The sequence below is a fragment of the Monodon monoceros genome, unplaced genomic scaffold, assembly GCF_005190385.1.
Source record: "Monodon monoceros isolate NGI ecotype Baffin Bay Population unplaced genomic scaffold, NGI_Narwhal_1 Super_Scaffold_18, whole genome shotgun sequence".
Lineage (NCBI taxonomy): Eukaryota > Metazoa > Chordata > Mammalia > Artiodactyla > Monodontidae > Monodon > Monodon monoceros.
The window spans coordinates 164,076,556-164,148,644 of NW_021703774.1; the positions used below are offsets into that span (position 1 = coordinate 164,076,556).

Consider the following 72,089-nt stretch of genomic DNA (forward strand, 5'->3'; position numbering starts at 1 on the left):
ACAGCCAGACATTCCTAGGACCTGGAATCGCGCCGAGGCCACGGAGCTAGCCTTCCCGACCATATATCTCCAGGCGGGGGACAGGCCTGAGACATCTGAGATAATAAAGACATGATTGTCTCAGCCCTGGGGTTTGTCTCCCCTTTGTCCCAGGGCCCAGCAGCCAGCAAGAAGTTTAAAGACATCCACCCCCTTCTCCTGGGAAAGTACAAATGCATCAGATTCTATAGCCCCTGGGGTGAGCTTCCCAAAAACCAGGCCTGGGATTCCTGCTCTCAGCTCACCAGAGCAGAAGACAATTCAGGGTCCATCCCGTGGCAGCACACAACTAAGTGGAACGTAGAGCACTCATTTGGGGAATAGGCCATTCTCTGTGCATACATCTCAATCTTCACCAGCCCTACAATAGAGGAACTCTTCAATTTTAGGGATGAAGAAACTGAAGCTGAGAGGGGTTAATGCACTTGTCCAAAGTCACAGGTATTCAAAAGCAGATGGTTTCAAACCTAGATCTGTTTTACTCCAAAGCCTGCAACCTCCGTGTTAACTCTAAAACTCCTCCACAACCCCAGACTTCTTTTTAATGCTCCTTCTTCCCTAATGTCCAACTGCTCAATTCCAAAGCAAGAAGGTTTACCCTTTAACATCTGAAGGGAAAAATTCATGAAGGAAGCAAAACCCAGACTCCGAATCTAGAAGCCAAAACAGCAGTTGCCAGCATGGTTTCCCCGAGTCATTTCTACCTCAATCTGACCAAGTGACAACCACCTCCTATCCCAAGGGAGGGTGGCTTCACAAGGGAAAATAGACGTGAGAGGTGCCGAGGATGAGCCCCAGCCGTTTTGTGAATCAGTGGAATGCCAGTCCTAGCTTTCCTAACCACAGGACCCACTGAGTGGAAAGGGGGCATCATCCACACGGAACGGTGGGCTCACGGAGAGGGAGCACTGGACGCAGAACCAAAAGACTCTGATTCAATCTGTGAATCTTACAGACGCTCAACTCTAAGCCAGTTTTCCCATTTGTAAAATAAACACCTGTTCTACTTGCCTCACAGGCTTTTCTGAAGATGAACACAAAAGCATTTTATCAACAGCTTTACAAATAGATGGTATTATGACCCATGCGTGCTTTCTTCCCCTGTTGGTTTCTTTTGCATTCCTGGCTCCCCACTCTTCTTGCTGCCTTTCTTCCGATCAAACATCTGAACTGACTATGTGCTTAACACCATGCTGGATCCAAGGGTACGAGGAGAGGCTCACACACAGGGTAAGAGAAGATGACAGAGACATAAGACCAGACAGTGTGAGGCCACAGCCAACTGGCTCCCAACAAACTGAAGAGCCAGGCCCGCTGAGGAATGGCCAGGGTCTTGTTAAGCCTCAGGCCTGCCCAAGGTCCTCTCAGCCTGGCTGTGGGGCCCTAGGACTAAAAGTTTAGCTTTCCCCTAATTCAGACATTCATCTGCCCATAGGCAAGGATACAGACATGATCTTTCAAGGATACTTCCAGCCCCAGGGTCCCACCAATCTGCCACTAAGTCCTTGATTTTTCCATCCTCTATTCGTGGGCCTTACCAAATTAAAGAGCCTCAACTCTATTAGATATAAACTTCCCTCCTTGGGAGCAAAAGGGCACTAGGCAAAACCAAGCAGTAGGAAATCTTTCAGAATGCCCCCAGGGAAAAGCTGAAAATCCCCCTTACCCACCTATTTTGGCCATCTAGGCTCAGAACTCTTAAGACGACATGGAGGTCATCTCATCTGATGGTCCCAGTGTACACCCTTCAGGAGTTCTCTGCTTACACACATTCCAACCAAGCCCAACAGCCCTGAAATAAACCAATTCCCTCCAACTCCCATGCCACACACAGATGTTTCACTCTCCTCTGGCAGCCCAAATTCGATGCTGCTGCTTGTAGGGACAGAACATATCTGTCTATACAGAACATGTCTGTCTACACATGTCTGCAAGGTCCCCAAAGACAGCCTGCACAAAGGCTTGGTTCATGATCCAATTTAAAGAAAAAAACTTAGGGAGAATGAAGACTGATGCTTGGCTGAAGGTTAACTGAAGGATATTCAGTTATTTGAGAAATGAGAAGCAAGATCATTGGCTCTGGAGGGTAGTAATGGGTCTCAGAATTGAAGTACAGGCTGCAGGTATGGATGACAAGACACTGTGGGCAGTGGGCTCTTTTCCCAGCAGTTTGAGAATTTGTACTCTCTTCCCAGGGGCAATGAGAAAGGCAGAAACTCAAGAAACCTTGCTAAGTCTCAGGTGCACAACCAGCCAGACTCTTCTTGCTGTTTCTCTGCCATCTAGTGGCTCCTCTGGAGCACTACAGGTCCACCTTGTGGCCATTTTCCTCAGCCCCTCCAATATCTTCCTAAATAATGGTACCACTTAGACAGCCAGGCATTATGCTGATGCTGTATCTACATCACTCCTGGTCTTCATAACACTGCAAGGTGGGTATTGATTCCACTTTTCAAACAGGAAAACCCAGGCTTACCGAAGTCAAGTCACTTGTCCAGGGTTACACTGAGAGTCAGTGGAAAATATGATGGCCGTCCTCATGCCTCCAACCCACCTGGAGGAACAGAAGGCCCCAGAACTAAAAATAATCTCAGTTCTTCCATAAATCCCTACATGCTCCAAGTTCCTCAGAGTTAGTTACCATCCTGGTCAAGTAGATGGTACCACAGCCTCCTCCAGCCCCAGGATACACGGGGCACAGCACTGGGAATTGAGCAAATCACCCCACTTAATCTCTCTGTCTGCAAACTGAGAGGCCACACAAAAACATCTACACAAATGCTCACAGGATCGTGACACATAATAGCCAAAAGGCAGAAACAACTCAGGAGTCCATCAAGTGATGGATGAATTAATTAGACAAAATGTTATCCATACAATGGAATATTAGCCACAAAAGGGAATGAATTTCTGATACATGCTAAAATATGGATGAACCTTGAAAACATTATGTTAAGTGAAAGAAACCAATCATAAAAGACCACAACATCGTATGATTCCATTTATATGAAATGCCCAGAATAGGCAAATCTATAGGAACAGAAAGTAGTATCAGTGGTTGCTTAGGGATGGAGGAACTGGGGGTGGGGGGAGGAGGGTTTAGGAGGTGATAGCTAAGGGGTACGGGGTTTCTTTCTGAGGTAAAGAAAATGTTTTAGGGACTTCCCCAGCAGTCCAGTGGTTAAAACTCCATACTTCCACTGCAGGCTGCGTGGATTTGATCCCTGGTCAGGGAACTAAGATCCCACATGCCACGCAGCGCAGCCGAAAAGAAAAAAAGAAAATGTTCTAAAATGTATCATGGTCATAGTTGCACAACTGGGTGAATATATAAAAACCACTGAAACTTGCAGTTGTAAGATAAGTAAGTACTAGGGATGTAATGACAACATGGTAGATATAATTAACGCTGCCGCATGGCGTATACGAAAGTTGCCGAGAGTACATCACAAGGGAGACGTTTTTTCTATTTAATTTTATATCTACATGAGATGATGTTCACTAAACTTACTGTGACAATCATTTCATGTTGCATGTAAGTCACATCATTACACTGTACACCTTAAATTTATACAGTGCTGCATGTCAATCATATCTCAAAACTGGAAGAGGAAAAAAACCACTAAACTGTACCCCTTAAATAAGTAAATTGTACAGTATGTGAATTATATCTCAATTGTTGCACCGCCACCACCTCCCCAGAGTAAGAGGGCTGGTCTCAATAACCTCTAAAGGCCTTTCCGGTTGTCATTTAGGGGGCAGAATCATCTATCACTGTCAGTCCAGCACTGATTACTTGGCCTGAACAGATGTAACCTAGTATTACCACCAGTCCCATCAAAGGCCACCACAATAACTTTGCTTCATGCCCTCCTCCCAAGCCCTGAGCAGCCTCTGCCTCCAAAAGGTGGATGCCTTCTCTTCCTACCTTAAGGAACCCAAACCATAGACATCTACACACTCACTGACTCTAGGAAAGAAAAACAGGGCAGATGCGGCCCACCTCAAGCTCTGGTCCTTTCTCTTTTTACAGAGGTCCTCCAAAGGTGTGGCTCCATTTTGAGCTCAACCTTTCTGAGAATGTTCATTCACACTTGGAGGAGGCAAGCATGTTTTGTAGGAAACACACTGGCTTTGGATCAGACAGCTCTGAAGCTGAATCATGGTTTCACTATTTTGAAGCTTCATCTTGGGCAACTTACTTAGCTACTCTGAGCCTAAATTTTCTGTCAGATGGTTCTGAATATTAGCTCCCACTACTGTTATGGAAGAAGCATGTATATCACTTGAGGATATCATTCCATAAGCCATGTACACTGTACAAGACATCAGGAACACCCTCTCTTGTAAGCCTTGGCTCAAACACTCTACCCTCTGAGAATTCCTACATGACAGCCCCACCTCACTGATTATCCCCCTGGCTTTCAATGGTGCTATTCTAAAGGACCTTCTGTGAGTTGGTCAAGAGAAAAGAGGAAGGATACCAGGTTGCAGAATTGGCACTCCCATCATCCCCCCACTGGCCTTGGATACTCACTAAGGTCCAGCTTTCTCATCAACAAACCCTGCTGTGCCAACCCACAGGGATGCTATGATGAAAAAAAGTCTCTACAGTTGAGCAGAGACTACAGGCAGACTATCCAGATTCAAAGGCACCTCAAGATCCTCTAAATCTACGCAAAGGAAAAGGGTATCATTCTCTCATGCTACAACTGTTCCTAAGGTCACCTTCCCCAAAAAGGTCCTACCCAATTAAGCTGCCAGTGTAGAGGAAGGCTTTTATACAGCTATGCTTGCCCTCAGCATTATACCATGCTTAAACTATACTTTTCAGCTTTGTAATTCATCACATACATTTTATTTTCACAAGATACATATGGATAAGCACACAGGTTCCAGAATCAGACCTGAGTTCCAATTCTGGTTGGAGATATTAAGCAATCTTGAAGTCTCAGAGTCCTTATCTATAAAACAAAGTTACTTGTAGCATAAATCCCACAGGGCTGTTTTGAGTACTAAATGTGATAATACTGTGGGTTCAACACAGTGCAAAGCACACAGAAAGTACTCAATAAACATAGCCATTCTTTTACCAAAGAATATGCTCCTTTCTTCCATGAACCTCAATAATTAGAGCTGAGCCCTCCCTGAGTGTGGTTAACGTTCCCTCTTTAACTCACTCATTTGTTTATGGGGGTCCCTAAAAGCTATCTTTCTTCACACTACACCTATCCCTCAACAGGGCTCCTGACTACTCCCCGAACACACCAGGTATCTCTCATCTTTGTTCACTTTCCAGCCACCCAGAAATCCATACTCATCCACCTGACCCCACCTCCACCCCTATATATCTCTGCATGTCTAAATCAGACCCACCTTTCACCTTTTTCAAGAAGCCTTTCCTGATTTACTTTCACCACCCTCCCTTCCTCTCACCAACAACATACACACACAGCTAAATGTGACTTTTCTTCCTGGTATGTTCTGTTACCCTCCCTTACTTTCATTCTTATTAGAACCATTCTCATCCACCTTGCTATCTAACAGAGGGCCTCTTAGTACTAAATAAACATGTAAAATTGACATTGCACAAAACAAAAGCAGTGGAGAGATTTGTGGTTCTTAACATAATAACGTTTTCTGAACAGTTCTTATCCCTTGATGTTCACAAACTGGCTCGGACCAGCAAGATCCTCATGCTAGCTTCAGGGATTTGGCCAACCTGAGACAACAGTCCTGGTAATTCTGGGACACAGGGGAAACTGCACAGCTGACCTGATCTTCAGAGGGTTTTTTTGTTTCCCTGCCTCCCAGGGTTCTAGAAAGAAAGCAATTTCAGAGATGAAGCATCTAAAGCTCTTCGGATACAACGTACTATGCACATGAAGTACTTCTATGAAATTAAAAAGCTTGGGAGAAACCCCATCTCTGGGTCTTGGGTTCTTCTTAAAGAAAGCTCTGAACTACCTTGAGCTCTACCATCCTAGCTCTATAAATGGTGAATCTGTACTCCTATAATTACTAAAACACAAAATCTCCAAATACACCCAGTAGCATGTCACAATGATATTAGTAAGTACTTCCTCACACACACCTAAATTCTTCCCATTGCAAAGCAAATCTGGTAGCTGTTAATATTTGCATTGCAATTCTTTGTTTACAAAACATGTTCACATATATGATATCATTTAATCCTCACACTCACCCCCAAGACGTAGAAATTAGCATTATTCCTATTTACAGATGAAGCAAGTGTAGCTTAGGGACATTCACTGACTTATCCAAGATCACACAGCTAATAAGGCCAGAGTTATAACTTGGGGCAATTATTTCCCTACAGCACATTGGATTTTTATATTTTGACTGACTACAAATTCTCTGACTCTTAACCTCTCCTAGATAATTCAGAAATCCCCCTAGTCCACAAGTGAATTCGCTCAGCCAATATTCCTTTCTGCCTCACCACCTTCTCCCTACCCTCTGCCATCAAGACCCCACATAGGGAATCCCCTGGCAGTCCAGTGGTTAGGGCTCCATGCTTCCACTGCAGGGGGCACGGGTTTGATCCCCTGTCAGGGAAGTAAGATCCCCCATGCCGCACAGTGCGGCCAAAAAAAAAAGAAAAAAAAAAAAACCACAACAAATAAATAAATAAAACAAAAACATACAAACAAAACACCCACATAAAGAGTGGTGTTCAGATATTAGATAAAGAGCACCCCGGAGTCAATTGGCAGTTCTAACTTAGATTCACCACTAGGTGGAGGTAATCTCAACAGTCCAAGAAGTTCATGGGCTAGCTCATTGGGAAAGAGAGAACAGTGGGGCCGGATTTCAAACTAGCTCAATCCTGCGCTCTAGAGTCCACGACCACCACTGCTGAGCCCGCATGCCACAACTACTGAACCCTGCGCGCCTAGAGCCCGTGCTCTGCAACAAGAGAAGCCACTGCAATGAGAAGCCCGTGCACAGCAATGAATAGTAGCCCCTGCTCGCCACAACTTGAGAAAGCCCGTGCACAGCAACGAAGACCCAACGCAGCCAAAAATAAATTATAAAATATAGAAATTTATTTTTTAAAAAAAGTAGCTCAATAAATTGTTTAAAAGAAGAAAGAGATTGCTCGATACAGGCACAAGTTTCCCCACTTTTGTGAGGGTATGCCCCAATACCCAATAGCCCATTATCACGGAGTTAAGAATTTCCAGTTCAGAGCTTATGGCTCAAAAGCACTGAACATTTGCAAAACCACACAGGTCCTCTGCTCCAGTTCCTGCCTCTGAGAAGACTGGTCACATGACTGCATCAACTACAGCTAAACCACAAACCAAGACACAGAAACTAAGACCCTATCCAATCAAATATTAATGCATCAGTATGAGGCTAATACAACGAAGCAACTATCTGTTTAGTCAGACTTCAAAAAAAAAAAAATCAATCCACCTGGAACTATACTCACTGACGAGAAAAAGGAGGAAATAAAGCCACGTGACACTGGCTCACACCCTGCCCAAAGGTCTGAAAAATAACCAGGGTGTGTGTGGCGTTGGGGATCTGCAGCAGAGAAACAAAGTGACCTTGTTTTTAACTTAGCAAGAGATTTCATCTCCTAGAAGTCCAATTTAGTCTGTTGGAATAACTTCAATTTCATACCCATTTCTAGCACTAACTTACACTTTGGAATTTGGACCTGTGTACTCTCTGCAGATGAATTAGAATATTCCTGGGACGAGTGAAAAGGATATCCATCTCCAGTGAAATCTGTATAGTACACTTGTCTTGAAGTTATCAGGGAAATACAGCCTTCCTCTGCATTCTAGCTTTGACTTAGAAAACCTTAGCTGAACTCTACAACTCAAATACCTGCCCCCTTCTCAAATTGCTGCCTAAGTAATTTAATTACTTAGGTGACCGCCCAAACTATCTCAGTGCCAGTCCAATAAAACCATATGACTATGAATTTTGTAAACCCTCTTTCTGATTAAGGGTAAGAACTGAATGCTGGTTTGGAAAACCTCCTCCTCAAAGGAAAAATGCTGTAAAGATTTGTAGCCCAAAATTACTCTAAAATTCATGTCAGACATAAATGAAACCTTAAGAGATCATGTAGTGCCACAGTTTTCAAACCTGGGGGTATATTAAAATATCTGATGAGCTTTAAAGAAGTGATGCTCTGGGCTTTCCTGGTGGTGCCAGTGGTTGGGAGTCCGCCTGCCGATGCAGGAGATGCGGGTTCGTGCCCCGGTCCGGGAAGATCCCACATGCTGCGGAGCGGCTGGGCCCATAGGCCATGGCCGCTGAGCCTGTGCTCCGCAATGGGAGAGGCCACAACAGTGAGAGGCCCGGGTAACACATACACACACACACACACAAAAAAAAGAAGTGATGCTCCTACAAAAAATAATTTGAAAAAAATTGTGATGCCCAGACCCTATCTCCATTATTTTCCTTTTTTTTTTTTTTTTTTTTACGGTACGCTGGCCTCTCACTGTTGTGGCCTCTCCCGTTGCGGAGCACAGGCTCCGGACGCGCAGGCTCAGCGGCCACGGCTCACGGGCCCAGCCGCTCTGCGGCATGTGGGATCTTCCCGGACCGGGGCACAAACCCGCGTCCCCTGCATCGGCAGGCGGACTCTCAACCACTGCGCCACCAGGGAAGCCCTATTTTCCTTTTTTAAAATGAGCTCAAACCTATTTTTGAATTTACTAAATAGGAGGGAATGAATATATGAGTGGCAGACTTTGGGCTTGGCTATGTGTAATCCTCTGGGCAACGGAACGTGAGAAATTTCAAATGTGCTTGACCTTGTACCCCCTTTGGCTCACCACATGAAGTCCTCTCAGGAAGGCACTGCTCTCTGGAGCCAGGCTCCAGAATGAGAAACATGAAGCCAACCTGAGCCTAATCTGAAGCCTGGAGGCAAAGCCCAACTGACCCCTCAGCGAGAAAAATAAATGCTTGTTGGAATAAGCCGCTTGAGTGTTAGGGTGGTTTGTAATGCAACATTACTGTAGCAATAGCTAATAAAATGTTTTTAAAAAAGAGGAGGGGCCCTTCAGAAAAAACTCAAAGTAATACATAAAGTACTGTAACAGCCCTGGAAAGAAAATATTAAGATGAGGTCTTCTGTTGAGCTATGTAGTTAAATCACCATGCTCTGAAGTTCGGGGAACCTGGGTAAGTCTTACAGAAAACAATGAGAGCTAAATTAGGAATGTGATTTAAAGATACTCCCCTCACATATTATTCAGATACACTAACCATGAAGAGCTCAGCCCTTTCTGAAAGATAATGGAGTTGCTACTTCTTGGTGAAATACCGTCCCTTCCCCAGACTGTTATATACCAAATTTGTAGTGTATGTTAGCTGTACCCAGCGGAGGCTAAGTTCCAAACCTCAAGAAGCAGGGTCCTCGTATACCAGTTTCTTAGCACTCAGCACCCCAATAACCATTAACAACATCAAAATGGGAGAAGGAAAAAAAGAAAATAGTCTAAACCTAATAATGAAGAAAAAGTATTATTTTATCCATTCTATGAAGGTATCATGAAGATACCAATAAGACACCAATGATTTAACAACAGTTTTTCGGAACCAAAAAAAAAAAAAAGCACCACTACATTAAATGTATACACAAATTTTAAGAGGTATTCTGATCATACTATGAAAATGAGCCCCCCAAAAAAGGAAAAATACACCTCAGAATAAAGGAAATACTGCAATCACTTCTTAGATTCCACAATCAATCCTCTCTTCCCCTTAGAATATATTCCCTCTACTGGCATAAAATCCAACTGAAAGGGAATTCCCTGGCAGTCCAGTGGTTAGAACCCGGCTCTTTCACTGTTGGGGCCCTGGGTTTGATCCCTGGTCGGGGAACTAAGATGCCACAATCCACATGGCACAGCCAAAAAGAAAAAGAAAAAAAAAAAATCCAGCTCAAAGGATGCCTATTTCTAAGACCTTCAGTAAAACATCGGCATTTTAGAAAAACAGTGATGTACTGGTGTTGTATTAGCCTAGATACTGTAAATTTTGCCATAAGCTAAGTCTGCTAAGTAAGGCCTGTTTCAAAATAGCGCTTTTCCAATCCCTAGATCACACTCCCTGGGCAGTATCACTCACTAAGCCAAAGATAACAGACAAGTCTGTTAAGTCAAATAGAAAACAATATTTAAACAGAAAACAATGTTAGCTTCATCCATATGCCACCCATGTTCATCTGATATGTGTAAATCAAATTGAAAATATTTAATTAGAAAACAATGTTAGCTTCAATCAATCCTCTTGTCACCATTGCTCTTCTGACGTGTGGATAATTCATCAACACAACCATGTAACCTGCTTTATTTCATTTATTCATTCTTGAAAACATGTACCCATCCAATGACTATTTTTAGAGCCATTTCTTATGTGTCAAACACTGCTCTAGGCCAGGGCTACAGCAATAATCAGGATGGACCTATATGCCACTGTACTAAGAACTAGGGATACACATACACAGTTTCTGCTCCCCTCAGTCTCATAACATGATCCAGGTGTCTCCCCCTGGTATGGTCAACAAGGAATAAGATACATTCGTTAAAACAGCAAAGCTTAGATTTGCCTCTTCCTAACCCATTCCCAATCAGCCCAGCTTAGTTCTAGCACAGTATGGACTCAAGTCAAACATGACTCCATATAGAAAACTATCAAAATGAGGCTATACCTTGTATCAACCTTATTAACTGGATTAACAGTCCTTAGTTTCTAAGACTCTCATACAGATCAGTATAATGCCCTTAAGGGAAATGAATCATTCTTGTCACCTACAGAAAATGTGTCCCATATTCAGATTCAAAGCACAGAATCTGGAATCTTATAGAAGCAGTTTGAGGTTAACAACCTAGGAGCAGTCGTTCTCAAACTTGGCTGCATAATGTAAATACCTGGAAAGCTTTTAAATAACCCACTGCTCAAGCTCCACTCTACTAAAGCAGCAAAGTTTGAAAACCACTGATACAGAAAACTTGGAGAAAAATGGCTGCTTTCCAACTGATGGATGGATTTGGAAGTATGCTGCCATTTCCTTCCAAAAACATGAGCAGTGAGCTTCCAGAACATTTCTTCACTAAGAACTGTTATGAACCCACTTGGTATTAAAGAGGAGTCTGTAGGCTACCTGCCAAACTTAGGGGAGAAGGCACAAACCTGAATGTGAGGGGAAAAAGAATCTCAAACTGAATTCCACAAAACAAAGTACATTAAATCTTTGTGCTCTAAATCTTTATCTTGAAATCTGTTAGAAATTGATATCAATAAGGGTCAAGTTCCCATTCCTAAATATCTAAAAGTTAAGAGGCGGAGGGAAAATAACAACCCCCAAGCTGACTTGTAATGGGTTTTTTTGTTTGTTTGTTTAATACATCTGAAAAGAATGCATATACAAAGAATTCAGACATGAGAAAGCATTGTGAAGTTCAACACTAATGAAATCTACAAGAAGTAGGATTTGGGGAAGGTGGGGAAGATTACCTAACATTTTAAAGACTTGGAAACTGCAACCAAAATAAGCTGATAAAATCCCTATTAACACTTATGAAGAGTCTTCATAAGACTCTCCCCAGGATTTTTATTAAACTAGAGAGCCTCACCTGGCTGCTCTAGCGTTCCTCATATGCAAAACAGAAATAAGGGGATTTCCCTGACTGGTCCCCATGTTGTTAAATGTTCTCCCCACCCCCACCCTACCCCACCCCACCCCCAGCTTCTTAATGAAGCAGGTCTCCATCCTCATAACTTGAAAGAGGATGTGAATCATCCCATAAACATCTGTCTTCTAGCACCACCCCTCGGATTTCCTCTATACACCAGGTCTTCAGCTGTGTTCTAGGAACACTGTATCATACACTCTTAAGCTGCACGTCTATGCTAAGCATATTAAGACAATGACTGACAGGGGAAAAAAATGTTTTTTAATTACGTACTCAATCCATTTGGTGTATTTCAAAAGGTGCAATACTTTTCTTCATTTATCAGTGAAAGAAGTTAGAAATTAACTTCAAAAAAAAATCAGCAAATGGCAAACAAATTTCCTTGAGAGTCACAGTCACATATATAGTGCATCCTAGAAAAGAGGAGGGGCAAGACAGGTTCCACCCACTTTCACGAGTTTCATCAAATACTGGACCTACTCAAGGGTGGAGAGAAAAGGCAACTTTCAAAAAGGAGTATATTATTAAATGAGGCGTTTACTATACTCCTTCCTAAGAGCACCAGGTGGGGAACACGTTTTCTAAACTAGATCTAAGAAGTGGAATGTGGAATCAATCTATCCTCCTCCCCTTAAGGGCTGTCCAATGGTTAATGAATTAAAAAAACATGACTAAATAAAAACAAATCCCACACACACTCCCCCGCCCCCCAAAAAAAAGAAAAGAAAAAAGAAAACTAGATATCCCAGATTACTCGCCAGAGTGGAACCCGGAAACAGCTTCAACAACCAAATTAGTCTGTTACAGAGTCATCACAAGCATGCCTTGCTTTTAAACAAAAAAAAATAATAATAATTTTTTTGAAACAACAAAACAAAAACTAGTACTGATCACTTTTCTGACAATACACAATTACTCAAAATTAACTAGTACTGAGAGGGGGAAGGGGGCCATACCTATGGGCCTTGTCTCACACGAGTGCATGTGGGTAGGTGCAGGGCATTTGTCATTATTGCAAATACGAATTTTAATTTTTAATCTTTAGTTTGATTTAAACATTGCTTTTAGTATGATGCCGACACCAGCTGTGCAGAAAGGGCTCTGGAGAGACGTTCATAGCAGCACACACCTGCGGCTCTTCTTCGGTTCTGGAGGCTCCAGGGCAGCCAATATTGCTTCATCAAATACATTCTTTAGGCCTTTCTGAAAAGGGGTAGAAAGAAAAAAATGGGCAGTCTGATACTCAGTATAATACAGTTGAAGATCAAATTTAAAACATTCAAACCCCCAGGAGTTGGCAAATAACGAAACCTTAAAAACAACCCTGAATCTCAACACAATCATCTCACTTCACCAAGTTTTGTCCAGGCAGGGCACTGGAAGGATCCAGCAATTCAGGAGCAGAGGAGCAGATATTCATGAGTGAGACAGTGGTCCTTTGAGAAAGCTTTTTGCAGACCAATGTATGTCACAAGAAGCAAACAAGCACATGTCATTTGCTCATTCAATATGAGTTTTGTAATATGCTGCTGGAAGATTTTACATAAAAACAAGTAAGCAGCTCTGCATTCAAATGAAACAGCTAGATATGGAACAGGACTGAGAGGCTGGGCACCGGGCAGTGGCGTCCTTATCATACGGAAGGTGCAGGCAAAGATGGAGAGAGCGATTACAGCAGCTGCATCAAAAATAGTCACTCTAAACTCCCTTTATCCCACCTATTAGAGCCAAGGGGATTCAAGGAAGCAAAAATGTGGGTACCTGATACATATGTAAAACTAGAGCCAGTCAGTGCAACAGGAATAAAGTTTCATCAGGCGTTTATACAAACAATTGTATATTTTTAATTTCAAAATTTGAAGGTAACCATAATTGTATGTTTCCCTCACAACAGTAAAATCAGAAGCAGGAAAATATAAAGATGGCAGCTTTACATCTCAACATTAACAAACCTTAAGTCAACTGTTAAAATGGATGCTACTCTTAAAAGATAATGTAACAAATGATCTCATAAAGCAGTAGCAGGTACATCAATTATCTTTCCCACCCAGACTGACAAATACTCCACTACAGCACAGACAGCCAAAGCAATAGCAACACAAAGTTTCACTACACAAAGGAAAACCAGAAAAGAATCCTCCCTTCCCCATTACACTGTACTAGCAGGTCACCCTTTTTCCATAAATTTTGTCATGCAATTACAATTAACAATTGATTGTAAGAGTAAAATGATGTTTGTGTTATTTCCTCCATCTAGAACTAAGATCTAGAAGTGTTAAACTCTTCTTATTTTCCCCAAGAGGACATTCTTAATGCCAGACCAAGTTCCCTTTTGCAATAGTAATCCAAACCAAACAGCTCTGAGCATCAGGCAACTCAAGCAGCAGAAAGTTAAACAAGTCCAACTTGACTACTGATCACAAAAAATATTCTATAAGATATTGCATTCTTGATCAAAAACTAATACAGAGGTTGCTCTAAGGTGGTGAGTAAAAAGACGCAGAGGCTTTCAAACAGGATGGTTTTATTCCTTTGTTTTTAAACGATCTTTCTACAGTAGTGGGACAGGAAGCAGCAGCAAAGAGGGGAAGGAGAAAACAGTTTAGAATATACAGCACTTCCTTTTGGGTTGAGTTTCCGGAGGCTCGAGGGCAGCTAGGATAGCCTCATCAAACACATTCTTCAGACCTCTCTACAAGACAGAGGGGAGGAGAGAGAATAGCAGCCAGGTTAGAGGATTAGAAAGACCAGCAGATACAACAGCAGTCTGGATTAACTGGGCTGAATTCACAGAAGCAGTGTGCCTTAAGAAAAATAACTGCCAGAAAGCTAGATCTTAAGCCCATTAGCAAGACAGTAAATAACAGAACAAATTTCTTACCTCAAAAAAGGTTAACTGAGCAAGAAAGCAATTTTTGTGAAAATGCCATATGTTGACTTCTATAACAATCACACTTTGAAATCTAAATTACAACATTTTAATGAAAATAATGCCAGAGGAGAGGAATGGATATGTAAGCACGAGATACATGCAGTGAATAATTAGGCCTTGCAGAATTCCCTAGTACTTCTAATGATAAGAATGGCACACACATTTTGGAACTACACCTACTACAATTTCAGGCTTCTGTGAATTCATCCCCTGAATAACTGAAAGACACAAATAGCAGGCTAACAGGCATGCTACATGTTTCTAGATCCAAAGACATATCTGGATGGGATTAATCAGGATTTCAGAGTAAACCAGTTTCCCAGAACAAAAGGTTCAGACACTTAGAAAAACTGTTAATTGTTCAGCAGTACCAACTGGGAGAAGTTTAAACAACAGACTCTAGAAACAGCACACACCTCAGTTATTCAGTAATGTTATTAGAGCAAGTAACCACCACCCAATAGGAAAACAAAGAACAGGGTCCTAGAATGAGTTTTAGCAAGCAGTCCAATGCTTTTAGATGTCCGCATGGTTATCAGAGCATAAAGCATGGAGTGAAAAACAAAGAATATTCTCAGATCTACAGGGATTAAGATGCAGAAATACACTTACACCTCAGCCAGAACTCCAGCGTGACAGTGTGACTCAGTAGTACTGGTACCAGGTCTACAGACTCACCTAAACTCACCTAAATCTGAAGCCACAGGTATACCTCCCAAAGAAGTTCCACATGTTCTTTAGGTCAGTTGGATCCCAAGTAAAACCTTTCCCCAAAGCCCCAGAGCACGGCTCCAATAAGGAGCGCCAGGCCCAGATTACCCCAGCCGCCCCCACCTTGCCCTCCCCCGACCACAGAAGCCTCGAGAACTGGCACTCACACATTCCACTAGGGACAAAATAAATGAGAAATAACAGTAAGCACTTGGAAAGAGGCAAAGAGGTTAAAAAGTTTCCTTCCTTCTGTGTCTTTTACAAAGTAGAAATGATGAAAGTTAAAGTTCCTCTGAAATTCTTTCTACACATCTAGGAGCAAACTCTGGTTGTCAAACATAAAAGGAAGGAGGGAAGATAGAAAGAAAAATAAATTTTATAAGGGAAAAAAGAGGAGGATGACAATCAGAAACCAGGGCATCCCTTAATAAGAAGCAAATACTTTCTTGCTTATTGACAAAGATCAATTAATCCCCTACAAGACAAAACTAACCCCTGCTTTAATCACACTATCTGATTATATTAAAAGCTCAGTTTTAAAGGAACCAACAAACAGAATCTGGAATCCTAAAAAATTATAGCTCCCAAACAGTACCCAGGGACCCCATTTTCTATCTTCTCTTTTGATTTCTCCAAACTTCAAAATCTGGTAAGAAAAATGTAGTTGCTAAGACCTTTTCAAATTTCTGTTCTCTGGAAAGTGACTTACCATATAAACCTGTTCATACTGTAAAAAACTTTATATGGAAGCATCCAATTCTCTAAGCTTCACTAGTGACCTAAAATTGGGTCCACATGGCCTACTTGCCTCCATTTCCCCCCAAAGCAACCTGTATTTAGAGAATGGGGATATGTAACAGTTATCTGACTCAAATGTTCCACACACATCCTTCTTCAATACACATACACACACACACACATACACACACACACACACACACACACACACACTTTTCTGGGGATGGTATCAAAACACGAAAGCATCAGGCATTTAAAAAAATCTCAGTTAGTGCTACATGTGAGAAGATGTAAAATCTTCTCAACTTTTACATATCTGCAATAGCAATACAACAGAACTAAACTGCCAAGGAAAACTGGGTTTGGGAGAAGAAATTAGCCCTTGAAGTCATCCTGTGAAATATCCAGCTAAGAACAAAAATTTTATCTTTGCACATCCAACCCAGGGCTAAACTGGAGATTATTAAATTATGTCTACATGCTACATACTAAATACCTAGTACATGTTTTTTTTCAAACTTCATGAAAAAGAAAAATTACCTGAAAAAGTAGCATGAGAAATATGTGAATTTCATGTAATTATAAGAAATCTCCACCCTTCAGTCTTGCCTTATTTTAATTAGGCGTGTTTGCTCATTGTTCAAATGTCAAAGTAGAATAAAAGAGTTCTGTGCTAATTATTTACATAATATTTTCCTTTGGTCCCCAGAACAGTACTCAGAGGGGAGAACTGGTTGGTGATACCATGAAGGTAGAGAAAATGAAATCACACAGGTCACTTATAACTCTCACTCTAAATACCCTAACACTGCTCCCCGTCCTCAGAATCTGAAGTTTCCCATCAAACTATGAGACGAGTTCCAATTAAATCGTTCAGAAAGAAAAGAGGACTGCATAAAGAAGGAATGCCTCCAAAAACATAAGAATAGTGACACTATATAAAGGCATGCTTGAGAAATGGCCTAGGTAGCTTTCTCTGACATGAAAGTCTCAATGATTACAACCAATTCCCTATCCCAGTTGAATTACCCCAGAAACAGTATACCATCAATTGTCAGTACTGATAAAAAATCAGATTTATTTAGATGAGATTTTAAGTTGGGGGGAGGGAGGGGAATCATTCACAGACTCTTGTAAATTTGTGCTAATCTGGACCTTTCCGTTAGTTTTTGTTTTTAACACAATCCCTGACCACTACAAATGATTCAGTAAAACGTGGGAACTCACCAACACAAGAGCTTTATTTAGAGACTAATAATTTTCTCCATAAAAACAGAGACCTCTAACAAAAGAATATATACTGTGAAGCTGGTCACAGTCTTCCTGGGCAGCTTTCTTGAGCACTGCAGACCACTGTCAGAAATAAGCCCTGAATCCTACTGCTGCTCGAAACCACTCCACTGTAAATAAACGTGGGGTTCCACAGTCCTCACCTGTGTAAGTGCAGAACACTCCACATACTTGACAGCCTTCAGGTCACGGGCCAGTTTTTCAGCAGTCTCTGGGGTGATAGGCTTCTGTTTATTCTTGGCAAGTTTCTCAATAGTAGAGGGGTCATCTCTGAGATCAATCTGGGTCCCAACAAGCAAGAAAGGAGTCTTTGGACAGTGGTGAGTTATCTCAGGCACCCACTAGAGAAAAGATATTTTAAAAAATACACCTGCATTAATCCACAAGCCTCCAAAGCTATTTACAATCAACAGAAGTTCTATGACAACCTTTTTTTTCAGGGCAAGAATATCTGACTAACTCACCTTTTCTTTCACATTTTCGAATGAGGATGGAGAGACCACTGAAAAACAGACTAGAAATACATCTGTTTGTGGATAACTCAGCGGTCGTAATCTGTCATAATCCTCTTGCCCTAAGGGGAAAAAAAACTGGAGAAATCAGCAACTGAATCTTGGTGCCCTCATAGCATTAAAATCACAAATCAGTCAACAGATTAAGCATGCAGCGAACAGCACACTTATCATTAATAAGAAGGCAACTTATTTAACAAAATATATGGCTTTGTAATAGAATATTTGAGCAATATTCTCACTCAGCTAATTCTAGTTAAAAGGTACAAACTATCAGTTATAAAATAAATAAGTCACAAGGATGTAATGTACAGCACAGGGAATACAGTCAATAATATTATAATAACTTTGTATGATGTGTAATATATAAAAATATCAAATAACTGTTATACAGCTGAAACTAATATAATATTGTAAGTCAACTACACATCAGTAAAGAAAAGCAAAACCAAAAAAAAATTTCAGGTCCTTAGAACAGCAATGAATTTGTTATGTATTAATTATTTGCTTTGTTACTGATTTGTAGTTTTCAATCTTTGTGTCTACGAGCAACCAAACAATAATGTAACAAAAATAAACTGTTGCTACAGAAATAATTAAAAATCAAATCTACTCAGATCTGATTAAGAAACAATCACAGTGAAACTATCTAAGGGAAGAAAAATCTCAATGAAACCCAGCTGACAAAATCCACTGCCCATGACTACCAAAGCAGGTTCACATGTTTAGTTAATGTGTACATGTAAGACCACTACCTGAAACTGAAAACACATAGAGAAAAATTCAACAAGAATCAATGGATGCTAAATCAATATGGAGGAAACTCTGGTGAAAAGGAGAATATTTGTATGGTCTTAAAGATTATTAATAAACCACAAGGGGAAGAACATAACTACACTGTGAAGAAACAACATCACCTTGACTGAGTGATCTAGACTGCCACCACCAATGAGTGGCAGATGAGTATCTAACGCCACTACATTTATATCCTGAGAAAGACATCACTAAGGTAGTATTCCAACCAAAATAGCATAACTTGTATCTAATCATGAGGAAACAGACCAAACCCAAAATGAAGAACATTTTTATAAGGGGAGGAGGGAGAGAGGATTCCTGGGCCTGTATTCAATAAAAACATCATGAAAGACCAAAAAAAAAGGGGGGGGGGCAGGAGGGCTGAAGAACTGATCCAAATTATAAGAAACTAAAGAGACATGACAATTAAATGCAATACATGGTCCTATGCTAAAAGCAGAAAAAACTGGACTTGGATCAACTGATAAAACTGGAATATAGATGTTAGATAAGAGTATGGTATCAATGCTAAATTACCTTAAGTTGATTACCATTATACAAAAATGTCTCTGCTCTTAGGAAATACATACTTATTCAAGGCTAAATGGCAACTTACTCTCAAATAGTTCAGGGGGAAAAATTATGTATAAATATGTTGGAAGAGAAAAATACAGCAAATAGGGTAAAACATTAACAACTGGTAAATGTGGTTAAAGGATGTATGTGGGCTCCTGATACTATTTTTGCAACCGTTCTGTAGGTTTGAAATTATTTCCAGATAAAAAGTGTTTTAAAATATCCATACATATTTCCAAAACTGTGAAGGGAAGGGAAGAGTCACAGAGGAAGGATTTAACAGTCCAATTTCAAAACTGAGCTACAACAATCCTATGTATTAAAGAATAGCCCTAAAAAACAAACAAACAAACAGAAAAAAAACAAAAAGGGAATTCCCTGGTGGTCCAGTGGTTGGGACGCTGCACTTTCACTGCAGATGGCACAGGTTCAATCCCTGGTAAGGGAACTAGGATCCCACATGTCGCAAAGCCAAAAAATAACCAAAAAACAAACAAAAGAATAGGTAAGTAATTAATGACACTGAACCGTATGCTAAAAATGGTTAAAATGGTAAATTTTATGTTATATTATTTTACCACAATAAAAAAAAAACTTTAAGGGGAAAAAAGGAAAGTTAAATATTTTGTATGCCAGTGATTTTGTTTTGTTTTGTTTTTGCCAGCATTGAGAGAGAATACAAGAATTTAGGGTAGCTATCAAAACATGATAATTAAAGATGTCATTCTTATTACCACTTAAATAATACATCATAAGTAGACAATAAAGGTACTGTCAGGATAATACTCTATGGAAAGTGAATAAAGGTTGAAGGAGAAGTCCAAACAGCAGATATTACAAAACAATAAAACCACCATCAGTACCTCTAGCATTTACTGAATACTTACTATAGCAATATGCTAGGGTTAGAATCAAAGGAATTCAAAGGTATGCACTAAGATGTGTAATTCTCACTTCTTAAATTATTAATATAATGTACAACTGTAGACATAGAAGGGATTTGGAAAGGAAAGAATGGGGAAAACAAAATCAGCCAAACTCTTAACAATTGTCTCAAACTGCCTGAGCTCTAACGCTAGCTGGAGCTTTGAGGCATCACAACCAAAGTTCCAATAAAACAACAAAACAAAAAGTAAATATAGAAAATAAGACAACAAAACAGTTAACCAAGCTGTGTAAAAAGTACAGACGTTCACACACCTTTTCTTAGCCCTAGACCCTATTCAAATGGAATATATTTCACAAAAATTAAGTCTGGCATACTAGAAAAGGCTTCATTTTTAGTCATTCAGCCCCTGCAACAAAAGCAGATCCAAGTCTGTATTCCTGAGCACCACTAGGGGCATCTAAATAAATGCCCAATGTTTTACATGCAACCAACCTTCTATTCAGATGGACTGGTGACAGAAAACAAATACAGTCATTCTCTTTTTTTTTTTTTTTTTGCAGTACGGGGGCCTCTCACCGTTGTGGCCTCTCCCATTGCGGAGCACAGGCTCCGGACGCGCAGGCTCAGCGGCCATGGCTCACGGGCCCAGTCGCTCCGCGGCATGTTGGATCTTCCCGGACCGGGGCATGAACCCGCGTCCCCTGCATCGGCAGGCGGACTCTCAACCACTGCGCCACCAGGGAAGCCCAAGCCATTCTTTCTTAACACTAGATCCAAAGCTGTACTGGTCTGTCCATTTACTTGCAATGAACAAGCCCTCAAAGCTATAAATCTTTTCCTTTCCCAAGGAGAAAAGAATTAAAATTGTTCGATAAACAAAAAGTAGGCTACCTTACATCTACATTTGCTACAATTGCTACATTTAAGGAAACAATGAGTACGATCCCTTAGATGAGCAAGATTCTTCAATATCCAAGCATAATTTATCCAGCTAAAATCTATCCTCTAAGTATGAGGCAGCACTATCAGTTAACATACTTTAAGGTACACAACATGATCAAGAAAATTTCACTCTACTGCGTAAGACAGGTTTTGACTACAAGTCTTAAATTATATCTACTCTAACAGTACACCAGCTCATCACTTAACTTCTAATACTTGACAAAAAGCAAGGATACATCTCATGAGTTGCTGGTTTTTTTCTTCCTCACAATCTCATATTCAGAATTTGAATTCAAGAGGAACTAAGTCAGTTTGAACTGAGGGCTCTGGTCCATATGAAAAATCTGAAGTGATCTCATGGTATGAAAAATAAGAATACTGCTAAAAAACAACACTTTCAGAGAATTCCAGTAGGACATTATAAAGCCAAGAAGACAAATTAAACATTTCACAAAATTTACCGCTACAAATTAAAACCTAAACATTTTTTCTACAACCAAGTACTCAAAATTTAATGGCACTTAGTGATCCCTGCTTCCTCTGTGCTATGGAGCTTACTCCTAAATAATTCCGTACCTTTTATATCATAAAAGAAAAAGAAAAAAAATCCAAAAATAAATGAGGACACTCTGGAACCTGATTCCTACCATGTTATGTATAACATCTGTAAAAATCTATACTATTGCATGTTAATGCAGAATTTACTGAAGATTCAAATCTTAGTCGTAACGCCTTTGGAAGGTTCTACAGTAGCACTAAACTAGAGACCAAAGCAGCTATAAATATCTCTATGGAGAGCGTTGTCATTCCTGATAATGTAATTGATCAGTAACTGTAGAAGGTTGCCAGATACTAGAAAACACCTCAATGAAAGGAGTTTATTTTTAAAAAACACAACAAACAAAAAACAGAATCAGCTAAACCAGGTCAAAGTGCACCACTATGACTTGTTCTGAATATTATTCTTCTGCTAAGAAAGAGAATAATATTAGCTGTACACCAAACACATTCCAGTCCCTGTGCTGGGTTTTTTTTAATAGTAAAGTGTGTGAATCATAAATACACAGCTCCTGAGTTTTTACATATGTATACACTTTATGAAACTATCACTGAATCTTCACAACACCTCTAAAAGGAAAATATTTTAAACATTTTACATATCAAGGTAATTAAGCCCCACACAGTTAAGCAACTTGTCAACTATCTAGCTAACTGCTCTATCTAGCATCAAAGTCCAACCTTTCTCTTGTTTATTACCATGGTAAGCCCGGAATGATTGCCTGTGATTACAATGATTAAAATTTAAAAATGAAGCTAGCTTTTGAAAATTGAACCTAAGAAAACAATTAAGACTATATATAAATAAATGAGAATGGGGAAAAACAAATTTAATGTAAACATAAATGAACCCAACTGTATTACAAATAACATAGCCACACTTTGGGTGGGGGGGGGGATAACAAATCCAAGTAATTTTTGAACAAGGAACTGTGTATGCTATTAGACCAAAGAAAAAAATTACCGCAAACAAATCTTGAACTCTTCTTACATATTTGCTTTTCACAGTGGTATGGTATAGCAATTCCGAAACTATTTTGTGTGTATTGCAGGACTGAAAACAGGTACATCTTTTGGGGAACCTAGCTTCTAACTATAGAAGAAATGGAGATGAAAATATGGAATTGATGAAGGCAAAGAAGACTGCCTGAGTTGGACTAAATTGGAGGTATCAACAAAAACTCATTATCCAGAATAAACGTGTTAATATTTTCTTCCCTAGTTGAATGAATGATATTCAGGACAAGTCACTGTGGTGCAGAACAAGTCGCTAGCATGTTACAGCTGTTTTGCTGTCTTATCTCTGTCCAGACCTCTACAGCAATGAGCATATCTAGCACCTAGATTCCCATTTTGCAACAACTGTAGGAAAAATTGATTCAGGCAAGAATTGTCAATGGTTATTAAATCTAGAGGGGGTGCTATTTAATGACAACAGAATATTTACACCATTTTAATATATCTCCTCACAAATTAATTATTAATTATAAAAGGAAAAATTCTAAATTCTAAACATATAGTAGGAAAACTGGACAACACCTTAATCAAGTGATCAAAATTACTTTTACCAAAAGGTGATACCCTGAGATGGACGTAACATTACTGATCTGGTATTCTAACCAAATATGCAATATCCTGAATCTACTCATGAGGAAATGGACAACCTCAAACTGAGAAACATTCTGTAAAATAAGTGGCCTGTTTCCTTAAAAAAATGCCAATACCATAAAAGGCTGAGGTTCCATACTAAAGGATACTAACCAAAGAGAGTGACAACTACATGCAATGTGTGATCCTAGGTCAGAACCTATACAAGAAAAATTGCTCTAAGGGACAATATTAGGACAATTGACAAAATTAGAGAGTTGACTACAGGTTAAAGTTTAAAATGTTATATATAATGTCAAATTTCCTAAATTTGGTAAGTGCACTATAAGAGAATATCCTTGCTCTTAAGAAATATACAGTGAAGCATTAAGGAACAAAAGGGCATGATGTATGCAACCTAACTCTCAAATGGCGTAGAAATAAAAGCAATATGCATATAGAGCTGGAGAATGTCACAAAGATTAAGAATTGGTGAATCTGGTAAGGAGTTCTTTGTATTAGCAACTTTTCTGTAAGCCTGAAGTTAAATCAAGACAAAAAGTGACAAAAAAGAATGTGTGTCCAAATACTAAAATGTTTCTGTAGTAAAGATCATAATATGAAAGAAAACTGCAAACAGACCCCTATATTAACAAAAGAAGTTAAACAAATTGTGGTGTGAACTGCCACACAACGGACTACTGTGGAACCATGAAGACTATGACACACAAGTACAACACTGAGAGGTATCACCATGCTTTTCTTTTAAGAGATAAAGTCAGGTACAGAGAGAAGAATATCCTTTTTTTTCCTATGCATAAATACAATGAATGTATAGGAAGAGCTCTGTTTAGGACATATGCTAAGATGTGATTGTCTCTGGATATAGATGCTTTTTCATTTTCTCCTTTAGCTTATCTATATTTTGATTTTCCTGTAATAAGCAAAACCTGTAATCTCTATAATAAAGAATAATATTTTTAATTTTGACATAGAAAGGAATTGGTGGTGGAATTGGAATTATTCAATATGAAAAAGAGCCTATGATAAACATATTGTGAAAAAATTTAAGTATAGAACTATATACACAATAGTAAAACATATGAAAAAAATAAATAAATAACTGTGGAAACTCATTAAACAAGAATTTGGGGGACTTCCCTGGTGGTCCAGAGGCTAAGACTGTGCTCCCAATGCAGGGGGCCCGGGTTTGATCCCTGGTCAGGGAACTAGATCCCACGTGCTGCAACTAAGAGTTCGCATGCCTCAACTAAAAAGACCCCGCGAGTCACAACTAAGACCCAGCGCAGCCAAATAAATTAAAAAATATTAAAAAAAAACAAAACAGAATTTGGTGTTGTGACCACAGGGGCAGAAATAAAGCTATGAAACAGAGGGAGAGTCCTATCTCTGGTCTTAAGCGATATTATTTTAATATATCTATAAGAGTTTCAGCCAAAGACAGGAATAGTATAAAAAGAATTCAAAATGACTATATTCAATATCTTGTAATAACCTATAATGGAAAAGAATCTGAAAAAGAAAAACATATATATATATATATATATATATATATATATATAAAAAACTGAATCACTTTGCAGTACACCTGATATTAACACAACATTGTAAATTAATTATACTTCAATTTTAAAAAGGTTTTAGAAAAGAATAAATTAAAGAATTCAAAATAAAATAACACAATCAACAGGTTAAAAGTAACCAAAGAGTTAAAGAAAGTCAGAGGCTATCTCAGTGGGGATGAAAGCTTTAGCAGAAAGAAAATTGAGTTAATGGCATGACTCGAACCAGGACTCTGAGATTAAGGCCTTTGGAGAAAGACACAGAGTCTCCTTGTAGGTATGTCAAAGATAGGAGACTCAATCTGGATGCCTACAGTCCCAGGTCTCCAGTGCCTGTCAAAAAAGATCTCTGGCTTATAGTGACCTTAACCAGTTGAGGTGAAAACTCCCCAATTTGCCTGGTATAGTAAAATAATTTCCTTAGTAAATGGCCTTTAACCCCTAGAAAGATTCAGAATCTAATAAAGAGATGAAATAAATCAACATTATTATTGTTAATTTTCAGTTACATTTAAGAATAACCTATTCTTATTTAACACTCAGTGTCTATAATATTTAAAACAATCACCATGGGACTTTGCTCGTGGCACAATGGTTAAGAATCCGCCTGTCAATGCAAGGGACATGGGTTTGAGCCCTGGTCCAGGAAGATTCCACATGTCGCGGAGCAACTAAGGCCATGCGCCACAACTACTGAGCCTGTGCTCTAGAGCCCATGAGCCACAACTACTGAGCCTGCATGCCACAACTACTGAAGCCTGCTTGCCCAGAGCCCATACTCCACAATAAGAGAAGCCACTGCAATGAGAAGCCCGCGCACAGCAACGAAGAGTAGCCCCCACTCGCCGCAACTAGAGAGAGCCTGCACGCAGCAACGAAGACCCAACGCAGCCATAAATAAATAAATAAATAAATTTATTTTTTAAAAAACTATCACCATGTTAAAGAACATGATAGATTAGTTTTCTGATTCCAATTTAAACTGTGTAATTGAGTAACTGATCTTGAGGTTTTTTTGTTGAAAATGTTAAGAATTTTATGAAAGTTGTAAATAATACTGTTTAAGATAAATTAAAACAAATACAGAAGATCGTAAATTATCAGGTTTATTAAAGTTACATATGTAAAAACTTGGAAATGTTTCACTTGTCAGGTCAAGCAAACTGAATTGCTCAAAACAGAAAAGTAAATACATTAAGTTTATAAATGCAATCTAAAGTGCTAGAAGAAATTTAACAGTTGTAAATGAGGCTGACTGGGATTAAAGTCTGACCAATCCAAGTTAAATAAACCAATATTAATCAAAGGACCCTAGGCCACCTTGAGAACAATCTGTCAAAACTGACTGTTTTAATAAAAGATTTAATAAGTGTGCAACTAAACTTAAAGGCTTACCCACTCCCAACCTAAGACTATACAAAGACCTGCATACAAATGTTCATAGCACCATTATCCATCATAGCTTAAAATTAGAACCCAAACAACCAGCAACTCGTAAATGGATAAAACAAACTGTGCTATATTCATAGACTGGAATACAACTCAACAATAAAAAGAAACAAACTACTGATACACATAACACAGACAAATCTCAAACAAATTATGCTAAGTGAAAGAAGTAAAACACAAAAGGCTACAGACTCTATGGTTCCACTGATATGAAATTCTAGAAAAGCAAAATCATAGTGACAGAAAGCAGATATGTGGTTGCCTAGGGCCAGGTCAAGGGAAGGGACTGACTATAAAGGGCAAAAGGAAACTCTTTAGGATGATGTATATTGATTATGGTGGAGGTTACACAACTATATGGTCAGCAAAAATAATCAAACTGAACACTTAGAATGAGTGAATTCTATTGTATTATACTTCAATAAAGCTAAAAAATTAAACACTGATTAAACCATAAAGGTTTATAAAAATAAGCTTTGAAATTTGAAAATACAATTTTAAATTAATTTTCAACCCCAAGTAGCCATAAATTGTCTTCTCTCTGTATACAGATTGCCTCCAAGGGCACACAGAAACACAAAAAAATCCCTCACCTACCACGAAATGTAGGTCATTATCTCATTTTGTCTATCTTCCAAGTTTCCTCTAATATACCATTACCCCTAATTTTTAATTCATAAAAACTTTAAAGGCCTAAAACACCATTAGAAAGCCACTGATCTCTGGGGCTTCCCTGGTGGCACAGTGGTTAAGAATCCGCCTGCCAATGCAGGGGACACAGGTTCGAGCCCTGGCCCGGGAAGATCCCACATGCCGCGGAGCAACTAAGCCCGTGTGCCGCAACTACTGAGCCCGCATGCCTAGAGCCCATGCTCCACAACAAGAGAAGCCACCGCAATGAGCAGCCTTTGCTCGCCACAACTAGAGAAAGCCCACGCGCAGCAACGAAGATCCAACGCAGCCCAAAATAAAAATAAATAACTTTATCAAAAAAAATAAAGAAAGCCACTGGGCTCTAAACTTAACTGTTTACTATTGTCTCTCCATTTCACCCTCCCAACTGAATCTAGACAGTTCCTTAAAGTGGGCAGTATGATACACTCCATAAGAGCAGTATGTCAGCTGACAGACAGTGAGAGGGTAACTCATAAAAAGTGAAAAAGTTAGGATTCCTACATACCAAAAGGATATCTTTCTGAATTTTTCCTTTGCCTAACTGAGCTGATGACAACAGAAACAACAGAGAAAAGTCAGAAATGAAGATGTGCAGCTACTGTTAAAACAAGGAAAAAACACTGAGAAATTGGGAATACTTAAGGAAGAAAGAAATCTGTTCCTTAAATCTGAAAAGTTGACCATAAATGTCAATACTGTGAGCTAGATTATTGGTTTGCCCTCAAAATATTTTCAAATGTAGTATAAAATAACAAGCTATAGTATAATATAAGAAGCTATCTGTACATATAATATGCAGACACATATATTAAGTAAGTCTTCAAATATCAGAGTGATAGTACAGCCTGTCTAAGGTACTCTGCTCTCATCCTATTTTATCTCCTTCCACACCATCCATCCAGGGTACCCCAAATGCCTATTTGCTATTCCAGGTCTGGGACTGCTTCTCGGTCAAGCATCGACCATCATAATATTCAATCCTGCTATTAACAAAAGGCAAATGGTTTGCTAATATTCTAGTTTCCCAAATGTCCAAAATAAGACAACCACCAAGTGTTATAGTTACAGACCAAAACATTGTAAAAGACATCAAGTTTTCACCTGCAGTATCAAAAAGTCCAAGAGTATAAGGCTCTCCACCAATCATAACTGTGACTGCATAGTTGTCAAAAACCTAAAACATAAAAATATGACATTGTTAGTGTGCAAGGGGATGGTCAAAACAGGACAGGACAACTCTTAAGCTAAGACAATGTTTCTTTCCCAAGACTCAACCATCTCTTAGTCCATCTTTCTTATATGACCAACCTTGCCAACTAAGCCCTTGCATGACCTAATAGTTCTTGAAAAAAGTGGCAGGAGATGTATTCTGGGATGTCTGCTCTACCCCAGCAGCTTGGATAAAAACCCACAGAAGGCTTAGAGGTGTCACAGGAGCAGAGTCCCCTGACTATACAAGATGATCCTATTCAAGTCTGAAACTTCTGAGACAGTAGTTTAAAGTTTACCTCAATTTTCAACCTGATTTCTAAGAAATTATTTCTTCATAGACCATTTCCTTTTAATCTAGTATTAAAATCTCCTAGATCCATGATAATCTTTTTCCTTTCAGGGTTGAAGACAGGAGCAGCCTTGTTGCAAACATTCCCATTAGAGAGAAATGTAGGTTCCTTCAAGGTACTCAAGGAAAGTGTCTAAGAAACGGCTGGCAGATTATTTGTTGGGACTTCATGAATAAAACTCACGTTATTGGGTACAAATCACATGACCTAAGATATCTTCTTTGAATTGGGTATACTTAAGGATAGTATATAGGTGGGGGGGGTGTGTTTATGTACACTTAAGGATAGTGAATAGGGTATACTATTTGTAAACAGACTGTAAAACCCATTAACAAACTTAGTATATACTAATATTGGTTGTACTACGTTATTTGTGAAAATGGGAGCTAACAGTGCTAAATGAAAAAAGACCCAACACTAATTCATGGACTCCTCTGAATTAATTTACAATTGAAAAGTAAGGCTTTGCAACCAGGAGAAGGATGTTACATTTTAAGATCAGCTCTGTTTAACACTAATTTTCTGGTTCATGTTTTAGTGGGTTGTTGGGAGTTTGTTTAAATGTAAGCAAGAGTGGATTGGAAGCAAGGGCTTTGGGGGAGGTGGTAGTTAAGGGAAAGTCAGTTCCTGATAACAAGAACAAGGAAGTGTAAAGAATGTGGTTAAGCTCTCAAACCATTCAGGTTATTTTCTTAAGTCATACCTAACCCTTTTCCAGAGATCCACATACAAACACATACATAAAACACCCATAAGCCCTCCTTAAATAGAAAGCCTAGACTCAGAAACCATGTTTACAAGAAAACAACTTTAAATGGAGACTGAAACACAAATAATCTGACAGTTGCCCTCACTCAAGATCCACAAAATCGATGTAGCTCTAAAAGTCCCCTAAAAGTCCCTTTCAACCTCAGAACTTCTTTCACTTACGAATGTCCCCAAATGGGCCAACTCAAAAATACGATTTCGTATTTAAAAATATGATTTCTCCCCCTCAAAGAAACCTAATTTTTCTTCCAATAGCCTGGGCCTACCTCAATCACTTTATATGCCCTGGGACATTATAGACTTTCAATTACAATTAAACATAATTACCAAGCCTTTAATCTGTCACCCTCTCAAAAATGCTCTCATCTCTGAAGATTAACCTAAAGTAATGATACATTTTCTTCCTTTTTACTTCCAAACAATACTAGTTCCATATTAATCATACATAGGTGCTTCATAACCCACCCCTAAAAGAGCTCACTTCACAGAGGTGGTTATTGCCAGGCCAGGCCAACCCTAGCTCCTCTCTCACCACAGAATAGACATCTATGTTTAATATAATTACACCACTGGATTGGTCAACCAACCTGGGACAAACACTGGATCCCCAAACACATTCACAATGAGTGTTACTCTAAATAACTGTCTCTCTCTCTCTCTCTCTCTCACTTCAGTATCTTTGTTATTCCCATTTTCCCTCTACTCTTCCAAGGAGCCGATAAAAAGCATTTGTGGGAGAGAATCCCCAAAGGCTTCTTCTGTTGATGTACTCATAAGAAAAACAGGTCTTCTGTGCCTCTAAAAACCAGTCTGGAGCTCCATTACTGCTAGGACAACAGCTCCATAAGCTTTCCTTCTATTCCCTAAGGAGAATAAGTGGAGACACATACTACTTTCCCTGAAGTTACAAGACCCCCAAAATCATCCCAGAAGACCTCCAAGCACTGATTAATCATTGGCCAAGATATCAAAAAAAATCACCTCTTTCCAAAATGTAGGGCATACTTCTCCAAACTGAGACCACCACACTTTAGAATCTTGTCTATTGGAGTTTTCCCTCCCAGCACTTCTTGCAAACCCTTGTATCACCCCTTCTGACTTTCCACTGATTTTTCAGCTGTTTAATTTTAAAGTGTATATAATTTACCCATGAGAAGTCAAGATCTTTAAAAACAGGAAACAAAGGCAGACAACAGAAAAATTTCAGTACATAAAGTTTTCAAAAGGATATCAAATTATAATATATTTCACTAATAGATGGAAGCTTTATACTTACAGTCGGTACATACTCAGAAGGAAATTTGTTTGTTGTGTAGGATATCAGGAGACATGTTTTACCAACGGCACCATCGCCCACAACAACGCACTTAATCGTCTGCATTGCTGAAACAGTTTTGTATCCACTTTAAATATTTCAAATTTGATGATGACCTACAAAAGGATTAAAGATATTTCTGTTAATTATTTGTACTTATACATGTGTTTTTTTCCTTCAATTAGCAACAGGCTCTCTCATTCAGAGCAATAACAGAAACAGCAACCCAACTACTAGGGCTAAAAGAACCTAAAAAGAGAAATAGTGACTTGCAAATAAGAGTCAATTTTCTAAGTTTCTGATCCTTGGCTGTTTTCTTTTTTCTTTTTTAAATTTATTTATTTATTTTTGGCTGTGTTGGGTCTTCGTTTCTGTGTGAGGGCTTTCTCCAGTTGGGGCAAGTGGGGGCCACTCTTCATCACGGTGTGCGGGCCTCTCACTATCACGGCGTCTCTTGTTGCGGAGCACAGGCTCCAGACGCACAGGCTCAGTAGTTGTGGCTCACGGGCCTAGATGCTCCGCGGCATGTGGGATCTTCCCAGACCAGGGCTCGAATCCGTGTCCCCTGCATTGGCAGGCAGATTCTCAACCACTGCGCCACCAGGGAAGCCCGGTTGTTTTCGACATAAGGGTTTTTTAAAATATCAAAAGTAGCATAAAGAGCAGCATGTCTTTTTATAATGCAAGAGAAGAGGCTATTTGAAAATGAATCCCACGTAGTGTGTCAAGTTAATTTGTGCAACTTTTCCTTCAGTTGTACATGCCCACACATGTATGTGTACTAGACTGCAATACAAAGACCACTGCTTCAAAGAATGGTCCATTTACCCAATCTTAGAGCTATAGTTACTCAGGCTATAACCAATAAGCAGCAGAGCACCACCACCTCCCGTCTGTAATAGATGAGCAACATGAGGGACAGGACAACGATCAGGGTGATCCCTGGTCTCAGTTGCTCTTTTAGTGCCAAGTTGCCTAGCTACTAATTCAATATTCATGGCATGAAGAGGTCAAATCCTAGATTTTTATAATGAAAAAGTCAGATCACTCTAAAGCATTCTAACTTACAAACAGATACAATTACTTTAGCTTCTCTTACTGTAGTCCTCCATTCTAAGAAGCTATTGATTACAAATGCGCCAAGGATTTATTACATTTCAATTCTGAATGCTTGTTTTTACACTTAAACATTTCTAAAATCAGAACATATCTTTACCGAAGGTTCCTAACCCTTGTTACCAGCCATTTTCCCCCACATTTTGACATCTACGAAACTGGGATATATGACATCTTAAGAGTCAATGAAAAATTATAACAGTTTTTCTGGAAGAATAAAGAAGAAACACCACACCCTCTATACCTATATTTTAAGATAAAATCCTTTTTCAATTATAATTCTGAAGGGATTACAATTTCTTGTTAGCTAAAGCTGCCACCTTATTAAACATAAAAATGTCACAGAACCATCTAACTGTGGATTGGATGCCAGGCCTATATGCTCGTATAGTAACCTGCACAACTCTTAATCATGACTTACAAGTCTGTTAACATCTCTGTATCAGGGCTTCCTTGGTGGAACAGTGGTTAAGAATCTGCCTGTCAATGCAGAGGACACAGGTTCAAGCCCTGGTCCGGGAAGATCCTACATGCAGCGGAGCAACTAAGGCCATGCGCCACAACTACTGAGCCTGCACTCTAGAGCCCACAAGCCACAACTACTGAGCCCATGTGCCACAACTACTGAAGCCCCGCACGCCTAGAGCCCGTGCTCCGCAACAAGAGAAGCCACCACAATGAGAAGCCTGCGCACCGTAACGAAGAGTAGCCCCCGCTCGCCACAACTAGAGAAAGCCCACATGCAGCAACAAAGACCCAACGCAGCCAAAAATAAATTAATTAATTAATTTCAAAAAAAAAAAAAGAAAAAAAATCTCTGTATATACAAGTGAGTAACCTACAGGAAATATACATTCTCCTGTTCCTCATCAAAACCATCTTGACTACATTTTCCCTGTAATGCACTAGAGAAGTACTCATACTAGGTTAAGGATCTTAATCCCTAAACTAAATCAAATTACCTATCAAAATAATCACACTAAACCAAGCACTAAATTAATTCTAGAGAATTATTCTAGAAGAATGTCTTTTACTTAATAATAAAAGAAGAGAAAACAGGAATAGCTGTCTTCTCATGGTTCCTCAGTCCACCTCTGAAAAACAGGATAACATTCTGCTAAAAAACAAGGTCTTCTGTAAAATTTCTTTCCAATTCAGAGTAAAGAAAAGAAAGGTTAAGCAGAGAGAGTTCTGATCATCCTACAGAATATTTTCCAGGTGCCTAAAAATCAGTTTCAAGTTCAGTTCCTGTATCTTCTATTTCTCATGACCATTATTATGGGGCAATTTTTTTTACAAAGAGTTTAATCATAAGCACTGGACAGAAAGTAAGGTCTGATCACTGTGGCAGACACTGCTAGCGGTCTCCCAATTCTTCCTCTCTTCTTTAGTAACAGAATTTTACTGAAGCATATGGCTCTTAGTAAAGACTACATTTCCTAAATTCTTTTGCAGCTAGATGTGACCAAGTTCTGGCAAATGGGAATGGAAGCGATGGATGCAATTTTCAAGACTAGCCTTAAAAACAAGGGGAATAGTTTCTCCTATCCCGGCCTTTAGACTGGAATGCAGACATGATAATGGAAGCTGAAGCAGTCACACTGAACCAGAAGACAGAAATTACATGCTAAGGATGAGTAACACAATAGGAAGGGCCAGCCCTGTATTGCCTTCCAAGACTTTTACATGAGAAAGAAACTTCTCTTTCATTAAGCCCCTATTATTTTGGACTTCTCTGTTACAGCAGCAGAACTGAATCCTAATTACTATATTTCACGGATGCTAAGAAGACAACAATTTTTAAAATACATCCTAAATTTAGAGGTGTTAAATGTAAGAGAAAAAGTCTTAGAATCAATAAAATTATAATAATATTTGGATTTATCAAGTAACTTTACAGTAAACTTGACCACTTTTGAGACTTTGTCTTAAAAACACCTAAAATAAATGCTATTATTAAATTTTAACTGTGGTTAAAATCAATTGTCATCCCTAAATATGAAGATCCTTATCTTCAGTCTACCTATGGTATTCACTTTTAAGACTTGTAACCCATACTACCTAGCAAATACAAAATCATCAGGCCATTTATAAACTTGAAACTTCTAGTGAAGGAAGAGCTACCATTTCCTGAAAGTTTCATTAAAATTCTCTAGGAAATAAGGAAGAAGAAATTGAAAACAAAAAGTTTCCATAATTAAAGACATGAATATGACTGCCGCATGGTTAAGTCACAACTATCACAAGCTGTATTGAACGTCACAATATTGTTCTGTTTTATGTTTTGTTTTTTTGATCATGAGGCATGTGGGATCTTAGCTCCCTGACCAGGGATCGAACCTGCACCCCTTGCATTGGAAGGCAAAGTCTTAACCACTGGACCGCCAAGGAAGCCCCAAAATCTCTCTGCATTCTTAAGAGCAAAATCACTACAACTAAATGCCAAACTTTCTGAGGAAGATCTTTAAGCTTTTCCAATGAAAGATAATGGGTGACTAGAACTCTTGTGAGAGAAATGTGGTCCGCAAACAGTTTGGCAAGATCACTAACATTACTACTTTGAGAACTTTTAGAAGTCTGGATCTTTTCTGAGCAGGAGAAACAGCCCCCAAGCCAATCAGGCCCTTCTTGCATGTCCTGCTTAGTAAAGCTGGGAAGAATTTCCGAAATACAGAAACTAAATACATAACAATAATAATTTTCCTAACCCTGAAGTCAGGAAAACCCTGGGTTTTAACCTCTGCTCAGCACTTACTAGTGACCTACGCAAGTTTCTTAATCTCTTTTTGCCTCAATTTTCTCATTTGTAAAACAGAACTAATTATAATTTACACCAACACCTTGCAAAGTTATAAAGACTAAGTAATATAAAAGGACTTGGCTCCTAGCACATACTCAATATACATGAATTCCTCTACCAACTGTGCCAGTTAAGTCAATCCCACCATACCTATTTTCGTCCAGAGGATCAAAACTTGCACTGCACTTTCTTCTCTCTTTGGTGGACTATTACCCAATCAAAACTTCTCACACTTTGCACAAAGCAGGTGCACCAAAAACATAGGCTAAAATGAACTGAATATATTTGCTGCTATTTAGCTAATGACACAAAAAACAAGAAATCCACCCAAATATTTTTTCTTCACCTGAAGACTCCCGTATGATTTTTTGCTGTATTTCCTGCATTTCCCTGTATTTACAGAGCAGTCCCTAAAACCAAGCTACTTAACAGGTGTTAACAATATAATTTAGGTATTGGAATAGACCCTATCACTATCTTTAAACACCAAATTAAATGCTTTTTTAGTTTATTAATTATCACTGCCTACATGCAAACTACTGAAAATGTGACAGTTGTTAACCTAAAACAATAAAACAGACAGTTATTTTACCTTCTCCCTATTGGAGATACAAAGGTACTTCTCAGGTCTACAACTAAAGTCTAGTGGTAGGGTGTGAGAGCTCCCCCTTCTGGTCACCTGACTCCATCTTTTTTTTTTTCTGACTCCATCTTAAATGAGGTTTCTGTTTATTAATGCTCACATTGTTATTGATAATATTTTTTATAATCTCTTTTTCCTGTTAGGCTTGAATTCAGCCTCTAGATCAGCAATTCCAAAACTATCACTTCGGACAACCAGAGTCAGAATTACCTGAAATGAGTTTGTTAACAATTCAGATTCCTGGGCCCTCACCCCAAATCTAATAGATCAGAGCGCAACACTTCCTATGAAATTCTAATGCACAGTGAAGTTTGAGAACCACTGCCCTAAATGATAACAAGACAAAAAATACCAGTAACAAAAGAATCTAAACTAAAATAAACACTACTGACATTTAGATCACCTAGAAGTGAGTTTCTTAAAAGCAGAATCCAAATTATCACTGTGAGTTATCTGTATCAACCAGGCACTTTACATATTTAGTAATGAAAAACTCATGTTGTATACTGAGAGATCACGAACCAAGATACTTCAGAGGTGCTTTAAAACTGGTTCAGGACTTCCCTGATGGCACAGTGGTTGAGAGTCCGCCTGCCGATGCAGGGGACACGGGTTCGTGCCCCGGTCCAGGAAGATCCCACATTCCGCGGAGCAGCTAGGCCCGTGAGCCATGGCCGCTGAGCCTGCGCGTCCAGAGCCTGTGCTCCGCAACAGGAGAGGCCACAACAGTGACAGGCCCGCGCACCACAAAAAAAAAAAAAAAAAAAAAAACTGGTTCAACCCAAGTGTTCTCAAATAATAGTGCCAGTGGCAATACTTATATAGCACTTACTATATGCCACATACTGTTCTAAACATATTACACATATTCATACATTTCGTCCTCTCAACTCTGAGATATGTACTATACTGTCCCCATTTCACAGGTAAGAAAAGTAGGGCTCAGCGAAGTTAAGCAACCAGACCAAGATTACTGAGCCCGTAAATGGCAGAACTGGAATTTAAACCCAAACAGTCTGTCAAGGCTCTGCTCCAAAATTCTATACTATACTACTTTCTCCTAAGAAGTGACATTAATCAAAACAAATATGTTCACTAAAAATGGAGTGGCAAGTATATACCTATGACAGTTGCCAGACTGGGAAGAGGAAGGCAGAAGAAGAAGCAAGAAACAGGGGTTAAGTTCATTTCCTATTTCTTCACCCTGCAGACAACCACTCAATCTTATTGGGGAGAAGGGAAGCGAGAAGAGAGAATTTTTAAGAGTTCACTCTTCCCCTTTCTATCTATATACCCACAAATCTTCCATTTCTTATGCTTCCTCAACCGACAGTTCAGCAATCTATCAGAAACTGGTTGTGGATCCCCAGTTAAGAGCACTGGTTCAGGAGTCAGACTGGCTCTACCACTCTAGCTATGTGACCTTAGGCAAGCTGTATAACTGCTCAGTTCTCCCTTATCTCAAAAATGAAAATAGTAATACTTTTCTCATAGGGTAAGTTGATCGAATAAGAAAATATATGTAAGGAATTCAAAACAGTGCCTGGCCTCTGGTAAATGCTTAGTAAATGTTTGCACCTACTCTTAAATGAGTAAAGGCACTTTTATAATACTCATTGTCTTTACTACAAATGTAGTCAAATTTAGAGCTATCACTACAAAGGTGGTCATTTCAGAGTCAAGTTCCAATTTAATTAGGATTATTCTGCAAAGCATTTGACATGTATTATTAATAATTTCATGTACTGAAAGGTCACCAGATGACCGACAGATGGGGAGGGAGTAGGGGGCCAGGGGAGAGACTTTGTTCTTGTAATATATACAATGCCAGCTTCAACAACATGGAGGAAACTAAGCCAGACATATTTGTAATTCCTTATGTTAACTTCCTATTTAAACAACGTCAAATCACTATAACAGCAAAGAGGCTATGTAGTACCAATGTACCATTCTGCTATCCAGAGTGGCTAGAAAAGTTATTCTGCACCAATAACTAAGCACTATTTCTTTTAATAATGAAGTTCATTTGTACCAGAACTTGGAATTGGTTGGTGTTGAGCAACTTAAGGCATAAAAAATGATTCTGCCAATCATAAGGAAGATAAAATTGTGAAATAAGGTGGATCTTCCACACTCCTTCCCAATACCTATCACTCCTCCTGACAGCCACACCAAAACCGTTATCTCCTACATTCTTAAATGCTTTGGAGGTCCAAATTACCCTTTGAGAATCTCAAAACTAAAGCCCCTTTAGTTTTCTGGGGTTCTTGAGCTCTGGATTTAAAGAGGCTATGGAACTCTTAGTATCATTATTATTGGCTGGATGCCAACTAAACTCCACCAAACAATGCAATCCCTGAGGAAAAGGATTTGTATGTGGGGAAGGGAAAACGCTCCCAGCTACAGATGCCCTATCTTCCCATGCCCCACAGTTCATTCTAGACACAAGGCACAAAGAGCATATGAAAAGATCTGGGGGTTAGGTATTTGCTAATAAGCTTGTTTTGCAAAAAATGTATATTCTCAATCAGACTATTATATCCCTTATAAAAAGATGTCAAATATTAACAGTAAACAGTGTGAATAAAAGCCGCATCCAATTTTTGGTATTCACTGTGGTGAAAATAAGTGTTTGGTCTTTGTCCAGGATTCCTGTCACAGAGCTCCTAAAACCCTTGCAATTCCCCTAAATGGTAGCAGTACCTTTTGTCATTCATAATGAGCCCCTTCCTAATAATGACTTAGGATGGGGCCTCTGGATAGCCTTGGGATGGGACTGCTCACCAGAAAGACCAAGTGATGAGAGCGTTAGAACTTTCAGCCCTACCTGCCAACCTCAGGAAGAGGGGACGGGGAGGGGAGCACTGGAGATTGAGCTCTGTGAAAACTGGCGAACAAGATTTAAAGAGCTTCCAAGTTAGTCAACACGTCGTGCTGGAGAGTGCCTGCCTGGGGAGGACACGTACCCCATACCCCAAATTTGCCATCAGCCATGCAGAAGGGTGGATAGCCTGGGTACCCCATCTGCAGCTGGTGCCTAAAGTGGAGGCAGTTTTGTGGGGCTGAGCCCTTAAGCTGTGGGGTCTACACTAACTCTGAGAGTGTTACAATGGAATTGACAGAAGTGATGTCGGAAAAAGACACTACATTCACACTAACACAAAATACACTCAAAGTAATGCTCTTTTCATTTGAAACACATTTCCCCCGAAGTAATCCATTTTCATACTTAGGATACAGGAAAGAGATATGGAGAATCAAGAGAGTAACAACCCTGAATAAAAAGCCTTCCTTACCTATCCAATGAAACAGCTGGTCTGGTTAAACGATTAAACAGAATAAATAAAATCGGCATCACCTGTCTCTCCTATCAAATCCAGTCACTTTAGAGAATATGGTTTATAAAACCTTTTGCTGTCATTACACCTCCACCATAGTTACCTTTCTCCCCCAAAACAAGCAATACACTGTAAGAAGCATGTTTTTAAACCTTGAAATAAACATTTAGCTTCAAAAAAATTTATGAGAACCAAAATTTAAGAGTTCACCCAATATTACTTTAAAAAAACAAAATAAAGAATAAGATTTTTTTTTTCCGAATTGGAATATCCCTTAATGAACTAACTAAATCCCATCATTTTGCAGATATTCTGGTCTAAATGCAAAGGACTTGCCCCTATGCCAGACAGTTAATACTCATGTATCCTGACATTCTTTCCCAACTCTTCAGAATTCAGGCAAATACAGAACAAGCCACATAAAGACAGTTCTTTTTGAACTTCATAATTTGTTTTCAGAGTCCTCAGTAAATAGGAAATAATCTTAGAAAACTTTGGCACTCATTCCACCTGCCAGTGCAGGGGACAAGGGTTTGCTCCCTGGTCTGGGAAGATCCCACATGCCGCGGAGCAACAAAGCCCGTGCACCACAGCTACTGAACCTGTGCTCTAGAGTCCTCGAGCCACAACTACTGAAGCCCGCATGACACAACTACTGAAGCCCGCAAACCTAGAGCCCGTGCTCCCCAACAAGAGAAGCCACCGCAATGAGAAGCCCGCACACTGCAACAAAGAGTAGCCCCCGCTCACCACAACTAGAGAAAGCCCGCACGCAGCAATGAAGACCAAACGCAGCCATAAATAAATAAATTATTTTTTAAAAAAAAGTCAAAGCAATTCAACTACTGCTCAAACGTATTTGCCCTAATAAAAATCCAAAAGAAGCTTAATATGATCAAGTAGTTTGCCTCCGTTTCGAATAATAAATGTATGCATTCCAATTGGAAAAATAAGTTAAAATTGGAATTCTATAAAATAACTTTCAATTATTAAAAAGTAGACAACCCTGTGTTGGAAGAGACCCCATAGGTCTCTTGTGGTCCTACCCATCTTGCTAGGTATGCTAAGAATGCAAGGCCCTGACCACTCTACCCAGGCCATGTCATAGGGTTGTGTTTGCAGCAAACAACCTTGAAGGATACAGTAATGTCTCCCTCTGGGACAAAGAGCAGGGTTGCCTTCTGCATGCTATTAAATAGTAGGTTCCCCAAGCTCGGTGTTCCTCAGCTATGACACAAACCCACTGCATCTCCCACATGGAAGTCTTAGGGATAAGGGGAAGCAGCACACAACACACTGATCTCCTGCTGCTGGCTGTGGCTTAATTAAATTCTTTGTCTCTGACCCTAGAGTCTCATGTCTTCTGCCAGCAGCCATAAAACAATATCAGGCTAACATATTAGCTTGTAAGGAGAGTAAAATAAAATCCCCAAACCTGTTTACTTAATTGACTGAGCTTTGTGAGACATACTGATTTTGTTGTGGATTTAAGTTGTGTAAGTAAATAATAGAGCAGTTAGATGGTTTCTTAGAATTATTAGAGTAGAGGCTAGGTAAGAACACCAGGTCTCAAGTATTTCATTCATTACCCAGAAGTTTTCTTTATAGAAAATCCTCCTGAAATAATTAACACTTTTTTGCGCCTTGTCCTCCTCACTCAAGCCAGCACATGTCCCCTAGGAGCTGATTGGCTATTTCAATTGTTTATGTTCCATCTTCTAGGTGTCTATTCTAACAGGAAGAAATTAGTGAAGGCCAGAATCCTATCATCAAGAAAGGTGTTAGGGACTTCCCTGGTGGCACAGTGGATCCTCCTGCCAGTGAAGGAGACACGGGTTTGATCCCTGGTCCGGGAAGATCCCACATGCCGAGGAGCAACTAAGCCTGTGTGCCACAGCTACTGAGCCCATGTGCCACAACTACTGAAGCCTGAGCACCTAGAGCCCGTGATCCGCAACAAGAGAAGCCACCACAGTGAGAAGCCCGCACACTACAACAAAGAGTAGCCCCCACTCACCACAACTAGAGAAAGCCTGCACAGCAACGAAGACCCAACACAGCCAAAAAAATTAATTTTTTAAAAAAGGTGGTAAAATAAAAATAAGAAATTAAGTATTCACTCGTTTTGCTTTAAATAAGGCTAATAAAATTTTTAACTTTTCAAAAACCAAACCTTATTTTGTTCTCTCCTATCCTTAAATAGCTGTAAGCTTATTTACCCCAAAAATTCCACTTACTCACCTCTAGAATTAAGTCATTATAGAAAGTTAAAGGGCAAAGTCTCCATAGTACATGTCCAAGAGCCCTGTTGTTGATTTTTTGTTGATTTTTTAACGTGAGACTGGCAAATATGTGCAAAATTGGTAGATATTTCACCAAAATATAGTCAAAGAAATCAGGGAAGTAAACTTGGGCAGAATGTAAGTGATAACACTACTGCAGCCTTTGCTTTTTGGGAAAGATACTGGGTTTTTCTCCCCTCCCCTAAATGTACTTTCCAGATGTTTCATAAAACAAAAGTATCTTTGGGCAAAAACTCAAATTCTTCATGTATCTCTCTCCCACAAAATGGTTGCAAAATTCCTAATATCTCCAGCTGCCAATTAAATGCATTAACATATGCAAAGTGATGAAAGGCAAACATTAGGCACTCATTAAAGCAATTATTCAATTCTTCCATTTTCTGCCACTTGTGAAAGAAACTGATAAATACTGTGAAACCACAACCTACATGAAAGAGTAGAGAAGCGGGTGTCAAATTAAGGTTCTATGGGTCCTTGAGACCACAAAAATGAAGCAACTGTCAGGGAAAAAAGTGCTGACAGTAGCACTTACAAAATGAAAGATTATGATTCTGTGTGGTAAAAGATGTTTTCAGCAGGGCTAGAAGTTTGCTGTGTCAGCTTCATTTCTGAAAATGACTTCATTCCGAAATGTCTGATCCAATAAGAACGTGAGTCCTTATTTTTACTACCATGCTGAGTTTTCCTTCTTCAAATTGGCAAAAACTAAGGGATGCTAGCCAAAGTAATCATTTTAGTCTTTGTGACCTAAAAAATTTTTAGTCCAATTAGTAAATACCTGCATACGCTATATAACTTTTGAATGTAATATTTCAAAACAATTTGGAAGAATGAAGAGTATGCAATAATGTATAAGAGTACTAAGTACCTGATTAGAAGAGAATGGATATTACAGCAAGATTTTCCCTCAAAATATTCAAGACTCGTAGATTTATTCATTCAGTCAACAAACCTTTATTAGGCACCTAATAAGTGGCAAGCATTGTCCTATACATAGCCATATCCCCCTCTGCCTGGAACAAAGCTCATGTCCTTTTGGGGCAACAATCCAAAGTGGCATATACAGACAATAACCAAATAAGCATCACCCCCCCCCATATTCTTCCTTAATAGTATTACTAATACTGACACCCTTATATGCAATTTTCCCATTCTGGTCTCTTAATTAAGGGCAACATAATTCTGTTCTCTTAAGAAAGGGCAAGGAGATTTTAAAACACACTCAAACCTCCCCTCAGTTTCCTGCAAAAGACCAGATAACAAAAGACAGAGCATTTCACACATCCCAAATCTCAAGTCTCAATCTGCCACAGCTCTGAGGTCTTGACAACCTGGGGAATAGGACTGAAATTGCACAACTAAGTATGCATCTTACTTGGCCCACCTAATCAACTGCCAACTGTCTGACACTATTTAAATTATCCAATATGGTTTGGTGCTTATCGGAATGTCTATGCCTTTATCCACATCATATCATCTCTCCAAACCTTGGATGTCTAGCCTTACAACTCATCCTATTTCTATCCTAACTTACCACCCCCAAATCCCACCTTAACTGAAACACCTTCCCTAACTATTCCAGCTTTCAAAAACTGCCCAAATGGGGACTTCCCTGGTGGTCCAGGGGATAAGACTACACATTCCCAATGCAGGAGGCCCACGTTCAAACCCTGGTCAGGGAAATAGATCCCACATGCCGCAACTAACAGCTCCCACGTGCCGCAGCTAAGACCCAGTGCAGCCAAATAAACAATAATAAAATTTTTAAAAACTGCCCAACTTCTCTGAACTTCCATAGCAAGACCCTTCTTAGATCTTAAATCTCATATTTCATACTCCTATCCCTAACACTCACCATGCTCTAGCCATACAAGTCTCATTATATTCCTCAAACATGCCGAGCCCTGTCCTGCCTGCAGGTCTTTATACGTGCCAAATATGCCTTCCCCTGCTCCTAACGCTGTTGACTTCTCATCCTTCAGATCTCAGCTCAAATCACCATCTCCTCAGAAAATTCTCCCCTAAACACACTATCCAGATTACTATCCACTCCCCTTCCCCCTTACTTCCATCATACTACCCTGTTTATTTCCTTTACGGTATGGTCATAATCTGTAATTATCTTGTTTATGTTATACTGCAGTAAAGGAAGACAGATAAAAAATAAGGAAATCTCTGGGAAGGCAGGGACTCTGATGTATTCCCAGAACACAGATCAATACTGGACACCGTAGGTACTCTCTCAACAAATGTAAAACACAACTGAGCACTTAGTCATGTTGTTTTTATTCACATAAGTTTGTGTTTATTCTAAAAGATTTTAAGCTCTCAGAGAAAAAACTAGGCTTATACTTTATCATCTCCTTCCCAAGGCACTTAATATAGTACTGAGCAAGAAAAAATTAAAATTTTTAATGTATGTGATCCCAGCAAGTTACTTCACTTCCATACCTTTTCTCTACAATAACATCTAACTCACAAAACTGCTACAAAGAGAAACTAAGCAATGTATATAAAACTATTAATTATCACCTGGCACAGAGTAAACATCTAATATGGCACCTTACTCTTATTCCCAGTTAAAATTTGCAAAAACCGGGCTTCCCTGGTGGCACAGTGGTTGGGAGTCCACCTGCCGATGCAGGGGACGTGGGTTCGTGCCCTGGTCCAGGAGGATCCCACATGCCGCGGAGCGGCTGGGCCCGTGAGCCATGGCCGCTGAGCCTGCGCGTCCGGAGCCTGTGCTCCGCAAAGAGAGAGGCCACAACAGTGAGAGGCCCGCGTACCTCAAAAAAAAAAAAAAAAAAAGTTGCAAAAACCAAAATGGCCCTATGATAAAGATCGGAACCTCTATTGTTAAATGAAAGCATCTAAATACTATAAATAAGAGTAAACTAAGAAAAATCCTTGCTTCTACTTGACAGGGTTATTTGCTAACTTGATCAATCCTTTCTAAAATCCCCTGGATCTGATCTCAAAGAACAGTTTAAACTAAATGTCACATTTGTAGCAAGAGGATTTGGAATGTTACAGAAAGGGTTGTAACCCACCTTCACTTAAAGAAGAGACAAAATAACAATCACAGAACAAATACTTATCAAGTCTCTAATATGCCAAAGGAAGACAATACAGAGTAGGAGTCAAGCACAAAATCTTTCAATTCAAGTAGCCCTAAGCTCACATCCCCATTCTTGTGTGACTTGGGGCAAGCTATTTAACCTCTTCCCAACACTCTGTTTCTCCATTTGTAAACCAGAAATAGTATTACCATCACAGGTTGTAAGAATTAACTGAGTTACTCCTCTGTGCAGCACTTAACACTCAAATATAAGCTCTTTTAATCATTGTGAAGTGATCCAGATAAACAGTCAATTCAATATCTGATTATCTAAGCAATCTTCTGTAGGGGGTTGTGTTTATACTCTGTCCAAGTACAAAGTGAAAGTCAATCACGTACCCCTGAAAACAAAATGCGGTTTAGATTAGGACATAATATACAAGGCAAATTTTTGCTTTCAAAAATTATCAGAAACAATAAGAAACAAGGTTTCCATGTCTAGGCCAGTACCTACCAAAATTTAATATGTACATTCATTCTTTGATCTGGCAATTCCATTTCTAAGACTTTCTCCAAGTATGCAAAGAGGTAGACACGAGGATATTTACCAGAGCCTTGCTTGTAGGAGCAAAAGACAGACTACTGACATGTCCACCAACAGGGGAATGGTAAAGTAGATTATAATACAAAGGAATATCATGCAACTATTTAAAAAGAATAAGCTATAGTGCCTGTTATGGGCTAAACTGCGCCCACCCCCACCCCATGACTGCTACAAATTGATATGTTGACGCGATAAACACCAGTAACTCAGAATATAAGTTAGAGATAGTGCTTTTAAAGAAGTAATTAAGGTAAAATGAGATCATATTGGTGGGCCCTAATCTAACTTGGTGTCCTTATTAGGAGATTAGGACACAGACAAAGAGGGAAGACCAAGTGAAGACACTAAAAGTCCACCATCTATAAACCAAGGAGAGAGGCCCTCAGAAGAAACTAACCCTGCCAACACCTTGATTTTAAACTTCCAGCTTTTAGAACTGTAAGGAAATAAATTTCTGTTGTTTAAATCACCCAGGCTACGGTACTTTGTTAGAGTAGCCCTAGCAAACAGTGCCAATACAGAGCCAATGTGCAAGATCTTCAAGATATATTAAGTTTTTAAAAAGCAAAGTGCAGAAGAGTTGTGTATAACATGCCGATTTATGTATGTGAATTTTTTTATGGAGAGGAGATACACATATACTTACAGGTGCAGAGGCTATGTACAAAGACACTTACAGGTGCAGAGACAAAAACACATCTGCTAGACAAAAGTGACTGCTTCTGGGAAGAGGATAAGGGTGTGTCTGGGATGGGATGGGAAGACTTATTTTTCATCATACTCTCTTTTGTACTGAAGTTCTCACCATATGCATGTAGTATTTTCTTTAACTTTAAAAACAAAACTATCAATTAAAATGAAAAGATCTCCAAAACACATTCAACAATTAAGAAAAACACCACAAGCAAACCTGGTCTAAAAGTTATCAAGTTCTAAACTCACCAAAATCTCTGATCTATTTCATGAGCGTAAGCATTTTTTTTAATGCCCTGCATTGTATTGTATTCTAAGAGCCATAAAAACATTCAATCATTTGTCTCAACAATTCCATTTCATCCACTTAGTACTGCAATGTAAATCACTCAATTTACCAATGTATTTCAACAATTAAAACATTTTTATTCCCATTTTTGAAAAAAATAATTCCACTTCAGATAATTAATCCAAAATGAAGAAAATACTTTATCAAGAAACAATGAAATGCCATAACATTACAACAGAAAAAAATGATTAAGTAACAATACACCAGAGAATGAAATGCTATACATATTAAAAATAGTTGTGAAGACTACCAACACAGTAAACAATGTAAAAAAACAAACCCAAGGGCTTCCCTGGTGGCGCAGTGGTTGAGAGTCCGCCTGCCGATGCAGGGGACACGGGTTCGTGCCCCGCTCCGGGAAGATCCCACATGCCGCGGAGCGGCTGGGCCCGTCGTGAGCCATGGCCGCTGAGCCTGCGCGTCCGGAGCCTGTGCTCCGCAACGGGAGAGGCCACAACAGTGAGAGGCCTGCGTACCGCAAAAGAAAAAAAGAAAAAAGAAAAAAGAACCCAAGAAGAGTTAACAGCTGTGCTGGAGTGTGTGTGTGTGTGTATCAGTTAAACAAGAAACAAGTGCGTAACGCATCTTATTCAATCTTCACTGCGTCAGGACACAAGTTAGAATCTAAAACATGTTACAACAGACTTCTGTTCTTCCAAGAAACAACCTTATGTGCTATAAGAGTCAGCAAAATATTTAAGTACCTATTATAGCACTACATTGGATAAGGCAGAAACCCTGTCTTCAAAACATTTTAGTAACTTACTGAATGCCTACTCTGTGCCAAACACTATGCTAGATAGCTTGACATACATCACCTTGTATATTTTACTGGCTATAAGCAGAAGAGATTAACACAACTGTAGTAGTCTGCTACAAAATTACACTATAAACTACAAGTTCCATAGATTTTCAAAAGAGTAATAAATAAAATATGGGGGTGGTCTAAAAGAACGAGAATAAATCTCTAGTTAGACAGAATACCAGGAGAAAGGACACAAGTAGTGCTAGCCTGCAAAGTGAAAGAAACACACACACACACGCACACACACGCACACACAGGATGAGTTCAAGTCATACAGACTGAAAGCTAGCTAAGCAGAGGAACTTTCATTTAACGTGGGTGGGGAACAGGAGGCTACCATTTCTTTCTGATCCATGAACAAGTTTTTTTTAGGAATATAAATCTTGTCCCTATATTCCGATGAACTGTCAAAGGTAACCAGATAAAGTACAGGAACTCAGCTAAGAAACTACTTTAATAATCCAAGATTTACATGAAGGACCTGCACTAGGGTAGTAATTGCATGGCAGTAGAGAAGAAACAGTTGACCAGTTTGGGGGTGGAGGGTGGGTTTGTTTAAGGAGGTAGTAAATTAAGAAGGAAGTTTTTTTTAGTTTAGGAAATTACAGGATAGGTTTGTACCACAGATAAATGGAGAAGCTGGAAAAAGAAATCTTAGGGTCAAGCTGTTATGTTCTTAAAGCACTCTTGTGAGAAAACATGCAAAAGAATAGCCTTCCCAGAATCAGAACACAATAATTTGGTCCTAAGTCTATCAAGGATGAAATCACGTGCCAGTCTGTATCAGAAATCCCACATACAAGCATACATTTGCAGGAAGAAAAAAAGTTACTATATTACCTAGACAACACACACACAGTAAAATGAGTGACAAACTGAGAACCTTTCTTTGAACAGGTTACCAGGTGAGATGCCAACTACAAAACTAACCATGATCATTTAGAGTTTGTTATATCTAATGAGGCAGAGGTACCTACATTCAGATCATCATACAATCTAGCTTACAAACTACAAGCCATTTTTAAACCAGATTACCAAGATTCTGAATCAAAGCAGTCTACCAATTTTGATGTAAAATCTGTTAACGGGGTGAACTTCTACAGAAGCATTCAACTGTGTGCTTGAAGAAATAATTTGACAAAGAATAAGAGATGCTATAACATTTGCACTAAATTCTATGTCAATGCAGTACAGCTGGCATGACTGCAGGCTGCATAGCAGTGAGTAACAATATAGTTCTATTCACTAAAAGAGATCAAGAGAAACAAAAACAACAAAGATAAGAGTTGCAAAGACTGAAAAACAACCAATACGTGTTGGCAACAAATCTGCCTTTTAAAGCACACTTTGCAACCAAAGACAACACCATCAAAGCACAAACTTCTACCTTGATTATCAATTGTTTCTATGGAAATTATATACATACACCGTATTTCGAGAAGCTAACTTCCTATAATGATATTCCAGATGTATCATGGAATACATTTGTTTAATGTCTATTTTTAAAGACTTCATATAAAATTAAGCAAAACAGTACCTGTCACTGATCAAGAGTGACTACAGTAATTCCCTCTATCCATAATGCTCTTCCCTGGATGACTCATTCAGTCACATCCCCTACAGATCTTTGCTCAAATGTCATACTGCAGTTGAGAACTCCTCTGACTACCTTATTTTAAATTGCAACCCAAGTTCTACAAACCCAGAAGCACTCCACTGTACCCTGCCTCTCCTTCTTCATTTTTAGCCAAACACTTATCTCCAATTCACACATTAGTATGTCAATTTCATGGGGACAGAGATCTGTTTTGGTCTACTGTATTCACTGCTATATCCCCAATACCTAGAACAGTGACTTTGCACACAAAGGGCTGCTGAATTCACAAATTAATAAAATAGTATGGGTTAGAGATGCAGCAAGTCAAAAACACTTGTTCTTTGGACTCAGAATATACCCGTTAGTGGGTCCTCTAATCTCCTAAACCCTCATCTATTACTATCTGGATAAAAACAAAACAAAATTTAATACCCTCTGAGAGAGAAGGATTCTATTCCTAAAGCTTAAGTCACTTCCACAGTCTGAATTAGCTAAAGTAGTTAACAGCAAGTGTTTAATAGCCACCCAGCATCATTTTGGGGAATAAACACCCTGTATCATCTCTAGCAACTCTATTCTCTATTCTGTTCTAGTAATGCACAATTCTACAGACTTTTTTATTTTTGGCCTCATGGCATGCAGGATCTTACTTCCCTGACCAGGGATTGAACCCTCACCCCTTGCAGTGGAAGCACAGAGTCTTAATCACTTGGCCACAAGGGAAGTCCCTCTACCAATTTTTAAACTAGCAAAAAAACGATACTTTCCTAGAAGCACGAGGATCCCCACAAAGTATGTGTATCACATTGTGTTTGCAACTATATCAGAGTGACACAGTTAATGTAACCAATCTTACATTGTCATTTTATAATTAAAACATGCTTCTAATTTTGGAACAATTCACTCAGATTTAAATCAATTAAAATAGTGTATAATAGCACAGGGAGGTCAGCTCGGTGCTTTGTGACTGCCTGGAGGGGTGGGATAGGGAGGGTGGGAAGGAGGGAGACGCAAGAGGGAAGAGATATGGGAACATATGTATATGTATAACTGATTCACTTTGTTATAAAGCAGAAACTAACACACCGTTGTAAAGCAATTATACCCCAATAAAGATGTTAAAAAAAAACAGTGTATAATGAACTTAAGGAATCACATAATTGCCAAAAAGTTATCTCCAGAATCTGCATCTTCAAAAAATCTTTGCCATTGATTCGTTCTATTTTAAAAGCTGCTTCTATGTCTTAGGTTTCTTTTTTTAGAGTGTGTGTTTTAATATTTGTAAAGAATCGTCTCATCTTCATATTTAAAAAAAGAGAGGCAGAGTGCAAGAGACAGATTTTTTTATAAGAGCAGAAATGATACCAATTTCTCCAACTGAAAGTAGCAGAGGTAAAGAACGTGCCAACAGAAAACAAACTTTCGTATTTTCAACATATGTGTCACATCCAAGACATGAATAATCTTGCTCCTGAAGAAAAATTACTAAATTACCAAAAAACAATAATTTTTTAAAAAGAACTAAGGCAGCCCAACCTAAGTCCTTAACCCCAATCATGATACACAAAATGATGTCTTTTCCCCACGCCCCCACCTCTCTCAGATAACTATCCAATAATAAGTAAAATGATTTTTCTGTTCCTGGCTCTGATTTAACTAGAACCAAGGACAAGTTTTAAGGCAAATACATCTTCATTTCCATGTAACACATGCAACCAGAAAAAAAAAATTAATGTAAAAGATGGGATCTGGGGTGGGTTTTTATTCTTGTGAGGGAGAACTGGATTGGGCAGTGTGTATGACAAGAAAAAGAAAAGGAAATATGTCAAATTATAAAATACAAAAAACTTACAGATTACTACCACAAACTCTAAAAAACTTCTCGTGTACATTAACAATTATTTTTTTTAAACACAGAAATTCTTTGGATCGCAAATAAAACAGTTAAAAATTATATGACTTTCAGAGCTTTAAAAAAATGGCTTTGAAATTACTGCAAGCTTTTCAGAATACTGGAAAACAATAAATACCTAAACTAGGATCACTGATCCAAGAACAAAGGAAACTGGAGACAGTGACTCCATTTCAGAAATTTCCTTTGCAGCCACTGGACAATCACTTCCCCAGTCCCTAATAATGGTCTGCTTTTCCCTTCCAATACTTTCCCCATTTTTAAGTTGAGATGGAGTTACTCCCCCACAGACACCCCAAAGATGGGTTTTATATGTAAAATGCTAAATTCCATCCCAAGGAACTATATATTAGCAATTTCTTTACAATAGCTCTTGAGTGGGGTTTAGGCCACAGGAAGAATAGATAATCTATGGCCTCTGAAGTCTTTACCTTTCACGTGCCTCAGTAACTTGAGAAAAATTTTCCCATTTTTCTACCCATAGCAAAGCCACACCAACAGCCCCTGAACCTAATAGAGATTAACAAGCCACGAGACACCAGCATCTCCCAGTCCACTTTCTCAAAGCTTTACAGGGTGTTCCATGGGTGGGGGAGGCAGGGCCGTCATCAAACAAGTTTAAGAAACACTGAATTAGGATTTCCCTGGCGGTCCAGTGGGTTAAGACTCCACACTCCCAATGCAGGGGGTGCAGATTCCATCCCTGGTCACTGAAGATCTCATACGCTGCATGGTGCAGCCAAAAAAAAAAAAAAAAAAAACACTGAATTAAACAGATTCTCTGACGATCTAACTTCTATGAACCTTTAATAAACTTACACACATCATGAATTTCCAAGATGGGGATATAATAAGTAGGGTTTCCAATTTATTTGACACCTACCCCCATGGAAATCTCTTCCAGGTATTCTGAAACACACCAGAGAAACAATACCGACATTACTCTTAAAATTTAAATTATCCCTTATCCCCATCTCCACTGATTATTATAAACTCTTAGGATGAACTAACATTCCCTTTGGCCTCATGAACAAATAAATCATATGACCTAAAATAATTCAAACATTTTCATAGCTTATATTTTGTAGTATGTATACTATTTGTACACTTTCTGAAACAAATGAGGGTATTAGATATTGATTTAAACCCCAGCACTCTAATATTCACAGGAACTATCCATTCATTCCTAATTATCTGATAAATGAAAATTTACATTTTAAAATCTAAGTTTACTTTTAAATCTTACTGTTAATCTTAAACTTCACAATAAAAATATAGTTCTCTGGAAAAGTAATAAGTGATATAGATGGTTTAATTCCACTTCAGAAGATTCTAAAATTGAGCTCCTCTCAAATACCATTCAGCTGGTGAAACAAATACTAGTAACTATAGTGAAGTTGTATTAGGAATGAAAATCCTTGAAACCACACATAAAAATGATTCTTTGTTAAGAAACTTTATTCTTTCACTTCCTACTCCTCTTCATCTGCTTTTAAACAGATTTAAAAGCAAACCAAAAAAAAAAAATTACAAATATCCTTAAATTGCCCACCAACAAAGCAAATGGATTGTAGCTGAAATCTTGCTTATGATTTCTTCTAGAAAATTTATCATCTCATACTCTTTAACACTAATTAACATGGTATTCTTTCACTCCACCTCCATTTCTCCCTCTGGTTTCATTTGATCTGTTATTCTCAATCTCTTCTGTTTACACAAGGAGTAACAAAAAGTGATCACCTTTTTAGCTGAAAACAATGGCTGTGGCTTAATATCCAACAGTAGACAGCTTCATATTGCCATTTGGGACACAGAGAATGGACACAGGTGTGCTCTGAGACATTGATCCCCCAGCTCTCCTGGGGCTGCAGCACCTCTAGCAAGCCAAGAATAGTCTTATCCATTTACTCCAGTGTAGCATACAATATTTTTCTGTCTCCCTTGATTTGAAAAGGGTTAGGAAACATTGCTCTAGAGCATACACTGCTACATCAAATAGTGTAAGAAAAAAGAAAAATTCAATCAAGTCCTTTAAAAGTAGCAATAATTTTTTCAGGATGGTAGCTATATTAAGACTAGATTTTAGTTATTAACATTTTCCCTTGGGACTTCCCGGGAGGTACAGCGGTTAAGAATCCACCTGCTAGTGCAGGTGACATGGGTTCGAGCCCTGGTCCGGGAAGACCCCACATGCCACAGAGCAACTAAGCCCGTGCACCACAACTACTGAGCCTGCGCTCTAGAGCCCACAAGCCACAACTACTGAGCCCTTGTGTTGCAACTACTGAAGCCCACGGGCCTAGAGCCCATGCTCCACAACAAGAGAAGCAACCACAGTGAGAAGTCCGTGCACCGCAATGAAGAGTAGCCCCCTCTTGCCGCAACTAGAGAAAGCCCACGCACAGCAACGAAGACCCAACGCAGCCAAAAATAAATAAATTTTTAAAAAAAAACATTTTCCCTTGAGATTGGAGATACGGTTTATTTTAGTAAAAAAAAAAGCTGAAAACATTTTTTACATTTGATCAGCTAAATGCCAACTTTGAATTTCACCTGTTTTCATAACCAACAATCATGTGAACGATCCTAATCATATTAACAATTAGTTTTCCATAAAAAGTCACTGCGTTCAAACATGTAACTGAACTCAAGTTCAAGCAGTTCTAAAACGAGAATTTGGGATTATTTAGTTATTATTAAGTGGGTAATGACTCTTTAGTAACTAAACAACACATTAGTTCCTGATAATGAACACAGACATGAGGCGATTCTACACAACAGGCAAGAAACTATAATTCATTCCTCTAAAAGCCAAACAGGTTTCACATTCACTTCCTGATTACAATCCTTGCAATAAATTCTGATACGCTGCCTGAAAGAGACCAGGTTATACTTAAGTGGGGGAAAAACAAAAACAAAGCACTCAACGCTTTTTGTGAAATCCAGCAGTCTTAAAGAGGGTGCTTCAAACATCAATGTGCATAAAAATCACTTGGGGATTTTGTTAAAATGCAGATTCTGATTCAGTAGGACTGGGATGGAGCCTGATACTTCTAAGGAGCTCCAAGCTGATGCTTACGCTCTTGGTCCACAGACTACATACTGCATACTTGACACCCCTACTTCCATGACACTGGTTAAGATAATGGATAAAAATGTAGAGCAGGGGCTTCCCTGGTGGCGCAGTGGTTGAGAGTCCGCCTGCCGATGCAGGGGATGCGGGTTTGTGCCCCGGAAGATCCCACATGCCGCGGATCGGCTGGGCCCATGAGCCACGGCCGCTGAGCCTGCGCGTCCGGAGCCTGTGCTCTGCAACTGGAGAGGCCATAACAGTGAGAGGCCCGCGTACCGCAAAAAAAAAAAAAAAAATTTAGAGCAGACACCAATCCTCACCTCATTTAATTTTTATGGTTTCATGAGATTAATCTGCAGGGGGATGGTTATTAAACTGTTGATGTTTGAGAGAAATGCAGATAACTTCTGAAAGGTGGGGGCATTGAGAGGTTGTAATAATAACAAGGGCAAACACCTACAGAGCACTTACTATGTGCCAGTGAAATGTCTTAAGTACTTCACTTAGGTTAACTGATTCTCCTAACACTGTGAGGTAGAAACTATTGCCAGCCCTATTCTACAGAAGGTAAACTGAGTGACAAAGACTTTACTCAGATTGCATGTAACTAATAAATGCCACAGCCAGGATTTAAATCCAAGCAGTCTAGCTCCAGAGTGTACACTTTTAATCCCTAAACTAATAGTGTCTCTCCCAAGAACATACAACAACAGAATTAAAACAGCAAATCAAAATGGCTTACTCCTAGAGAAAATGATGCAAGTGTTAAAAGTGTAAAGTGTTAAAGAACAGAGTGAGCAACGTTCTCTTCAGGTGACTGACCACTGAGGCTTGGTGAACACCATGACTTAACAATATGTAGTATTTTGCTATATTAGAAATTGTTCTGGACTTCAGCATAATAGCTAAATAGTTGAAAAACACTTTTTTTTAATTTTTTTTTAATGGGAGACCACTTCAGTGGCAAAAATGGGGTTTCACTTCATGGAATAAGCAGTTTGAGACCAATGTCCCAGGGGCGACTAGTAACGAAGAGTTCTGACACCCAGGACTTATAATAGCAGCAGTGGCAGACATAGCTGAAATGACAAGTAATGAAAATTGCTTTAGCAAAAATATTTTGCACCGAAGGGATGAGTAACTAAAAGTAGAAACGTAAGGGACAAAGCATAACATGACCAGGAATTTGATACTGTTGAGGGGAAGAAATGGAAAAATTAAACTGCTATTTCAAACAAAGAAATACAGGAAGGAAACAAACATTAAAGTCTGAATAATTTTTAGGAGAATAAGAACTGGTCATCAGAAAAGATTTTCTAAGCAATGGTTAACTGTTCAGACAGTACAGCTGCAGAAGATATAGGACTAAACAGATGGATATGGTCAAACAAAAGTAGATGAGTAATCATCACTTCAACGAGCCCAAATATGAATATGGCTGACCAAGCACAAAATTGGTCCCAGGAAACACAGTACACAGGCCTACAGAATATGCAGAAAGTGAAAATATTAAGCCTCAGACATCACATTCATTCATTTAACAAACATTTCTTGAGACACATCATAAGTCTGGCACTATTCTAGGTGCCAGGGATACAGGGGTGACCATACTATGTCAAAAGCCCTGCCTTCACAGACTTACATTCTGGTGGGAGAAACTAATAGACTTGGAAGAGGATACTGAATATTGAAATCCTAGAATGAAGCCCTTTAATATAGGAGAATATACAGATCTATTTATGGGACATAAGTTAACAAAATATTAACCCCTCCTTCCCCAGCAGAGGAAGCTCTGTAGCCTGAAGTGTTCCTCATTAAGCATTCTTTGTCCTCTCAAAAAAGATCCTAAAATGATACATGCATTTAAAATATATCTACAAATAAAGTACAATATGACTTTTACTTCCAAGAATGGCTATAAGTACTACTCCCAGACAGGCAGCACAATAAACTGTACTTCAAAGTTTTCCAAATGCAACACTTCTTGGATCAAAACATTTTATTAGTGTAACCATTTTTAAAATAACTGGAAATGCTTCTATAATATACCACAAAATTATAAGTGGAAAAAGTATCCAAATAAAAGAAAACAAATCTTGAAGTTACAAAAACGTCAAGATTTGGGCTTGGTGGACTTTAAAAGAATCTCACCCATATTTGATTTTAGCCCCTGACTACCCTAGGCTGTAACACCTGCCTCAGACTGCCAAAAAATTAAGTTCAACTGAGTACAGGTGTCAGTTATTACGTGCAAAAATTTTAAGAGGCTGTGACACCTTCTGGGTCTTGTCTACCAACACCTACACACTACAGAAGCTGATTTAAACCTACCACTTCCTTTAAGTGTTTCTTAACGAGCAATCTGTTCTCTCTATACAAATAAGGAGAAACAATAAGAAAATATTTGTTTCAACATGAACTATCCTTATAACAATGCATTACACAGTTGGATCTCATTTGCTTTACAATGCTAACATTTTTCTGTACCACAGTACCCTGGATGTACCTAACATTCTGGAGAACAAATACTGTGATCCCCAAAGTCTGAAAAGGTTACTCACTTAAGTTTTTCTGGTTAAAAAAACCAAAACCCGTTTTTAATTACAAAATTAAAGTGACTAGCAAGCAAAGATTAGGTGTGAAATGAACTGATTCTCTTTTCACCATACCCTTGCCACAATACTGCACGAGTGTAGACTTTGGTACATACTCTAAATCAGTAAGTCATATGGGAGAAGTTAAACAATCTGGACCAAAGAAATGCTTCCACAAATAAATTAACTTCATTCCAGTGCTCAAAGGGATCTTTAAAGTTACTGCCCACGCAAGTGTTGTCTTACGCTTTATTTCCTGGCACAAGCTCATCTTGAGATTTTAAACCTTCCTGGCTTTTAGATGCATATGAGATGGCCAGGCTTTCAAAAGATTATCTCTGAATACGATGAGTTGGGAAACAGGCAGGATCTGACACTGGGTGACCCAACCGAGCCAACAAAATGCTGTCTTAATTTAGTGAGTCCCTGACTTGTAGGAGTTAAAAACTCTCACCCCTTATATTGCGATGACGTAATCTTCCCCACTGCATTTCTCGTGGACTTAAAGGGGAGGACAAAAAAAAAAAAAAAAAAAACGAACAAAGAAAATTTCCCCCTAAAGAGAGGAATTAGGCAAACGGCAGAACGACAGTTTCGGGAGGTGGTTAGGTAACTCCCTGAAAGGGAAGCTTCAGCTGAATAGGCAGGGCGAGTTGGAGAAGGAAATGTAAATGGTATTAGGAACTCGACCTAAGGCAGGAATAAAGGAGACCGGAGAAGCGGTGACCAGGCCCACCCCGCGGGACAAGGCGTCGGACTGCGGGACCGCTGAGGGAGGCGCGCGGCAAGCAAAGCCCCGGGCCGTCAGCGAGCCGCGCGCCGCCCGGCCGCCACTTCCCCGCCGCGCTCGCAGTCCGCTCCCCTCCCCCCGCTCGCCGCAAAATGTCGGCGGCGGCGCCCGGCGAAGCAGGAAGTCGAAGCCGGGGCGCGGGGGGCAGACCCGGCCAGGGAGTCCGGGTCACCGCCACCCCGCGCACCCCAGGCGCCCGCCAGCCGCTCCGCGGCCCAAGGCGCCCCGGACCGCCGCCCGCCCTAGGGGGTCCGCGGCGCCGGGGGGAGGGGAGCAGGGTGGTCGGGATGGGTGTGACCCTTTCCTTCCGCCGCTGCCAGGTGACAGCCCGGCCCCGGCCGCGCCCTCGGCCCTGCCCCGGCGTCCCGGCCGCACACCTCTTGCCTGACCTGTGTCCCCCCAGCCTTGCCCTCCGCGACCCCCTCCGCTCCGTCCCCCGACAGAACCCGGACCCGTGCGAGCCCGGACGGCGCCGCGCGAGCCCGGCACCCCACCCCCACCGCGCGCGCCCCACGATCCCAGGCTTCCAGGGATCCCAGAGATGGGGTGTCCCCCCCCGGACGGGGAAAGGCCGGGGGCAGCGCGGCGGGGACCGGACTGTGGGGAGGCCGCTCCCGCGGGGAGCCTCGGGCCCCGCACTCACCTCAGCTCCTCCGCCGGGGCGTTGGCAGCAGTGCGCGGGGTCTCCTCAGCTGCCGGACAGGGGCACGCGCCTGACGTCAGCACGCAGGACACGCACGGTTGGGTGCCCGCGGAAAAGGGAGGGACCGGGAGGCGAAAAGAGGCAGAGCGGTTCCGGGCGGGGCCTGAACTCATCCCCTGCCCGGGTTCTGGCCGCCTAACGCGCACGCGCCAGCGCCGCTTGCTAGTTGGTGGCCGGTGTCGGTAACTCTCCACTGGTTCCGCGGAATTTGTAATAATGCTATAAACGGTCGTTTGCGAAGCGCTTCCACTAACATGTCTTTTGATACTTGCAACCTTACAAAGTTTTATCATCCCGATTTTGCAGAGAAGACAGTGGCTACTCAAACAGAGGCAGTGACTTGCCCGAAATCACACTACAAGTGGACGGCGTCCTGACTCCCCAGGCCTGTATTCCCTCCGCCTTGGCGTGAGAGCTGAGGGCTCGCTTCTCATCTCTGCCAACAACCCACTATCCCTCGCTCCAACCACATAGGTCGTCTTTTGGTTTAGAGACTTCCTCCCCACCGAAAGGCCTTGCACTCACCGGTTCTCCTGGCTTCCTCCTCTTCAGCCCTTCCTTTGGCTTTCAGCCTTCAAATGTCACTGCCTTCCTGATCATCCTATCCACACAGCACCTGTTTATCATGTGTCTTTCCGGCTAGTGTGCAAACTTCGGGAGAATAGGAACCTTCTCTGTCTTTTCTCAGATGTTTCCCAGTGTTAGAGGGAAATAGCTTATCTTAATAATAGTTCGTTTATTGATAACTACCACAGTTATTTGGCCAAGAAAAACACCTATTTCCAATATACTTAATAGTCATATTTTCTTTTGGACTTTTTAATTACACAAGAAGAATAACTACATTTTTTGAGTGTTTACTATAGGTGTGGTGCTAACAGGTTTGCACGTAATAGTAGGTAATGTAAAATTCATAACCACCCTATAAGTTAAGAACTGTTACCCCCACTTATTGATGCATGAAGGTGTTAAGGGACTTAACCAACGTCACCGAGCCAGGCAGTAGCAGAGCTGGGACTTGAACCCAAGAGGCTGGCTCTAGTTCACCTACATACTACCTAGCAGGTTTATTGCAAAGAAATCAGAAGATAAGCTTCAACTGTAGTCCTACCCCTAGTGATGCCAACTATTAATATTCTGTGTACACCTTTCCAAATAGTCATAGATATAGATACATGTATGCACATTTGTTGCACAAAGATTGTACTCTGCATTTCTCTCTCAAAAGTACATTGTGAGCATCTTTCCATGTCAAATAAAGCATCATTTTTAAAGGCTGCATTCTACTATATGGGCATTACAATGTTTATTCAATCAATCTCCTACTGTTGGAATTTAGGTTATCTTTGGCTACTGTAATTTTTTTTTTTTTTTTTTTTTTTTTTTTTTTTGTGGTACGTAGGCCTCTGACTGTTGTGGCCTCTCCCGTTGCGGAGCACAGGCTCCAGACGCGCAGGCCCAGCGGCCATGGCCCACGGGCCCAGCCGCTCTGCGGCATGTGGGATCTTCCCGGACCGGGGCACGAACCCGTGTCCCCTGCATCGGCAGGCGGACTCTCAACCACTGCGCCACCAGGGAAGCCCTCTACTGTAAATTTTTGACTCTTGTAAAAATGCATGAGCTTAATTTCTTAAACTTGAGGGAAAACTGGTTGTTTTCTCCCCCTGCAAGACCAGTTGGCAGTGACCTGTCCTCCATCCCATCTCACAATTCCATCAGCGTCCCCAGACAGTGTCTGCCCTTTCCCTCAGCAGCAATATCTCATGAGGTGTCACCCAACCCACTTGGCTTTTCCTGCCTTTATTCTGAAGACAAGGACTCACTTAGCACTTTGTCTATCGTGTTGTCAGGTTTTTGTCAGAAGGACCCTCCCCAACATTTTCACAGGCCCCAAGGCAATAGCGTTACTATTTGACCCCAGTCTACACCTTCCCCTGCTGCCAGCCCAGACCCCCACCTCCTAGTGCCCCTTCCCCACAACGCCACTGGCTGCAGCTGCTTCATATTGGCAGAAGGCGCAGCCTGTGGGTCTCCAGGGCTCCTTCCCCTGTGGTTACCAGCCCAGGGTCTGTTCCTTCTTCCTTTGGTAACAGCACTTCCACTTCTCCTGGGGCAACCCTTCCCCCAGTTCTCAATCCCTGTGGCTCTAGAGGAGATGTCTACCCCTAGTTGCAGGGATAGACATGTGACCCATGCTTGGCCAATCAGCATTTTAGAGAGCCCTCTTGCCACAGCATCTCAGCAATGGGCGTATGACACAATGAGAACCACTGAGTCTTAGGTCAATTCTGAGCCTTTGGTCAGCACTGTCCAGTTGAATGAATCTATCTTTTGAGGGCGGGATGTACTCATGGCACTGCTGGCAGCCATCTTCCCACTGTAAGGCAAGAGACTACCTGAGAATGAGTCCAAGACAGAGGGCAAAACAGAGCTGAGAGATGGGACAGTGAAACCAAGTCCTAGGAGCATTGTTTGAGCCCTTGGATCCAGTCTTGCTTCAATTTTCAGTCATATTAGCCAATAAATTCCCTCTTCTCCCTGCAGTGGAAGCCCAAAGTCCTAACCACCGGACTACCAGGGAATTCCCTGGATCTCAGTTCTTATTAGGTCACTTCCCAGTTCAGGAAACCGTGTTTTCTCCTTTGCCTTCAAAATAAAATTCAAAGTCCTTTAGCCAGGTATTCTATGTCCTCCATGATCTGGCACCAACTTGCCTTTTCAAAGTTATTTCCCTTTCCCTTCTGTATTAGTCAGAGTTCTCCAGAAAAACAGAACCAATAGGAGATTAGATAGATAGATAAATAGATAGAGATCTACATCTACTTATATCTATAGTATTTATCTATATTTCCTATTAGATATCTATCTATCTACCTGAAGAGATTTATTATACACAATTTATCACACAATTATGGAAGCTGATAAGTCCCAAGATCTGCAGGGTGAGTTGGCAAGCTGGAGACCCAGGAACTGGTATAGTTCCAGTCCAAGTCCGACAGCCTAAGAGCCAGAAGAGCCAATGTTTCCGTTGCAGTCCAGTGGCCAGCAGGCTTAAGACCCAGGAAAAGTCAATGTTTCAGTTTGAGTCCAAAGCCAGGAAAAAGTCTTCCTTACTCAAGGGTGGGTCAGCTTTTTGTTCTATTTAGGCCTTCAACTGATTGGACAAGGCCCACCACGTTAGGGAGTGCAATCTTCTCTACTCAGATATTAATATTATCCAGACACATCCAAAATAATGTTTGACCAAATATCTCAGCACCCCATGGCCCAGTCAAGTTGACATACAAAATTAACCATCACAGGACTTCCCTGGTAGAACAGTGGTGAAAGAATCCACCTGCCAATGCAAGGGACACAGGTTCGATCCCTGGTCCGGGAAGATCCCACGTGCTCTGGAGCAACTAAGCCTGTGTGCCGCAGCTACTGAGCCTGTGCTCCAGAGCCTGTGGGCCACAACTACTCAGCCCGCGCACCACAACTACTGAGGCCCACACGCCCTAGAGCATGCGTGCCACAACTACTGAGCCTGCGTGCTGCAACTACTGAAGCCCGCACACCTAGGGCCCGTGCTCCGCAACGAGAGAAGCCACTGCGATGAGGAGCCTGCGCATGGCAGCAAAGAGTAGCCCCCGCTCGCCACAACTAGAGAAAGCCGGGGCGCAGCAACAAAGACACACGCAGCCAAAACTTTTTTTAAAAAGAAAATACTTTAAAAATAATAATAAAATAAAATAATCACAACTTCCGTCACACACCTTACACTGAAGCTAGACTAAATTACTTAGTATCGTGCATGCAGGTACCACGATTTCTGGTCTCTGTGCCCCTGCTCAGGCTGTTCCCCTTGCCTAGAACAGCTTTCCTGATCATCCAACCTACCTGTCAAGTCCCACTCTCCTTTCCACCACGAACTGTACCTTTTGCCAACACTGTCCTTGTGTCCCTTCCCACCTCTGTGACTCTGCAGATTCAGTGGTTCCCTTCTCTGTTTGCCAAACTCCTTTTCTTCAAGGACTAGCCTAGATCTCGGCTCTGAAAGCTTCGCTGACAACCCCAGGCCCCAATTATTCCCATTACACTTGGTATTTAAAGCATACATATTGGAATCATCTGTATCTGTGCTAACTAAACCATTAGGCCGTGAGCAGGCAGGGGCCTTATCTTATTCACTGTTGTCTCCTTTTACCTAATTTCCTGGCACTCTGCCAGCCCTCAAAAATGTTTGGTAAATAATGAATGAATGAGAGTCATCCACCTCTCCCACAAAGCCTGCTCTGCTTCTTGTCGCCAAAAGTGATCTCTGCCTCTTCTAAACTCTCATAGCACTTATCTGAGGATTTCTTTGGGCCTCACCCCTTCTGTGATGTTTACCCATGCTTTCTCTGCCTGACTGTAAGCTCCCAGGGGCAGGATCAGTTTGGGGTGCATCTTCATGCCCCTAAAAGTGCTCTTCAGGTGCCTTAAATGTAGTGAGCACTTAAACACCGGCTGAAGGAGAGAAGCCTCAACACTGCGTTCTCTGCCAAATGCCAAAGAACGCAAATCCTCTACCTCCTCCTCAGAGCCTGCCAAGGTTACTACAGGAGACTCCATATTAAAGAGGCTCTCCTTTGTGGCCTTCAGTCTTAGGATTTACATGAGAAAATCCTAATTTAAGACTTTCTATGCGGGGACTTCCCTGGTGGCGCGGTGGTTAAGAATCCGCCTGCCAATGCAGGGGACAGGGGCTCTAAGCCCTGGTCCAGGAAGATCCCACATGCCGCGTGCGCCACCAGCACTGAGCCTGCGCTCTAGAGCCCGTGTGCCACAACCAGTGAGCCCGCGAGTCACAACTAGTGAGCCCGTGTACCACAACTACTGAAGCCCGTGCGCCTCGAACCTGTGCTCCACAACAAGAGAAGCCACTGCGATGAGAAGCACGTCCACCGCGACGAAGAGTAGCCCCCATTCGCCACAACTAGAGAAAGCCCGCATGCAGCAACACAGCCAAAAATATTTAAATAAACAAATAAATTTTATTTTTTAAAAAAAGACTTTCTGTGCGATTCATAGGCGATAAAATTATCAAGAAAATCGAGAAAGTGATTATTGTAAAAATCCGGCTACTGGCTGCCTCTAAAGGAGGTTGTAACCTGGAATGGATGGGGGAGTGCAGGGTTGGGGGGATGGTGTTGACAATGTTCTATTTCGTGACCTGGGTGACGATTACATGGATTTTTGCTTTATAAGCGTTCATTGTACTGTACATGTGTTTTACGTGCTTTTTGCTCACGTGTAACATTTCATAAAAATTAAGGTTAGAAATAATTAAATAAAACAAAAATAAAGTCTCACTGGTGTTACTAGAAGGCTGATGTTGTTGTGTAAATTTCTATCACTCAGACGCAAGACTTCCCTTCCATTCTGATTTACTGGCTGCTCTTTGCCTCCTCTGACTGGTCACGGCCCAGGCCTTGCCAGCAGCTCCATTTTGCTGCTAGGACTCCAGATGGGCTCCTGCTTTGGCCTGCCACACCTTAGGGGGCTAGAGCTGCTGGAGCTGCAGCCTACTCCAAGGGCTTCGACCTCACCTCCTGCCCTTTCTGCAGCCCCTCCTGCTGCTCAGCCTTCCTCCTCCACTTTGTGCCACATCATTATGCTTGTCCAGGGACCTGGACCCTTCTTGGAGTCAGAGAAAGGAGAGGAACTGACCGAACCTGTTTCCTACTTGCCTTTTCTCTAACCGGCCCAGGCTTGCCTCCTTCCCTTCATCTCTGTTACACATCTCTGGTGGAGATAATCTGGGTCACTGAAGAAGGGTGGATGAGATGAGATAGGGAAGAGAAAAATCTAGAAACAACTGAGCGACTTCTTCCCCATCCGGTAGGGTTTGGTAAGAATCCAGAGGCACGTGGCACAATGATGAAGTTTTAACTTGAAAATGACCTGAGAATCACTCATGTGGGCTAACTGGTCATGGGCACATTGTCACCAATATTCAACAGTCAGTAGGTGTCTACTATGTACTAGGTACCTTGGAGGCAAAGGTGAACAATAGCCCCCTGCTTAACCCCTTCAGTGGCTTCTCCTGGCTCCTGCCCATCTCTCCGACCTCCTCTGGACCACCCACTCACTCACTCACTGGGCTCCAGCTACGTTGCCCTCTTTGTTATTGCTCAGACACATCTGAGCTTCCTGTGCCTACCCCAGAGCCTTGCGCTCGCTGTTCTCTCTCCTGTTCCGCACGTGCCTGCTCCTTTCCACCCACTGGTCTTTGCTCAAATATCACGTCTTCAAGAAGACCTCCTCCCCACCCAGCTTCAGTGGCACCTCCAACCCACTCTCACACCACACGGCTTTACTTCCTTCCTAGAGCTTATCACTATCCAAAATGATCTCACCTCTTTGTTTTTCTTATTATCTGTCTCTTCCCATTAAAAAGTAAATTCAAGGCTTCCATCACCACTGTACCCTCAGTGCTAGAATATAGTGCACACTCATAAATGACTGTTGAAAAAAATACAATGAATGAAGAAGATACAATCCCTGCTCAAAGAATTAAGATCACGTAGTGGGACAAACAATAATCAAAATAAGTGCTACTATGAGGTATGTACAAGGATCTGGGGGAATAAGAAGAGTATTCACAATAGTTATATGTAATATTTATTAAGTACTTCCTAAGTTCCAGGTATTGTGCTAAGTATTTAATATGTATTATCTCATTTGAAATTCACAAGAACTCTGGAATATAGAAACCCTGATCTCCAACAAAAATGAGGAATGGAGAGGTTAGTAACACGTGGCCAAAGTCATACAGCTGGTAGGTGGATTCAAACCCAGAGGTGATCAAGAAAGATTTCCCAAAGGAACGAGGTTTAATCTGAGTCTAGAGGAATTGCACAGACTGGTCAGGCCAGGGTGGGGCGTGCTGACAGAACAGAAAGATTCCTGGTAGAAAGAACAGGCATGTCAGGTTCACAGGCATGGAAAAGCAGGATGCTCAGGGGACAGATGAATTGCACAGACATAATGTTGAACATAAGAAGCCAGACACAAAAGCGTATATACTGTATTACTCCACTCGGTTCAGTAACAGGCAACACCACTCTAGAGCAATAGAAATCATAACAGAGTTACTTTTTGGGGGGTTGATGACCAGGAAAGGGCATGAGGGAGACTTCTAGGGAGCTGTTTAAATTCTGTATCTTCATCTGGAAGGTGGTTAGAGAAGTATGCCCACTTTGGGTAAATTCATCAAGTCATACAAAAGATTTGTGCACTTTACAGGATGTGTGCTATATTTAAACCTTAAAAATTAAAGGTCACTACATCAGTAGTATTGGCCTAAAAACTAAAACACTTGGGTTTTTTTAAGAAGTGTGGAATTTTTTCAATGATGAGGTTTAATGCCTGTGGATAAGGTAAGCAATGAGAAGAGAGATGGGGAGGAGTGGGAAGATAAAAACAGGATTTTATGTGGAGAAATGAGAAGACAGAGCTGTTTGAGAGAGGGGCTCAGAAGGAAAGAACAAGATCAAAGGGACAGCTGAGAAGGAGTCACTCACTGAATCTTCCTTTAGCCAAGCAGATTCAGATACAATAACATTTATTGAATATTTCTGTGCTTTCAGTGCTGTGCTAGGGTGACCCTAGCTGGGAATGAGAAGCGAGACAGGTGTGGGAACTGGAGCTCAGAGAGGTGACATGACTTGTCTGAGATCACACACCTCATAAGTGCTGGAGTTACCCTTGCTAGAAACATCCCATTTGTGCTGGATCCTAAGACAGGGCTCCAAAACACTAAGTACTGGCCCCAATTGAAGGTGGAGTTTTAGCTCAGAGGAAGTGAAGGGGAGGCCCTGGCTGCTTTGGTGGTGTTGGTGGCTTCCTGCGCAGAAGACACACCCAGCTTCAAAATCACTATTCTGGGCAGTCAGGTTGTTGCTAGGCACCAAGGGGGCCCTGGAGCTTTCAAGCAGAGCCAGCCAAAGGCAGTTAACCTCACCTCACTGCAATGTCAGGTACAGAACAGAGAAGAAAGCCAGCCACCCCAGTGAAGCCTGAGTGAAGCCTTCTTCTTTTGGGGGGTCTTATTTTCATCATCATCTCCAGCTTTAAACAGGAATTAATAATCTCCCTCCCCCGCCCCCAATGAAATGCTTGTTTCCCATCAATTCTAGTTATTTGTGCTCACTAGAAGGAAGCCCCTTAAGTCAGGCAGTAACCATGTGTCTCCTACAAAAATTAAGCTATTCCTAGAAGACCAGTCACATGCAGGTCCTGTGTTGGAGGCCAAGAGCAGAGATTCCCTCTACGTGGGGTTCACAATCTGCTTGGGGACACAAACTAGGCACCGCATTACAGTGTGAGACTTAGAACAGGGCATGGCACATTGGGTACACAATGCGTATTCGCTGAATGAACAGGGACTTAGAACTAAAGGGAAGGTGTTATAGGAGCTCACAAGAGGGATTCAAATGCTGATTCAAGGCAGAAATCAAAGGCAGCTTCACGAAGGTGACCAAGGCTATCTGCGTCACAAAGAATGAATAGGAGTAGGCTGGCAAAGATCAGGGGAGGCGTAGAGATGGGGCATTTTGGGCCAAGGGAAAATGGCCAATAAATGCATGGTGGTGGGTGGAAAACGCTTAGCAAAATAGTCAACTCATTGTCAAGGGCATTGTACTGAGCTGCCTGTGGAAACTGACCACACGTGGTGCTCCTAGGAAGGCCAGTTACACTTGAATTCTCCAGCAGCCACCACCGTTTTCGTGCACTCCTCGTGGCCCCCACACCAGCCAGAGTTGGCTTCCTTTCCAGCAGCCGGGGCCTGGCACCCACTCACCGCTCAGGGAGTAGCTGCCCAACACATGACATATTTTTCCATGGCTCTAGCCAGTTGCTAGGAATCTCATATTACCTTGTGGTCAGAACACTGGTTTTCACCAGTAGCCATCTGGCAGGAGCATGTTTCAATAACTAGATGCAATTATTCTCTTGTGGAACTGGAGTCAATATAATCACAAAGGGAAAATTAGACACACGAGACATTTTAGAAATGCTTCCCCGCTAGCTCCTCTACATTGTCCTCCTCTTGCCCTGTCACTAACAGAATTTAAAGTGTTTAGGGTTCTTTAGAATTGGGGTCTACATTGACTCAGAAATGACAATGACTGGTATTGGTGATAACGAGTCGACTGGGTGGAGAAGGCCAGGAATCATCTCGGGTAGCGGCGATAGAGAGAGGGAATGACTGTACTCCAAACCCCCACAGGGCTCCTGAAACACTTAAAGTTGGTTTACTCTTTAGTATCCAGGCAGTGTGACCTCATGGCAAGGGCCTGGGACTAGAGCCAGACGAAATGGAGATGAACTCAAGCTTCTCCTCTTACTGGGTTGGTTTGGGGTGCGGATTTGCATCTGTAAGTTCACTTCCATGAGAAAGCGTTGGTACCACAGGGTTGCTGGGAGACAGCGCTGGGCATTGTGCCAGTTCTGGTTTGAGGTTCTGGTTCTGTAACTTACCTCTCTAAACCTCACTTATGCTTTGGAGATTTGACTTCATACCTGAATCCTCTACCTTGCTCTTTTTTTTTTAATATTTTATTTTTGGCTGCGGTGGGTCTTCGTTACTGCGCACAGGCTTTCTCTGGTTGCAGTGAGTGGGGGCTGCTCTTCGTTGTGGTGCGCGGGCTTCTCATTGCGGTGGCTTCTCTTGTTGTGGAGCACCAGCTGTAGGTACGCGGGCTCAGTAGCTGCAGGCTCAGTAGTTGTGGCGCACGGGTTGAGTTGCTCTGAGGCACGTGGGATCTTCCTGGACCAGGGATCAAACCCGTGTCCCTGCACTGGCAGGCAGTAAACCTCTGTATGTTGACAGCAAAAGACAGCTAAGGGTTACTGGACATGAAAAATATACATACTAAACATGCATAACATATTTTGTGTAAATAAAAAGGGATATACGGGGATGTCGGTCCAGTGGTTAAGACTCTGGACTTCCACTGCAGGGGGCATGGGTCTGATCCCTGGTTGGGGAGCTAAGACCCCACATGCTACACGGCATGGCCAAAAAAAAAAAGTGGGGAGGGGATATACATATTTGTGTGCACATGCATGTATATCTGCTTACATAATTTATATTTTCTGGAAGGATGCATAAGAAACTTAATGGGAAGAGAGCCTTTAAATTTTCCATTTATACCCTTCTATACTATTGGACTTTTCTATACACATGCAAATGTATTTTATAACCTTAAAAAATGTCAACAGGAGGGCTTCCTTGGTGGCGCAGTGGTTGAGGGTCCGCCTGCCAATGCAGGCGACATGAGTTCGTGCCCCGGTCCGGGAAGATCCCACATGCCGCAGAGCGGCTGGGCCCGTGAGCCATGGCCGCTGGGCCTGCGCGTCCGGAGCCTGTGCTCCGCAACGGGAGAGGCCACAACAGTGAGAGGTCCGTGTACCGCAAAAAAAATAAATGTCAACAGGAGTTACCATTTGGACCCTTTTTGGTTTTTTCATACTTTTTGTGTGAAATGAATCTAAGAAATGTTATTTTCAATGGTAACATAAAGATGAGAAAAGCCAAAGAAACATCTTGCACACAGGAGAGTGCAGACATGACGGAAAAAGCCCAAGGCTAAGGGGACAGAAATCCAAGGCTCAGATTCTAGCTCTACCACTTATGAGCCAAGATACTTAACTGCCGGTTCTCAGTTTTCTCATCAGTAAAGCAGGTGTATTTACCTGAATAGGTAACCTCACACGAGTTAGGATTAAATGAATCAAGAATGCATCTAGTCTAGATCCTGGCACACAGTCAACCATCCCAATAAAACATTCTCAAAGTTGGAGGCATAGTATTAATTTTCCTACCAAAACGCTTCTGAAGATTTGCCAGAGTAAGTGGCATTACCCAAACACATAGAGGAAACATACAGTACAACAGGGGGAATATAGCCAATATTTTGTAATAACTGTAAGTGTAAAATAACCTTTAAACATTGAATAAGAATTTTTTAATTAAAAGAGAAAAAAGGAACCATAAAGCCCAATTCATACAACTTTTCCAATAGCTTTCTCAATTCAACATTAACCTTAAGAGACCATGGACCTGCGGGTAATCTGTGGCATGTCTGGATGAACTCTCCTCCTTAAAACCAGTGGTTTTCAACCAGGGGCAAACTTGCCCCCAAGGAACATTTGGCAATGTTTGAAGACATTTTGGTTGTCACATCTCGGGAGTGTTACTTTTAACTAGTGAGCAGAGGATAGAGATGCTGCTGAACGTCCTATAATCCATAGGACAAGTCCCCACAAAAGGGAATTACCTGGTCCCAAAGTGCCAAGGTTGAGAAAAACCAGTGCTAAGTGCACTCAATCCAGGAAACCTCAGCTGTTTTGTAATAAAACCCGCAAAGTGAAAACTTTTTGGTCCACCTGTAAACTCTGGTCCTTTACTTGCATGCTAAATTCTAGGCCATCGAAGCAGCTGAGAAACTGGAGGTCAGGAAATTCCTTAACACCAGGAGTTCCTAATGCCTGCAGACTAAAGGAAATACCTTCAGAATGTTTGGAACAAACTGAAGTACTGAAGATACAACACTTAGAGTTCCTCCTTTGCCAATGTTAAATTTTACTCTTTGCAAAAGGTGCACCTTCTGTCCAGTGATCTCCTACTCCTAAAGTTCAATTAAAACGCCACTTCCCTTAGCTATTTCCTCTTTGCTTTTAACATTTTTTTTCAATAGATCTTTATTGGAGTATAACTGCTTCACAATACTGTGTTAGTTTCTGTTGTACAACAAAGCGAATCAGCCATATGCATACACACATATCCCCATATCCTCTCCCTCTGGAGCCTCTCTCCCATCCTCCCTATCCCACCCCTCTAGGTCATCATGTTTCTTAGTGCTCTCTCAAAACCAGATGCCAAAAGGAAAACTAGCTTTACTCTAGCATGTCTAATGATATATTTGTATAGCTTCTTCCTCTCCTCAAAAACTATGCATTTCTTTCAAACTTGGTTTTATAGTATTTATATGCTAGCATCTAGAAGAGTCCCAAAGGCACATGAAGTACTAAACAAACATCAGCAGAATCAACAGGAGTTCCAGCATGGAGTTAAGCAGCCCCTATCCCAAAAGATTAGTTTCCGAATTGGTACCAAGTGTGTTACAGGAACGGATCTACAAATCCCAAAGCCAGGCCGCAGAGACAGAAAGGTTCCTCAAGACTGGGTCATGCTGGGGAAGCAGCTGCTGTTCCCTCTCTGCCTGTCACAACCAGAGATACTGCTCTGTCTCAGCTGTCAACCGAAGTACAGGCCTCCACACACACAAAGCCAGGATGGCCTCTGTTTCGGGAAGAGCAGAATTGTCAGATGGTTGAGTGAGTCCTCTTACAGGAAGACGAGCTGTAGAACAAAGGTGATGAAAATGGAGAAAGAGCAAATCAAACAGCCCTGCCTGAGAGTTACCTCTTATGACCCTGTTTTACCCCTCTCAGTTTTGTCCAATTTAAATTCTGACTTTGAAAACAAAGGCCAGGCCTGTTCCTATTTCCCAGCTCAGCGAATGCCACACAGTTCTTATCTCAAGCTCACATCTACTCCTGATAATTATCTCACCTTTCTCAAATGCTGACTACTAAGAGCTAAACTGGTAAATCATCAAAGGACATTTTTCCTAAAAACAGAGCTTTAATATTTCAAGGACATCCCAAATGAGTTACTGGTGGGGTTACAGAAGCTTCCATTCATGCCACCACAACAAGAATCAAGAATATTAAAGTTGAAGCAATCACCTCTTTGGATACATAAAAACATGCTTTAATATATTAAAGCATGTCACAAAGTACAAAAAAGGAGACATTCAGCAGAGCAAAAACAAGCAGCGGGCTGACTGTCCTTACAAGAGGGCAGGGAAACTCATTCTGGAGTTCACAGTCCCAGGTAATAGAGCTGCTTCAGCCAAAAAAAGGTTTTGGTTAATTCTTATTACAGCTAGTCAAATGCAAGCTCAAAGAAAACCGAAGTTCAGATTTCCCATGACTGCAGTTGGATCTTGTAACAAAGAGAGCCTTTGGTTACTTCTCACATGTAGGCTGGGCAAGAAGCAAGCAGTAGGATTTAGCCAGTGACTCTGACCCCAGGCTGACATCTCTGTGCCCAAGCTCTGAGTTCCTCAGGGAGGACGGCCTGGAATTGCTCCTGCACCAGTATTTCCACAATCTGCTCCTTTGTGTAAATATCAGGTCTCAGCCACTGTCCAGCAAGCTCCTGGAGATGTCTGAGGACATCCCTGGGGCCAGCTGCATCCTCATAGCAGAACTGCTGGAACCTCTGCCTGGAGGCTGCAGGGTTGAGAGGACTCCCTCGGGGCACAGTCTCAAGGTCTTCTTCAGAGTCTTCATTGAGGCTCTCTGGTGGAACCTGGACCTGGGGAAGTGTTATCAGGACAACTTCTGGCTCCTCAGCCATCCTCTCATTTGGTGATGACCTTACTTCATCATTCTGGATTTCTCTATTTCTTTGTATCTCTGGGTACCCTTCAGTCTCCATTCTAGAACTCTGGAAAAGGATTTCTCAGACTCCTAGGCACAAAGAGAAAAGTCAGGGTCAGCAAAAACAAAGGATGTTAAAACCTCTTTGATCACATGGATCTGGTCCAGACCTAGGTTCCATCAACTTTTCAAACTTAACGGGGTTTCTTAATAAAGCTACTAAGGGACTTCCCTGGTGGTCCAGTGGTAAAGAATACGCCTTCCAATTCAGGGGACACGGGTTCGATCCCTGGTCAGGAAACTAAGATCCCTCATGCCGAGGGGCAACTAAGCCCACGTGCACCACAACTACAGAGCCCACATGCTCTGGAACCTGCACGCCACAACTGCAGAGCCCATGCATCCTGGAGCCCGCGCACCACAACTAGAGAGAGAAAACCCACATGCCACGACTAGAGAAGCCCGCATTCCTCAACAAAGATCCCATGTGCTGCAACCAGGACCCGATGCAGCCACACACACAAAAAAATAATAAATAAATAAACTGTTAAAAAAAAAAGCTACTAGAAATTCTGTTTTTGTTTCCTCTTGCTGGATCAACTGACACAATTGAGAAAATGTATCAATAGTTTGCCAAAATATAAGATGTAGATTCTCAAAGAAGAAAGAATGAAGAATGCTGGCCTTGCTAGCTGGAAAATCTTTCATCCATTTTTTTCCCCCAATACAAACATATACGCATATGATTTGTAGGGGAAATCTTTAAAATCATGGGTGTTTGCTTCCTCCAGCCACTTTTATGGAGCATTTGCTATGTCCAAAAGCAAATTATGAAGAAGTGCTAAAATAGAGGAGAAAAAGGTCTGTTCATTTACATCCAACTCTACTGTCTTTTCCATGTCCCTCCCTCTCTTTCATGAGAATGAAAGAATAGCAAGTGTTTAAAATACTTTAGGGGACTTCCCTGGTGGTGCAGTGGTTAAGATTCCATGCTCCCAAGGCAGGGGGCCCAGGTTCAATCCCTGGTCCGGGAACTATATCCCGCATGCATGACCCAACTAAGAGTTCACATGCTGCAACTAAGGAGCCAGCGACCCACAACTAAGGAGCCCGCCTGCTGCAACTAAGACCCGATGCAACCAAATAAATAAATAAGTTTTTTTTTAAAAGGTACTTTAGGAGCTACCATCAGGGTGGAGTCTAAGGCAATTTAAAAAAAAAAAAAAGGAAAAAAGCCTTTATGTTAAGATCAAGATCCTAAGCTCCCACCGTGTATGGGAAATTGAACTTGTCAGAAGCCTAGCAGCATACATTTCTGACTCATCGGTTGCTTGACAGCTCCAGGATTAGCAAACCAGCTGTAGTGGGAGGAAGGAGGATGGGGGTCAGGTGGGCAAATCAAATACCTGTGAAATGTTGGGAAAAAAGGTTTTGCTTCATTTGGGCTAGAGCCCCAGTCCAAAGAGGGATTATTTACAGGAAAACCACAACCTATGTTAATTTATTTAAAAGAAAAAAAAAAAGAGAGACTTCAGATGACAGTATAGAAATGACTATATTAATTTTCACACAAGGAATGTCCAATCATAGATCATAATCCCTGTGATGAAGCCAC

At 40.9% G+C, this 72,089-nt stretch overlaps 1 protein-coding gene and 1 long non-coding RNA gene across 3 annotated transcripts in view; both read right to left on the reverse strand.

Moving 5' to 3' along the window:
- Positions 1-10,376: 10,376 nt before the first annotated feature.
- Positions 10,377-57,035, reverse strand: CDC42 (cell division cycle 42). 2 transcript variants are annotated; one of them, XM_029227658.1, is made up of 6 exons: positions 56,933-57,035; positions 30,576-30,730; positions 28,071-28,143; positions 17,868-17,977; positions 17,547-17,744; positions 10,377-12,935 (listed from the first exon to the last, which is right to left on the reverse strand). In XM_029227658.1, exons 2-6 carry the CDS (start codon positions 30,678-30,680, stop codon positions 12,846-12,848), a joined length of 576 nt encoding a protein of 191 aa, XP_029083491.1. In that variant the 5' UTR covers positions 30,681-30,730; positions 56,933-57,035; the 3' UTR covers positions 10,377-12,845. The 2 variants fall into 2 exon arrangements, with proteins under 2 accessions (XP_029083491.1, XP_029083492.1); XM_029227659.1 differs by lacking the exon at positions 10,377-12,935 and adding an exon at positions 12,950-14,424 and having other exon boundaries at positions 56,933-56,986.
- A 12,616-nt stretch (positions 57,036-69,651) lies between these two features.
- LOC114898110 overlaps positions 69,652-72,089 on the reverse strand; it is a 4,541-nt gene continuing 2,103 nt past the window's right edge. Inside the window, exon 2 of the long non-coding RNA XR_003794288.1 lies at positions 69,652-70,564. This is a non-coding gene — a long non-coding RNA (uncharacterized LOC114898110). The remainder of the gene's footprint in view (positions 70,565-72,089) is intronic.

Excerpts from the sequence above, each read along its gene's own strand:
- CDC42 (XM_029227658.1), bottom strand. The coding sequence starts at position 30,680 with ATGCAGACGATTAAGTGCGTTGTTGTGGGCGATGGTGCCGTTGGTAAA. Across the intron at positions 17,978-28,070 it reads TGGACTTTTTGATACTGCAG|GGCAAGAGGATTATGACAGA; the intron begins GTGAAAACTTGA and ends TTTTCCCCTTAG. Across the intron at positions 17,745-17,867 it reads TCGAAAATGTGAAAGAAAAG|TGGGTGCCTGAGATAACTCA; the intron begins GTGAGTTAGTCA and ends TCTTTTCTCTAG.